The sequence below is a fragment of the Scyliorhinus canicula genome, chromosome 1 (assembly GCF_902713615.1).
Source record: "Scyliorhinus canicula chromosome 1, sScyCan1.1, whole genome shotgun sequence".
NCBI lineage: Eukaryota > Metazoa > Chordata > Chondrichthyes > Carcharhiniformes > Scyliorhinidae > Scyliorhinus > Scyliorhinus canicula.
Genome location: NC_052146.1, coordinates 64459349 through 64520296, shown reverse-complemented (window position 1 = coordinate 64520296; position 60948 = coordinate 64459349). Strand labels below are relative to the sequence as shown.

The 60948-nt window shown below is 45.6% G+C and overlaps 1 protein-coding gene across 2 annotated transcripts; it reads left to right on the top strand.

Moving 5' to 3' along the window:
* Positions 1 to 1770: 1770 nt before the first annotated feature.
* On the top strand, positions 1771 to 56997 carry rnf10 (ring finger protein 10). 2 transcript variants are annotated; one of them, XM_038791671.1, is made up of 17 exons: positions 1771 to 2229; positions 10624 to 10814; positions 14963 to 15171; positions 16143 to 16233; positions 17620 to 17804; positions 29998 to 30131; positions 34558 to 34718; positions 36987 to 37127; positions 38260 to 38494; positions 38967 to 39100; positions 41536 to 41653; positions 41740 to 41841; positions 41930 to 42100; positions 51919 to 52019; positions 55290 to 55347; positions 55455 to 55613; positions 56105 to 56997. In XM_038791671.1, the coding sequence occupies exons 1-17, from the start codon at positions 2136 to 2138 to the stop codon at positions 56176 to 56178; spliced, it is 2358 nt and encodes a 785-aa protein (XP_038647599.1). In that variant the 5' UTR covers positions 1771 to 2135; the 3' UTR covers positions 56179 to 56997. The 2 variants fall into 2 exon arrangements, with proteins under 2 accessions (XP_038647599.1, XP_038647609.1); XM_038791681.1 differs by having other exon boundaries at positions 55458 to 55613; positions 56105 to 56273.
* Positions 56998 to 60948: the final 3951 nt, after the last annotated feature.

Below are 60948 nucleotides of genomic sequence, written 5' to 3'. Positions count from 1 at the left end.
CAGGTTCAAATCCCTGCTGGGTCACTGTGCTGAGTCTGCATGTTCTCATGTGTCCGTGTGGGTTACCTCCAGGTGTTCTGGTTTCCTCCCACAGTCCAAAGACGTGCAGGTTCACTGGATTGGCCATGCTAAATTGCCCTCAGTGTCCAAAAAGGTAAGGAGGGGTTATTGGGTTCCGGGGATAGGGTGGAAGTGAGGGCTTAAGTGGGCCGGTGTGGACTCGATGGGCCAAATGGCCTCCTTCTGCGCTGTATGTTCTATGTAATACTAACTCTCTTCATTTTCTTTAAATTAATGCCATGGGTCTTTTACATCCACCAGAGAGGTCATTATGGGAGCTTGGTTTAATGTCCTGTCTGACTCAGAGGTAAAGTCATAGAGTAACTAAGGTAGAATGAAAAAAAAGTGAGCAAGACGATTGGATTACTAACTTTGACAATATACTATTTCTTAAAGGATTTGAAAATTAATGTTTTGTTTTTGGGAAACTCTTAAAACCTTGAAACCAATAGTTTTAGCACTCAATGGGAATTCAGAGAAGGAATTCTGAATTAATTCCTATAAATTATGCAGTCTTTTGGATAGGCGAGCTGAAAGAAATTTGCGGACTGCTTGGTTTAGCTCAGTGGGCTAGCCAGCTGGTTTGTGATGCAGAACGAGGCCAGCAGTGCGGGTTCAATTCCTGTACCAGCTTACCCGAACAGGCGCTAGATTGGATTGGATTGGATTTGTTTATTACCACGTGTACTGAGGTACAGTGAAAAGTATTTTTCTGCGAGCAGCTCAACAGATCATTAAGTACATGGGAAGAAAAGGGAATAAAAGAAAATACATAATAGGGCAACACAAGATATACAATGTAACTACATAAGCACTGGCATCGGATGAAGCATACAGGGTGTAGTGTTAATGGGGTCAGTCAATAAGAGGGTGGCGACTAGGGGCTTTTCACAGTAACTTCATATTTGTGACAATAAAAGATTATTATTAATTGTTACCTTGTTAACAATCCTTGAAGGATAACTACATATGGAGTTGTTGGTAGTACGTTACTGAGCTGAGACCGTATGTTTATACAGAGATAGTGTGTATCAACATACAAAAGATGTGGCGCAGCACAATGCACAGTGGTTATCACTGCTGCCTCAACGCTGAGGTCCCAGGTTCTGGGTCACGGTTCATACAAAAAAACCAAACAAAAGATGCAAAAAATATACACTAGGTCACTCAGCATATGCAAAGAGAAAACACAAGCGAACTTAAAGCTGAACTCCCCTACTTTTCACTTCAATTTGTGAGGTTCTTCATGAAGGCCCGCCTTCTGAACCTTGCTTCTTGCCTGAGGTGTGGTGATCCTCAGGTTAAACCAACACCAGGTCAGCTCTCCCCCTCAAAGGGGAAAGCAGCCTATAGTCATCTGGGACTATGGCGACTTTATTATGTAATTGACTTATTTGTAAGTGGGGGAAAAAACCCAACATAAATTATCTATAAAAGTCACTGCATACATGGAGGCAATCCTCTCTGATGTTTCTCTACTCCAGTCCTTGGTCACTCCCATAACTTGCAAACAACTACCCTGGTTCAGCAAGCAGCGTCAGAAGAGGAGCGGCTGTGACCCGGGATCACGTGAACAGCGAAACCGGCTTGCCATTGGCTGTCCAGAGGGAGCCTCGCTCTGGTCTCGGTGCAACAAAACTACATTTCCCGGCGTGCCTCGGCGCAGATGCGCACGCAACGCATTCCCAGCCTCTATAAAAGCGCCTCGATCCGGGTCCCCCGGTTACTTTCTGGCGACTCGTCGCCATTTCTGCGCGGAGTGGGAAAGTGGCTGGAAGAGGCAGGCTCGGCCTTACAGACCTTCGGGAGCGCGGGGTGGGGGCCAAACGAAAGAGCTGGACCCTCTCCAACTCGATCTGAAAGGGCTTGTTTGAAGCCGGCTTCGTCCCCCACCCCCACTCTCTCCGCTCCTCTCTCCTCGACTCCGCTCCCTCTTCGTTTTCGCCATCTTTAGATTGGTCACGATGCAGAGGTCGCCATGATGAAGATTAAAGTTAGGCCCACTTACGCGATGCCCTGTGGACAATCGGTTGGCACAACCAGCCACGTCGTTCCCACTGAGCTGCTGGAAGCTGATGCTGGAAGACCCAGACATGGAAAAGAAGTCTGCACGCTCCGCTTCGGCAGGACCCACCAAGGCGCCACCTTCCGACAGTAAAACCAAGCAAGGTAGGGCTCGGCCCCCACACACTGTTTACATTCATTTAGTGTTTACAAGGCGATTCCAAACTCTCCCCTTTCCACCCCCTCCCCCCGAGTGGGTCGAGCATCGGTTCTTTGTTGTACGTTGCCAGATGAATCACATGCTAATCTTGTTTTTGTTTTGTTTTAATTACCTCATTTGCTTTGTGAACTCCATTTGGTAACAGTTTGTCAGTGGCCCATCTTCCGCTGGTAAATTGTCGTAGGTTCATCATAATTGAGCCTCTGCTGTGTCCCTCCCTCTACTAGCCCATTTGACCAGATTTACTTCAGTGTTCCTCCCTGCCCTAGCCCTGAACTTGCATCTTTCTCTAGTTCTTTCCTACCTCTCGTGCCCTCATTTGAGCTCAATTTGTTCATGTTTAAAATTCACTGGTTAGGCCAACAATTATTGCCCACCCTTGTTGTCCTTCAGAAGATAGTGGTGGATAGCATTCTTGAACTGCTGCAGTACTTGAGGTGTGGGTGCACCCACTCACTGTACTATTAGGGAGGGAATTCTGCAGTGCACCTTGTAGATCAGGAGTTCTCAACCTTTTTTAACCCATGGACCCCTTTTCCTCTTAATTTTTTTTTGTGGACCCCCATAGCCATTCCACAGAAAAAATGCTTCTTATATGCGTGGTAAACTAATCCTAAAGTCCATCGACCTTACCGTGAGGGTTGGAAACAGATTAGCGGTATTTTCGTACGTTGCCAAACTTATTCTAATATGAAATGTAATGAAAAAAAACGGTCATCAACCGGTATGGATTATAATCTCTCTTTGACCTTTGTCAGTGCGAGAGAGAGAGAGAGAAAGGTGAATATTCATCATGAAAACAAACATTTTTTTCTTCTACTTGATTCTCAGTAGTAACAATTGTTCTGAAATAGAATTGCTCTATGGACCACTAAAATATCACCGTGGACCCCCAATTCGGTATTTTTTTTGTGTGGACCCCCAGTAATGTTACATGGACCCCCAGGGTCCATGTGGACCCCAGTTGAGAACCACTGTTGTAGATGGTACACATAGCTGCAACTGTTTGTCGGTGGTGGAGGGTTTGAATGTTTGTGGAAGGAGGAGCAATCCAGCAGGTGGTTTTGTCCGGGTGATGTTGAGCTTGAGTGTTGTTGGAGCTGCACTCATCCAGGCAATTGGAGAGTGTTTCATTACACTCCTGACTTATGCCTTGTAGATGGTGGATGGGCTTTTGGGGGGGGGGGGGGGGGGGCAGGAGGTGAGTTGCTTGCTGTAGGATTCCTAGCCTTTGACCTGCCCTGGCAGTCACCTGATTAATGATAACCACCAGGGTGTCGCTGGGGCAAAATCCTGGAACTCCCTCCGTAGTAGCACAGTGGGTGGGTGTACCTACACCTCAAGAACTGCAGCAGTTCAAGAATGCTATCCACCACTATCTTCTGAAAGACGACTAGGGATGGGCAATAAATGTTGGCCTAACCAGTGACACCAACATCCAGTAAGTGAATTTTTTAAATGAACACATTGAGCACAAGAGAGGGCATGAGAGATGAAAATCGCTTATTGTCACGAGGAGGCTTCAATGAAGTTACTGTGAAAAGCCCCTAGTCGCCACATTCCGGCACCTGTCCGGGGAGGCTGGTACGGGGATTGAACCGTGCTGCTGGCCTGCTTTAAAAGCCAGCGATTTAGCCCAGTGAGCTAAACCAGCCCCATGGAAAGAACTAGAGAAAGATGCAAGTTCAGGGCTATGGCCGGGTGGAATACTGAAGGAAATTTGGTCAAATGGACTAGTAGAGGGAGGGACACAGCAGAGGCTCAATTATGGTGAAGCTACAACAATTTATCAGCTTGAAAATGGGCCACTGACAAATTATTATATGAAGTTCACAAAGCAAATCAGGTGGATTAAAAAAAAATTACAAAAACAAGATTAGCATGTTGATTGTATGAATTAGTAAGAAGTCTTACAACACCAGGTTAAAGTCCAACATGCTTGTTCTGGTGTGTGTGCTTAACACTCAATTAGCTCTGTTTTATTCCTTAGCTCTAGAGTCACCAGGTATCCTTATGATACCGCCACGATGTTCAAGTTCAGATCAATGACTCAATACACCAGTTAGTAAGGTTCAATCAAACATGTTTATTATTTACACAGTAATTCGATACTCATGCAACTAATACTAGTGGGCTAAACTATTCCTACCACTATAAGCCAATACTTATCTTCGATAAGGGAACCCACTGGATCAGGGAACAACGGCCTCTTGTTCTGTCCTGAGACTGCAGACTTCCCAGTTGGTATGGGCTAAGGGGTCAGGAGTGTCTATTCTCGTAGCGAGCGTTGGTTGGACACTTACTTGTCGGTGTAGCTGTTGGCCAGGCCTCTCCTTCTCACGGTCAAGTTCTTAGAGAGCTGCTGCAAAGGTGTTCTGCTGGGAGGGCCGGCTAAGAGAGCGAACTAAACTTGGGACCTGACTTTTATAGGTCCCAGGGGCTTCGTGCCCTTTTGGGCGGACCCCGATCCTACTGTCAATCGATTGGGTCTCATCCCAATCGATTGGTACAAATCCCCCAATACTGAGGCTGTCCCTCGATCGCGGGGCGGTTCTTCCTAACTGGTTTGTTTCCTTTTGTTTCAGACCCCGTTGGTGCCGGGAAGTCTGACCTGCCATAGAATGTCTCAATTGTAGCTAATCGTTGTATCCATTGTTCCCGGGGATCGCTTCATTAATATGCAAACTGCTGGTTTCGGTGCTGTCTGCCGCCTTTGCAGCCAGAATACACATGAACTTCTGCAAACTGCTTGTCTCTTTATAATTGTCCAGTTTTCCCTGCAACCTTTGCGTTCTTCCATTTTGTGTGGGGAAGTGGCCAACCCTGGTGGCTACAGTTTGTTTCAAACACTAGCTTTCAGACCACTGCTCCTTCCTCAGCAGTGCTCCAAAAGCTAGTGTTTGAAACAAACATGTTGGACTTTAACCTGGTGTTGTAAGACTTCTTACTGTGCTCACCCCAGTCGCCGGCATCTCCACATCATGTATGAATTCAGTGATGGTAATGCCATGACTATCCAGGGGGTGCTGCTTAGATCCCCTCTTGTTGGAGATTCCTGGCACTTGTTTGCTGCAAATGTAACTTGTCAGCCCAAGCCTAGATATTGTCCAGGTGTTGTTGCATTTGGACATGGATTGTTTTGTTATCTGAGGAGTTGTGAATGATGCTGAATATTGTGCAAACATCCCTACCTTATGATTGAAGCGAGGTCACTAATGAAGCAGCTGAGGTTACTACCATGAGGGACTCTTGCAGTGATGTGCTGGAGCTGAGATGTTTGACCTCCAACCACCATAACCATCTGCCTTTGCCAGGTGACTCCAACCAGCAGAGTTTTCTTCCTGATTCCCATTGACTCGGGGCTCCTTGATGCCATACCTTGTCCAAAGCTGCCATGATGTCAAGGGCAGCCACTCTCGCCTCGCCTCTGGCATTCTTTTATAATCTTTATTGTCACAATAGGTAGGCTTACGTTAACACTGCAATAAAGTTACTGTAAAGAGTGCCTAGTTGCCACATTCCGGCACCTCTTTGGGTACACAGAAAATTCAGAATGTCCAAATTGCCTAACAGCACGTCTTTTGGGACTTGGGGGAGGAAACCCACGCAGACATGGGGAAAACAGGACGTGCAGACTCCACATGGTGACCCAAGCTGGGAATCAAACCTGGGACCCTAGAGCTGTGAAGCAACATTGCTACCCACTGTGCGACTGTGATGTCCTGGTCAGCTCTTTTGTCCATGTTTGAACCATGCAAGTCATGTCCTGTGCTCTGTCCTGTTCCCACTGAACTGTTGGATCACCCAGATTTCCTGGCTAAGTTTGTAAACTGTTCTCTCAAGTTGTCATCTTTAAACATACTGTTATCAATGCTCTTCCCTACCCCACAAAAAAAACAGGATCCATCCATCTTTACTCGCTAACGTCCCCTCACCAACTTCCCTTTTCTCTCCCAAGCCCTTGAGTGCGTTGTCGCCTGCTAAATCTGTTCCCATCTTTCTTGGAACTCATGTCTGAACCTTGCAATCAAGCTTCTGCCCCAGGTAAAGTCCAAAAGTGCTTTTATCAAACTTTCAAATGAAACTTGCTGGCAGACTTTGACGCTGTTGACCAGCATCCTCCTCCGACATGTCTTTACCATTACCTAGTTGGTTAGGCTGCTCTCATGTGGTTCCATTTGTCTTGTATTAATCCTAGCCAGAGAATAATTTGCAGTTGCTCCTCTTCCTGCTCCTGCACTGCTATCCCTGTCCCCAAGGATGTACCTTCGGCCCCCTTCTATTTCTCACCTACATACTTCCCCTTAGTGACATCTTCTGTAATCAGTATTGGTTTTCACATGTATGCAGATGACACCCAGCTCTCCTTCACCACCACTTCTCTCTACTTCATTCTTGCTAAATTATCAAGCTGCTCAGTTAAAACCAATACTGGGTGAGCAGGAATTTCCTCCAATTAAATATTGGGAAGACTGAAGCCATTGTTTGCAGACCCTGCTGTAAAGCCTGCTCCCAGCTACTGGCTGCATCCCTCTCCCTGGAGATGGTATGAGATTAAGCCAGTCTGTTCATAACCTTGTGTCACATTTGGATTTGCTTTACTGTCATGTACTGAGATAGTGAAAAGTATTGTTCTGTGTACAGTCCAGACAGATCATTCCATACATGAATAAAAAAAATAGGACATACACAAATACACAATGTAAATACATAGACACAGACATTGGATGAAGTATATGGAGTGCAGTACTAATCAGTGGAGAAGATATGTGAGGAGACTAGATCAGTCCATAATAGAATCATTCAGGAGTCTGGCAACAGTTAGTGCGTGTTCTCAGACTTTTGTACCTCCTGCCCAATGGGATAAGTTGGAAGAGTGAATAACCTGGGTGGGAGGGGGCATGCAGGCGGTGTAGACAGTCAATGGCTGGGAGGTGGGTTTACGTGATGGACTGGACTGGGTTCACGTTTGCGACTCTAGTTTCTTGCTATCTTGGGTAGAGCAGTTGCCATACCAGGCTTTGCTACAGCCAGATGAGATGTTTTCTGTGGTGCATCTGTAAAATTTGATGAGTCGATGTGGACATGCCAAATTCCCTTAGTTTCCTGAGGAAATGTAGGTGCTGTTGCACTTTCTTGGTCGTAGTGTCGGCGTGGGTGGACTAGGGTAGATTCTTGATGTGCACACCTAGGAATCTGAAGCGGTCAACTATCGTGACAATTAATCCTGTGGTGAACTTGCACCTCGTATTTGTGCCATCGCTACGATTGTCTATTTATACATCGGCAGCAATGTCTGACTTTATTTCTGTCTCCGTTTATATGCTGCGGAAGTCCTCATCCATGCCTCCCTTTCCATTAGACATATTCCAATGCTCCTGGCTGCTCTCCTGCATTCTACCCTCCATAGGCTTGTGGTCAGCAATCCTCTGCTAGTGTTTTGGCTTGCAGCAAGCTATTCCCCACTCGCCCCTGTGCTTGCTTAACCCACATTGTCCAGGGTGAAGCAATATTTTGCTTCAGCATGGTAGCATAGTGGTTAGCACAATTGCTTCACTGCTCCAGGGTCCAAGGTTCGAATCCTGGCTTGGGTCACTGTCCGTGTGGAGTATGCACATTCCAAAGATGTATGGGTTAGGTGGATTGGCCATGCTAAATTGCACTTAGTGTCTAAGAAGGTTAAGTGGGGGTTACTGTCGGCTTGAGTAGGGTGTTCTTTGTCAGGGCCGATGCAGGCTTGATGGGCCGAATGGCCTCCTTCTGCATTGTAGATTCTATGATTTTGATTTTCCATCTTATTTTTGAATCCCTCATTAACCCTGTCCTCTCAGTAATCCTTGTCAACCCCCACAACCCTCAGATATCTGCACTCTTCTAATTGTGGCCTTTTGTGCTTATGCAATTATAATTTCCCTACTATGTTGCCTTCAGTTGCCTTGGCTTCAAACTCTTGAAGTTCTCTGTCAACACACCTCTGCCTCTAATTACATTAATGGCACTCTGCAAAGAAAGCTGTTTTGTTTCAACTTGCTGTGTTCTGCAGATTGTCCTGTTTAATCCATATTTCGGCAGTGTTCCAACATGTTGACATGCTTTGAGACATGTTTTGGAGTGATAAGAATTTGTTACTTACATGAGCAGTTATGACAGATGAAGCAGGTGAATATTGATAATACATATCAGGTTGCTAAATGTGTAGGTAGTTAATGTTTTAAAAAAAATTTCCTTGAATGTTCTGCTCAATTGATTGAATTTCATGCTTATTTTGGATTTATTTGTCAATACAAGGCTGCTGTAATTTAGTTTCATGATAAGTGTGGTGAAAGCTGGTGGAAGTTTCTTTACTCAATCCTGAAAATTCAATACTATGTCAAGGTTTTGTATGGCCCTGTCTACCCTTTTCTTTTGGTGTTAAAATAAGCAACTTTTTGTTCAAACTAACACATTTAAATTACATGGTGCAAATTTCTTCTCTTTTTTTCCTTTCTCACCTGGTTACAATTCATTGACAATGCAGTACATTGAATAGAGGCATTCACTCTTGGGTTTGGGTGTGACCCACTTTGATGTCAATAAGTGCTGTTGACCTGATAGCTGGAGATGCTGGCGAATGGCTGTTTGATTAATCTGCTTGGTGTTTTCCAAACATTTAAATAGTCGACGTGAGCTCCATTGTGAAGTACGTTGTTTTCAATTTTGACCAGTTTTGCCTTGGTGAATGTTTTTAAAGTTTTAAGCTGTGCACTCAAAATACCAAGGAATTTTCAACCCTGAGTCGCTGTGAGATCTGTGTAATGCGGCTTCTCGATGCAGTACATTGAATAGAGGCATTGAGCTTGTGAATCTCTAATCTCAAGTCATTGACACACATGACCTATCAATATTAACTTTCAGAACAGTATTAATGAAGACAGTAAATGGAGTTTGAGAAGCTTATTTCTGTTGATCTAATCCTGGTTCACCTTGCATTATTAGTGAAAATTACATGTTCTGATAAACTGTTCTTTTACAACTTTTTAACCATTTAAATTTATTCTATATTGCAAATACAGGAGAGACAAGAGTAGGCCATTTAAGCCACTTTAACTTTTTCTGCTATTCAATGAGATGGCTGATTTGCAATCCAACTCTACATAACTGCATTTGCTCGATATCCCTTGATACTTTAGTCTACTGAAAAACTGTCTATCTCAGTGTTAAGATTAACAACTGATCTGGCATCATCTTCCACTTGCCAGAGTTCTGAAGGATTGTTACTCACTCTTTAAAAGTCTGTCTCTGAATCTTTGAATCTCCTCTAATCCTGCATTCTCTTACTAGCTGGAGTAGCGTGGTTTGGGAGAGAATATCTGTTCTGATAAATATCTTGCATTACAATAAAATCATTGTTTATGCATCTAGTTTCCAGCAAATACAACTCTTCCAATCGTTTGTACAATCATTCCTTGCAGCTTGAACACGGGTCCAGGTATAATCCTACTAAATCTATACTGCACCCCGTTCCAAAGCCCTTCCAAGTTCAATGCTTCTAAATGTAGCGTGCAACTACTTTCCTATCTAATAAAGAACCTAAATTCACCATTAAAACCATTGAATAGAATGATCCAATTCTCCACTGTCTTTCTGTAATTGTTATAATGGCTGCTTATTTCTAGTAGAGGAGAATAAAGAGAACAGTGGCCTTTATTTAGAATTTGCTAAAGTGATGCATTACTGCTTGTACTTTAATACACTGCCTGCAAGCTCTAATTAAAAAAAACAGTTGTCGGAGCAGCACGGTGGCGCAGTGGTTAGCATTGCTGCCTCATGGCGCCGAGGTCCCAGGATTGTTCCTAGCTCTGTCACTGTCTGTGTGGATTTGCACATTCTCCCTGGGTTTGCATGGGTTTCGCCCTCACACCCCAAAGATGTGCAGGGTAGGTAGATTGGCCATGCTAAATTGCCCCTTAATTGGAAAAAATGATTTGGGTACTTTAAATTTATTTTTAAGAGAAAAGCGTTTGACTACTAGGTCTGAAGGAATCCCTGCTTTACATTTTGATTTACACAATGACTGGATTTGTATTCTGGTCACATTTATTTTGATTACGAGAGGGAAAGTTTTTTGTATCTAAATTCGGGGCATGATTGAAAGGAAGGATTATTTACAGGTGTGAATTTGCCTACAAGAGTAACTACTTTAACATTCTCATATATGTATTTGAGATTCGAGCATCCAACATTGGGTTGTGCTAATTCCTTGGAGCAGTGCATGTAGTATTATCCTTGGATTTCCTATTCAAGTTGAAAGTTCTATTTGTGTGGACTAAAAATGAATGTTTTAAAAAATATTTCTGCAGATGGTAAAGGTGGAACTGGATCAAGACGTTACAACAGGAAACGAGACCCAGCTTTTCCCAAAAGTGAAAATATATCTAGCCAGACCCGCCGCACCAATCCACAGAAAAGCAAAGCTTTTGACAAGAGACCCCCTGCACGTGGTGGCAACAAATCCTTTAGCACTTTTGGTAATGGTGGTAGACGGGAAGAGGTGAGATTGAGCATTTTTACAGTGGTGATTTAATAGACGTATGGTGCAATTCGATGACCTTTTGATTTTTGGGGTCATTGGAATGGGGAAAAATTAAAGTTTGGAGCATGTTCAAAGCTGTAAGTCCTGTTCCTTCCCAACAGATGTCTGGCCATCAGCTGTTGTTCAGGCTGCAAGGTTCTAGGCTCAAACCCTGCATGCAGAGTTAGCCATTTTTAATCAAGGTGTACTTCTTAATGCTGGAACTTGGGGATCAGAAGAGTTTGTTGCATTGGTTTTCTAGGGCAGTGTTAATGTCAGTTGTGTGTGGAAGGATGAAATTGTTTAGGCTCTGCTGTAATAGCCCAGTGTCAAATATCCTGTTGTACTGTGTGCAAGTAGCTACTATGTATGCCACCTAGCCTACCCTAGAGTCTGTTCCAGCATTCAATAAGATCATGGCATATTTGAGGCTCAAACTCCATACATCCATATCCCTCTGGTTAACAAATCTATCAATCGAGTGGTGTATCTGTGGGAGGTGTTGGAAAGATTTGGGTTTGGGGAGGGATTTGTCCGTTGGGTGAAGCTGCTTTGAGGCCCCGATGGCGAGTGTAGCCACGAATAGGAGGAGGTCGGAGTACTTTCGGCTGCACCGGGGGACGAGACAGGCATGTCCCCTGTCCCCCTTGCTCTTTGTGTTGGCAATTGAGCCCTTGGCCATGGCGTTGAGGGAGTCGGGGAACTGGAGGGGCCAGGTGCGGGGTGGGGAGGAGCATAGTGTCGCTGTATGCGGACGACCTGTTGCTGCATGTGGCGGACCCGGTGGAGGGAATGCCGGAGGTGATGAGGATTCTCAGCGAATTTGGGGGCTTCTCTGGGTATAAGCTCAACCTGGGTAAGAGCGAGCTGTTCGTGGTGCACCCGGGGGATCAGGAGGAGGGGATTGGTAGGCTCCCACTGAAGCAGGCAGGGAGGAGCTTTAGGTACCTGGGAGTCCAGGTGGCTAGGAGCTGGGGGGCCCTGCATAAGCTTAACCTCACAAGGTTGGTGGAGCAAATGGAGGAGGAGTTTAAAAGGTGGGATATGTTACCGCTGGCGGGTAGGGTGCAGTCCGTCAAGATGACGGTGCTCCCGAGGTTTTTGTTCCTGTTCCAGTGCCTTCCCATCCTTATCCCGAAGGCCTTTTTTAGGAGAGTTAACAGGAGTATTACGGGATTTGTATGGGTGCATGGGACCCCGAGGGTGAGAAGGGTGTTTTGGGGCGGGGGGGGGGGGGGGGGGGGGGGGGTGGCACCCAACCTCTGTGGGTACTATTGGGCTGCCAATGCAGCAATGGTGCGTAAGTGGGTAATGGACGTGGAAGGGGCAGCATGGAAGAGGATGGAGATGGCGTCCTGTGTGGACACGAGCCTGGAGGCGCTGGTAACGGCGCTGTTGCCGCTCCCGCCAACGAGGTATACCACGAGCCCGGTGGTGGCGGCTACCATCAAAATTTGGGGGCAATGGAGACGGCATAGGGGAGAGGTGGGGGGCTCGATGGAGTCCCCGATACGGGGGAACCACCGGTTTGTTCCAGGGAGCATCGTTGGCGGATTTCTGGGTTGGCACAGGGTAGGTATTAGGAGGTTGAAGGACCTGTTTGTGGATGGGAGGTTTGCGAGCCTGGGTGTTTTGTTAATATTGTTTTGTTTATATTTTGTGAAAATCGTAATAAAAATTATTTAAAAAGAAATCTATCAATCTCCGTTTGAATATTTATAGTTGATTTAACATCAATTGCTGTTTATGTAAGTGTTCTGTACTTCTGTTATCTTGGTGTGTAGAAAGTATCTCCCAGTGCTTACCTCCCCAGCCAGTGGTAATAGTTTCTTTCTCTACCCTATCTGTTCCCGTTAAGTCTTGAAAATCACCTCATTAACCTTCAATTCCAGCAAATACAACTCTAGTTTGAATGATTCAAGGGTTAACTGTCCTTCTGGTAAGCCTTTGCTATGTCCCCCTCTAAGGTCAATTTATGCTTTAGCTATGGTCAGAACTGCTCATAGTACTCCTGGTGTTTCTAGCCCAAGACTTTTGCCCCTTGTATTCTGGTTGCCTAAAGACCAGCATTTCATTAGCCATTTTGATCATCTTCAGTTCCTGTATGTGACATTCATTTGCCACAGTTTTGTTCGTTCATTTAGTCTATCAATGTTTCTTTGATTCAATCTGCGTGCTTACAGTTCCATATATTGTCATTGGCAAATTTGAATATGCAGATTTCCATCACATCATCTAAGTTAATGAATACGGTGAATACTTAAGATCCTAACATCAAATCTTGTAGGATGCCACTAGTCTCGTCCTGCCAGTAGAGTACATGTTCATTATTCACCATCTCCTACTGCCCAACCAATTTTCTGACCAACCTGTTTTCAATCCATGACGTTCAATTTTAGCTCACTTATGAGATACTTTATCCACTGTCTGAAAGTGCATTTAAATCACAGAATTGTTATGGCGAAGAAGAAGCCATTTAGCCCATGTCTGCACTGGTTTCCAACTGAGCATTATGATTTCGTGACTGCGTTTTCCGCATACCCCTGAACTTTTGTTTCTATGAAAATAAATCTGATGTCCTCTTCAATGCCTCAATTGAACCTGCCTCCATTTCAAGGCCGCGCATTCCAGATCCAAACCACTTGTGTGAAAGTTTTCCTCATCACACTGCTTTCTTTGAAAATCAGTTTGAGTGGGAACAGTTTCTTTCTTTCTGCTCTTTTCAGCCCCCTCATGATTTTGAGCATCAAAATTTCTCTTGGCCTTCTCTCCAAGGAGAACAGTCCCAATCTCCAATCTATCCGTATAACTGAAATTCTCATCCTTGGTACATTTTCTTGTAAACCTCCTCTGCACCCCCTCAATGTATTCACATCCTTCCTACAGTGTGTTGTGCAGAACTGCACACTACTCCATCTGAGGCCCAACTAGTATCTTGTGCAAGTTCAGCATATCTTCCTTGCACGGTAGCATTGTGGATAGCACAATTGCTTCACAGCTCCAGGGTCCCAGGTTCGATTCCGGCTTGGGTCACTGTCTGTGCGGAGTCTGCACATCCTCCCCGTGTGTGCGTGGGTTTCCTCCGGGTGCTCCGGTTTCCTCCCACAGTCCAAAGACGTGTGGGTTAGGTGGATTGGCCAACATAAATTGCCCTTAGTGTTGGGTGGGGTTACTGGGTTATGGGGATAGGGTGCTCTTTCCAGGAGCCGGTGCAGACTCGATGGACCGAATGGCCTCCTTCTGCACTGTAAATTCTATGATACACTATGCCCCTACTAAAGCCCAGGATACTATATGCTATATTAATTGCGCTCTCCACCTCTCCTGACATCTATGCATAAATACATCTGGGTGCATTTATGTCCACACCATGGGCATTCCCCTTTCTGCTACTTTAGTCACCTCTCCAAAAAAAAATGGAACCAGGTTTGCCAAGCATAGCTTACCCTTTTACAACAGGATATTCTGGTCCATTGAACCATTTCTATCCTTAGACTCAACTGACAACAGGTGGCAGCTACAACATAACTGGTCTCTAATTCACTGATAACAATGACGTAGAATTTTCCAAATTGCGCTGGTAATAGAATTTAGAAAACCTTCACATAGTTTAGTTGAGATGTATGCAATGTTTATACCTACTGTCTTTGAAACCCTGAGATGAAAGTTATCTGAACCTGGAGTTTTGTTGCTCTTTGGTGTCATTATTTGTTTTTCTGTTACTTTACTTAGATTATTCTGAGCTTCCCTTGTTCAGTATTTGTTTTCTTGAGATTTCTGGCATGCTAAGCTCTTCCTCCACTGTAAATATTGATGCAAAGTAATGATTCAACATGTGTACCATTTCCCTAGTTGCACTGACGAGATTACTGTTATGTCACCATTTCTTCTCACCAATCTCTTTCCTCATATTTGTGGGCTTTTTGATATACTCTATAGATCGTTTCTTTTGCACTTTGTGGCATTTACTATGGTTTGTAACTTTGAGATTGAGATAGGAATTTAGCACGAGTCCTGACCTTGTGAGGTGGAGTATGGGGGGAAAAATATAGTGAGGACATCATAGTGGGACATGCTATTGAAATTTGAACTGCTACACAAAATAAGACCGTTTCCTCTATTTACAGGTAGCAGAGGTGCGGAGGGCAGAATTCAGTCCTGCCCAGTTTACTGGACCCAAGAAGATAAGCCTAAACCACTTGTTAAACTTTACATTTGAACCTCGTGGACAGTCAGGCTTTCATTATGATGGTAATTGCCATGGAGGCTGGGGAAGAAGAAACAAATGGGGACATAAACACAAGCCATTCAACAAGGAGCAGTTTTTGCAGGCCAAGTAAGTGAAAGACACAACATGAATCCAGTGATCTGGACTTGTTTGTTATCTTATTTGGCAAGGAAGAATTGTGGTTATGCACAGACACCAACTCAGCTACTTTCCAGCATATTTGGCATGTGATGTGAGCATTGTTCCTCCTATATAGTTCAGAAGTTTAAATGCTGCTTTGGTGCTTGGGCCAGCAATTGAAAACTTCTCTTACTTGATGCTAAAGTGTCTGAATCATTCTTGGTCAAATTTAGCATGACATGATCTACAGTAAAACTACATTACTCTGCCAAAGGTCAATGACACCAATGATTTAATTGCTGCACCAAATGCTTTTTGTTGAAATGCTGTTGAAAGGGTGGTACAACGGTGCAGTGGTTTGCACTGCTGCCTCACAGCGCTGAGGACCTGGGTTCGAGCCTGGCCCTGGGTCACTGTTTGTGACCGAGTTTGTACATTCTCCCAGTGTCTGCGAGTCTCACCCCCCACAACCCCAAAAATGTGTAGGGTAGGTGGTTTGGCCATGCTAAATTGCCCCTTAACTGGGGGGAAAAATGAACTGGGTACCCTAAATTTGCATTTTTTTTAAAAAAGTGCTGTTGAGTATTGTTCATCAGAAAGGTGTGGGGGAAGGAAGAGGGTACAGTTCATATTTTCTGGATATGGTTTTTGCTAGAATGCCACTTCGAGGGAGAATTTGAAATTTATTATTTTTCCCTTTTTGTGAAATTTGTTCCCAAAGGTCCAGCTGTTGGTTGCTTTCGAGAGATAGCTGCTGTAAAATGCACATGATCATTTCACTGTCTTCTCAAGACGGTACTGCTGAAATTCTGGTCACTGTTCATGCACCGAATTGTTTTGTAGCCCATAAGAGATGGGACCAAAGGAAAAATAGTAGCATCACAAACTGTAAATAGCTGCCTGCGAAGGCTAATTTAAGCATCTGTTTTAAATGACTAATTTTCCATTTTATTTTCAAGCTGTCAGTTTGTGGTCTCAGAGGAACAGGACTACACTGTTCACTTTGTTGACCCCGATATGTTGGTGAACTGGAACTTTGTCCAGCAGGTGGTGAGTATCATACATGTGTAGTTGGGATGTAGTTTGATTTCACCAGCAATGTTAGTGAATTGGAGAGCAGAAAACACAACAGGTGTTTAAAATGGAGTTTGTTGTTGAACCCTTTATAACCATTTAAGAATATACTTTGAGGAAGCTATTCTCCGTTTCAGTAAACCTGCTTTCTGCATTGCCCATGATCCATAAAGATCTTCATTGCCCATGATTGAGAAATTTCTGTGTCCAGAAAGAACTGTAAACCTGAGTAGTTAAATCATATTTGCCTGGATTTGGATGTTAATTAGAGGTTCTAAATTACTACTGTTAGTGATTTAATCCTAAACCATCTGATACTTCACTTGCATATCTGTTGCTCTCCCCCTTTACATTTTCTTGTACTCCCACCATGTGTGTCAGTTGCTTGAAAGTGCAAGGGGCTGGTTTAGCCCCAGTGTGCTAAACAGTTAGCTTGTAATGTAGCAGCGTGTTCAATTCCTGTACCGGCCTCCCCAAACAGGTGCTGGAATGTGGCGACTAGGGGCTTTTCACAGTAACTTCATTGAAGTCGTCTTGTGACAATAAGTGATTATTATTCTTAGTTCTAGCTCAAAGCTAGGCAATTGATTGAATTTAATTGAAGAGGGCAGATTAGGTTTATCAAACTCTCTCTTTGGAGACAGTCTTGAATTAGCTGGATCTAGAACCTCATGTACAAAGCAGAATTTGAGCAGCTTTGTGATAGGAAAATAGCAGCATCATTGGCACCTCAAAACAAACTAAATGGAGTAAATGAGCAAAGGGATTCTAGGGATACAGGTGAGCAAATAATTAAAAGCAGCAAAAGTGAAATAATTAAACATGATAACCTTACTGATTATTTCTATGGTTTCAAAGTAGTGAAATTATGTTAAACGCTTTATAGGAACCTGCTCAGACCACACTTGGAGTATCGTGCATAGTTCTAAACTTCATACTACAAAAAGACCATAGCACAGGAGAGTGTAAACAGGATTTAAAACAACTGAGCAAGTACAGCTATTGGCAAGCTTAAACAAATTGGGGCTTCTCAGTTTATAAACTGAATGGGTTGGATAGGAGTGAATGCAAAGAGAATGTTTCCACTTGTAGTTAACAAATAGGGGAGTGAAACATTTCTTCATAGTGGTTTGAATTTGGAACTTGCTACAACAGGAAGTGATTGGATGCTTTGAAAAGTGAAATGAACTAGTACACGGGAGAAAAGAGAATACAAGATATATGGAAGAATTAAGATATCCATTCCCCTTTGTTGAAGTGTTGTCTGACATTACCAAGCTTTGTTTCTTTGGAGGGTCAAAATTGATCTGTTCTTGATCTGATCTCTGATTAAGATTACTAAAGTGTGTTTTTATTTTCTAGCGCATTTGTAGTCATGAAGTTCCTTCGTGTCCAATCTGCTTGTATCCTCCCTCTGCTGCAAAGATAACTCGCTGTGGGCACATCTACTGTTGGGCTTGTATTCTCCACTATCTCTCCCTCCGTGAGAAAACGTGGGGGAAATGCCCCATCTGTTATGAGGCTGTACATAAAGTAGACCTCAAGAGGTGAGAATTAGAATTACTTTCCAGCAATATAGTTTTGGTTCCTTTCTATTTGCAAACAAATCTTGCATTAGGAAAATATGCCTTGTCAAAATATTTGTTAGAATTGCTTGTGTGATATGGCAGCACGGTGGCAGTGGGTAGCACTGTTGCCTCACGGCGCCAAGAAACTGGTTCGATCCCGACCCCGGTCACTGTCCGTGTGGATTGGCCATGCTAAAGTGCCCCTTAACTGGAAAAAATTAATTGGGTACTCTAAATTAAAAAAAAAAGAATTGTTCGTGTAACGTTTGCAAAGTAGTTTTGCCTTTTCAGAATAACCAGTAGTTCAATATAATGCTAAATGAACTGTTAAAACCTACTTTGATGTGATGATTTTCTTCCCTCCAGCATTATGAAAAAAGATAACATGCTGAGATGCTAATTGAAAATTATTCTAATGATTAAATAGGAATTTACTTGGTTAGAGCTGCATAAATCTGAAATTCTAACTTTTTGGCCAGTAAAATTGGTAGATAGGTTTTAATATGATGCAGTTTAAAAATACTCGCTAATTGCTTGCTTAGTTCACAAGTCACAGATCATTATAGTGTGATTTGAGTAAACATCTTAATGCAAGAGAGGGTTTATTCACCTTGGAAATTAATATTGTTGCGTGAGGAAGAGTGAATGGGGACCATGCATGAAGCAATTTGTGTAGCAGACTGCATTGAAATAGCGGTTGTAATCTCTGTTCATCTTGTGCCATTATGAATAACAATAGTGACCTAATGAAATATGCTGTTAGTAAGCACTCTTTGCTAATCTGTGACCCATTTATAATGTCAGAGCCATAGCATTGGATTGTATGCAGCAGATCATTTAGTCATGAAAAGAAGATACGTAATGGGGTAACACCAGGTTCACGATGTAAATACATAGACACAGGAATCGGGTGAAGCATACAGGAGTGTAGTATTAATCAAATCAGTCCATAAGAGAGTTTAGGAGTCTGGTAACAGCAGGGAAGGAGCTGTTTTTGAACCTGCTCGAGCATGTTCTCAGAATCTTGTATCTCTTGCCCAATGGAAGAAGTTAGAAGAGTGAGTAAGCTGGGTGGGAGGGGTCTTTGATGCTTTCCCAAGGCAGCTGGAGGTGCAGATGGAGTCAATGGATGGGCTGTGGGTTTGTGTGATGGACTGGGTGGTGTTTGTGACTCTGAGGCTCCTTACGGTCTTGGGCCGAGCAGTTGCCGTACCAGGCTGAGATGCAGCCAGATGGGTGCTTTCTATGGTTCACCTGTAATAAGAGTCAATGTGGAAATGCTGAATTTCCTTAGTTTCCAAGGAAGTATGGGCACTGTTGTGCTTTCTTGGTAGTAGCTATTGATGCAGACGGGCGTGCACAATACTTTGCTTCTGACCAGCTCTTTAGTTTTGAAATGAAATGAATGAAAATCGTTTATTGTCAGGCTTCAAATGAAGTTACTGTGAAAAACCCCTACTCGCCACATTCCGGCGCCTGTTCGGGAGTCTGGTACGGGATTGCTGGCATTAAGGGAGAGATTGTTGTTACACCATTCCACAAGGTTGTCTATCTTCCTCTTGTATTCTGACTCTACGTTCTTTGCGATCCAACCCACTACGGACGTCAGCAAACCTGTAAATGGAGATGGAGCCACATTTTGCCACGTAGTCGTGTTTGTATAGGGAATATAGTAGGGGGCTAAGTACGCAGCCTTGTGTTGAGAACTATCGTGGAGGAGGTGTTTATTCTTATTGATTGTGGTTTATGGGTCAGAAAGTTGAGGATCCAGTTGCAGTGAGGATCCAGTTGCACAGTGAGGAGCCAAGTCCTAGGTTTTAGAGCTTTGATGTGAATTTGATTTGAAATGTTTCTGCATTTTCCACAACTGCATTTTTCAAGTTGTGATATTTGAGTTATATTTTTATTATTGTCATATCTGTCCCAAGGACTCTGTAGGTACAGCATTAACTGTTGAGCGTTCACAAGAAATTTCTGAATGTAGTCTCAGTTTTGTGTGGCTATACTGCAAAATTAGTATAGACACCATTTCAGTAAGTAGAATTTTACCAGATGTATTGCTGCCCTTTAATTCGGTGCCCTGGTGGAGTTTTTTCTGCTTGTGATGGAAGGTGTATTCAGATCGTGTGGGACTGAAGGATTATCTGCATTGGCAGCTTTGAAAGCATTGTTTTGTGCCAAAGAAGGAGCCAGTTTTCTGTGGGCAGCATGGTACCACAGTGGTTAGCACTATTGCTTCACAGCTCCAGGGTCCTAGCTTCAATTCCTGGAGTCTCCCACCATCGGGAACATCCTTGCATCTCCCCTGTTAACTCCTATTAGAAGTTTCTGAGCGGGACAAAGCATCCTAAAATGAGGGAGAGGGAAATCAGACAGGTTATTGTGCACATTGGCACAAATGATATAGGTAGAAAAAGTAGCAAGGTCTTGCGACGGCAATTTAGGGAGTTGGTAGAAGAACAAAAAGCAGGATCTCCAGGGTGGTAATTTCAGGATTACTCTCCTTGCCACATGCTAGTGAGGCGAGGAACTTGGGATAGTATAGCTGAACATGTAGCTAAAGAACTGGTGCAGGAGGGAGGGCTTCAGTTTTTTGGATCGTTGGGGTGTCTTCCAGGGAAGACAGATTCTGGATAGATGGGAGACTTTAAATTTCCTCAATGACTGGAAATCCTTTAGGGCTAGGTGTCTAGATGGTGAGGAATTTAAGTGCGTCTAGGAAGGTTTTTTGGAACAACATATGGATAGACTGACTAGAGGGGGTTATACTGGACCTACTACTAGGGAATTGACCTGGCCAGGTCATCAAAGTTGCAGTGGGAGAAACATGTGGTGGACAGTAAACACAATTCATAGAATTTACAGTGCAGAAGGAGGCCATTCGGCCCATCGAGTCTGCACCGGCTCTTGGAAAGAGCCCCCCCCCCCCCCCCAAAACCTCAGTTCCTTCCCGCCAACTATCCACCCCGGCTACACTCCTCGGACCCTGTTCTGCCAGGCTCCAATGGCTGCAGCCCCTCCCCCCACCTCACTCCTGTTCACTGGCCGGTTTAAACCGGCCAGCGCGGAGCCCCCCACCCGGGTCCCTTTCCCCTTTGCCTGGCCCTCGGAAAGCCCAGAAATACCCTTTTAGCGCACACACCCTGCATATCCACCTACACCCAAAAGAGTCCTCATTTCGAGTGGAAGTCCCATCACTTTCCTTGTCCAAATATATACACCATTGGCTCCTTTAGCCCATACACCCGCACGCAGTGAAACAAAAAAGAAGAAAATAGTCATGAGGTTACATCGGCACATGGCCATTTCTCAATTTCTCAGTTCTGCCACAGCCCTTCTGCCTTGGCAAACACTTCCGCTGTTCCAAAATAAAAGTCCTTGAGCTTGTAAGTCACCCTCAGCTTTGCTGGATATACAATGTCGCACTGCACCGTGCAAATGTACAGTGCCCTCTTCACCTGGTTGAAGGCACCTCGCCAGCTCCACTGTAAAGTCCTGGTATACACGTACACCAGCTCCAGCCCACTGCACCACCCGCTTCTGCTTGTCCCAGCACAGGACCTTCTCCTTCACACTGTACCTATGGGAGCACGGAGTCACTACCCTTGGCAGCTCACTTGCGTTTGGTACAGGCCACCATGACCGATGAGCCCGATCGAGTTCATTTCGGGAAGGATCCTCCCCCTACCCCAATGCTTTCGCCAGCATAGTGGCAAAATACTCAGTCGGCCTTGGCCCTTCAATTCCTTTGGGCAACCCCACAATCCTCAAATTCTGTCACCTGGATCTGTTTTCCAGGTCTTCCATTTTTCCTCGCAGATCCTTGTTATTCTCTGTCACCTTCCGCATCTCCTTCCCCGTCGAGGTAAGTTGATCACCATGCTGCAATAATGTCTCCTCCACTTCGTTCAGCGCTTCCCCTTGCTCCCGCACCTCTGCCACTGCGCTCGTCGCCGCCGTCGTCACTGGGGAAATCGCCTCCCCTACCAGCACACTCGCAACCTCCTTCATCTCCTTTCTCATTGTCTCCATGTATTTTGTAAATGGCCTTTCGAATTCCGCAGCCATCACCTTAGTTATTTCTTCAGCCGTAAGCAATGCAGCCTCCCCTGGGGCTCCAGCCTCCATTTTCCTTGGTGACCCCGCGGTGACCTTTCCACCCCCCGACGGACCTTCAGCTGTTTTTTTTACTGCTGTTTTTTTTACTGCTGTTTTTTTGCTCACCCTCTACATTTTCCTTTACTGTGCCTCCTCTGTGCCTTCTCCCTGCTTTTGCAGCCTCTGTGGACCCTGGGACCGGTCTTAAATCCCCAAAAATACCGTTCCTGAACGGGGGCCCTCCCGTTCCCCTCCCAGGGGCTGGTTTAGCTCACTCAGCTAAATCGCTGGCTTTTAAAGCAGACCAAGCAGGCCAGCAGCACGGTTCGATTCCCGTACCAGCCTCCCCGGACAGGCGCCGGAATGTGGCGACTAGGGGATTTTCACAGTAACTTCATTGAAGCCAACTCGTGACAATAAGCAATTTTCATTTCACTCATTTCATTTCCATTGTGCCTCCCGCCTGCCGTCACCGGAAGACTCCGGGAGTCTCGAGTAGTTGATGGGAGTGCAGGACAGGCATGTGCTGATGAAAAGGAAAGGCAGGATTCCGGAACCGTGGATGTCCAGGGAAATTGACAGTCTAGTCAAATAGAAAAAGAATGCATACATGAGGTCTAGACAATTTAAAAAAAGTAGAAAAGAGCTCACTCAAGCAGGGAGTTAGGATGGCAAAAAGGGGTCATGAAATGTTCTTGGCAGACAGGATTAAGGAGAATCCCAAGGCATTTTATATGTATATTAGCAACAAGAGGCTAGCTGGAGAGAGAGTTGGTCCACTTAAGGAAGTAGGTGAGATCCTTGATGAGTACTTTGCATTGGTATTCAAAAAGGGGTACACAGGCAGTGGTCTAGATAGGACATGTGATCGGCATAGGCCTGGAGGGCCGAGGGGCCTGTTCCTGTGCTGTGCTGTTCTTTTCTTTCTGTGATCTCTCTTAATTCTTCTGAATGCCAGCAAATATAATCCTAACTGACTCTATTCTCTCCTTGTATGCCAGTCCCACCACCCCAGGAATCAGTCTGGTAAACCTTTGGGCTCCCTCTATAGCAAGGACATCCAAATAAACCACATTCGCTGGCTCCCTCTCCAACTCTACTAGTTACATCCTCTAAGAATTCCAGTCGATTTGTCAAGCATGATTTCCCTTTGCAATTCCATGCTGACACTGTCCGATTGAGCCACTGTTTTCCAAGTGCTCTGCCATTAAATCTTTCATAATGGGCTGTAGCATTTTCCCCATCACTGATGTCAGGCTGACTGGCCTATAGTTCCCTGTTTTTCTCTCTCTGCCTCCTTACATAGTGTGTTATATTAGCTACCCTCCAATCTGTAGGAACTGTTCGAGTTTCTCTGGAAGGTGACCACCAATGCATCCACTATTTCTAGGGCCACTTCCTGTAAGTACTCTGGGATGGACATTATCAGTCCCTTGAGATTTATTGGCTTTCAATCCCACCAATTTCCCCAATACAATTTCCCAACTAATACATTTGTTGCAGTTCACCTTTTGAATGTTTGCCATTGCCTATCCACTGTCATCCCTTTAACATTTCCCAATTCAGCATAGCCAACTTGTGCCTCATACCATTGTAGTTTCCTTTATTAAGATTCAGGATCCTGGTTTCCATCAACTACATCACTCTCCATCTTCACACCCATCCCCAAGGGGCTTTGCGCAGCTAGATCCCCAATTATTCTTTTCTCATTTTTCTCATTACACAGTACCCAGTCTAGGATGGCTTGTTCTCTGATTGGTTCCTCAATGTATTAGCCCAGAAAACCATGTGTACACTCCAGAAATTCCTCCTCTGGCATTGTAGCTAATTTGATTCCCAATCTATATGCAGATTAATGTCACCCATAATTACAAATGTACCTTTATTGTATGCATTTCTTGTTTCATGCCAATTTCAACATCGCTAGGTTTGGGAGTAAATATAGCCCCCACTCATGTGTTTTGCCCCTTGGGGTTCCTCAGCTCTACCCATACAGATTTCCCATCGTCTAAACTAATATCTTTGCTCACTATTGTGTTAATTTCCTCTTTAACCAACAATGCAACCCCACCGCCTGTTCCTTTTTGCCTGTCCTTCCTAAATACTGAATACCCCATGATGTACAGTTCCCATCCCTGGTAACCCTGCAGCATATCATAGTTGTTTCCATCTATTTGCATGATTAATTAATGCACTTCATTTGCACATAGGGACAAAGCTGTACGGCTTGTCTGTTTAACATGACTTTTCACTTTCCCACTATTTTTCACTTGAGGCCCTGTTTGATTCTGGCCCTTCTCTGCCTATCACTTTTATTCCCCTTCTGTCTTTTGTTGTAATCAGTTTCCCCCCCTATGACTCCTTGCATAGGTTCCCATTCCCCTGTCATTTTTGTTTGCCCACCCACTCTGGCAAATACTTCACCCGAGGACATCAGTGCTGGTTCCGCCCAGATATAAACTGTCCAATCTGTTGTAGTGCCACCTCCCCCAGAACCAGTCCCCATGTCCCAGGAATCTGAAACCCACCCCGTCACACACTCTATAGCCATGTATTCATCTGATATATCCTGCTCTTTCTGCCCTGACTAGCACATGGCACTGGTAGTAATACAGAGATCACAACCTTGAGGTCCTACTTTTCAACTTCCTACGTAGGTCCTTACCTTTTTTACTTATGTCGTTTGTACCAATGTGTACCATAACCACTGGCTGTTCACCTGGCCCCTTCAGAATGTCCTACAGCCACTCCTGAGATATCATTGGCCCTAGCATCATGGTGGCAACATACTATTGTTTGTTGCTGCAGAAGCTCCTATCCCATCCCCTGTAACTATTGCATGCCCACTTTTACTCCTCCCCTGTGCAGGAGAGCCAACTATGGTGCAGTGAATTTGGTTGTTGCTGCTTTCACCAAAACATTGGTGTCTTATAAAAGGAAGTGTGTTCTATTTATTTATAAGTTGTTGTCCAGTACTGGGATAATCAACTTTTTGTAAAGTATCTTTTCCTTTTCAGTATTTCTTTTTTTTTTCAACAAACAATTTTATTGAGGTAGTTTTTCGGCATTGTAAACAATTACAGACATCAACAAAAAGAAAGCAAAAAAGGCAAAAATGTGCAAACATCCACATACATTCAATATTTCAATCGTAACATACTGCGCAAGTATGTTATGCGTGGGAAGGATGGGACCTGTCTACGGACAAAGTCCCGCAACTGTAGGTACCTGAAATTGTTTCCCCTTACCAGACGAAATTTCTCCTCCAAGCTCCTCAAACTCGCAAAGCTCCCTTCCAGGAACATATCGCTCCCCACCCCCGCCCGCCGCCATGCTTGAAACCCCCCATCCATACTCCCGGGGGCAAACCGATGGTTGTCGCAGATTGGCGCCCAGACTGACGCCCCCACCTCCCCTACATGCCCCCTCCACTGGCCCCAAATCCGCAGGGTCGCCACCACTACCGGGCTGGTGGGGTACCTGGCCGGCAGCAGCGGTAGAGGAGCCGTGGCCAGGGCTGCCAAGCTGGAGCCCTTGCAGAAAGCCGCCTCCACCCGCTCCCAGATAGACCCCGTACCCACCATCCACTTCCTTATCATAGTGATATTAGCTGCCCAGTAATAGTCAATTAGACTCTGCAATGCCAGCCCTCCCTCGCTGCTGCTCCTCTCAAGCATCGCCTTTACCCGCAGGGATTTTCCCGCCCAGACGAAGCTCATGATCATCTTGTTAACACTTTTTTGAAGAAGGACTGTGGGATAAAGATTGGGAGGCACTGAAAAATGAACAGGAATCCAGGGAGGATCGTCATCTTTGCAGTCTGCACCCTCCCTGCCTGCGACAGTGGGAGTGCGTCCCATTTCCGAAACACTCCCTTCATTTGTTCCACCACCCTGGCCAAATTTAACTTGTGCAGCCTGCCCCAGTCTTGCACCACCTGGATCCCCAAGTTCCGAAGATTTTCCTCAACCAGCCTAAATGGTAGCCCTCTCAATCTGTTCTCCTGGCCCCTTGCCTGCACCACAAACATTTCACTCTTGGCCATATTTAATTTGTACCCTGAGAACTGGCCGAACTTCCTCAATGTTCCCATCCTGGCCAATGGGTCCCACACGTACAGGAGCAGGTCGTCTGCATAGAGAGAGACCCTGTGTTCCACCTTGCCCCTAAACATCCCCTTCCATCCCTTTGTGGTTCTCAGCGCAATCGCCAGCGGCTCTATGGCTAGCGCAAACAGCAGAGGGGAGAGCAGACAGCCCTGTCTGGTTCTGTGGTATAGTCTAAAATACTCTGACACTTCTCTGTTTGTCCTGACGCTGGCCTTTGGGGCATGATATAATAGCTTGATCCAATTCACCAGTCCCTCCCCGAACCCAAACCGTCCGCGCACCTCCCATAGATAGCCCCACTCCACCCGGTCGAAGGCCTTCTCGGCATCCATCGCCACCACTACCTCCACCTCCTTGCCTGTCGGGGGCATAATTATCACATTGAGTCATTTTCTCAAGTTGGCTGACAGCTGCCTGCCTTTCACAAACCCAGTTTGGTCATCCCCAATCACCTCTATTCTATTTGCCAGGAGCTTGGCATCTACATTGATCAGGGAGATTGGCCTGTAGGACCCGCACGCTTCCGGGTCCTTACCCAGCTTCAATATCAGTGATATGGCGCTTGTGACGTTGTCGGTGGCAGGATCCTCTGTCCCTTGCCTCATTAAAAACCCTCACCAAGACCGGACCCACTAACTCAGAGCTTCTTATAAAACTCTACTGGGTATCCATCCGGCCTGGGGCTTTCCCCGACTGCATGGCCTTTAGGCCCCCCAATACCTCCTCCACTCTAATCGGGGCCCCCAGCCCATCCACTGCCCCCCCCCCCCCCCCCCTTCCGGGGGCTCCGAAGTGTACAGCTTGCTATAGAAGTCCCGGAATACCTTATTCAATCCTGCCGGGTCCTCCATTCAGCACCTCTCCCCATCCATCACTCTACTTATTTCCCTGGCCGCCTCCCTCTTCCTGAGTTGCTGCGCTAACAATCTCCTAGCCTTTTCCCCATGCTCGTACACCACCCCCCCTTGCCTTCCTAAGCTGTTCTATGGCCCTACACGTGGATAGCGCCCCCAGTTCCGCCTGTAGTCTCTGCCTCTCACTGGTAAATCCTCCCCCCGGGGACTCCGCGTGTTCCTCGTCTATCCGACCCATTTCCCTAACCAATCTGTCCATCTCTGCCCTGTGTGCCCCAATTGAGATCAACACTCCCTGCGCTATTGCCTTTAGCGCCTCCCACAGGGTCGCCGCTGAGACCTCCCCCGTATCATTCACCTGCAAGTAGCTTTGGATACACCTCCGAAGCCTCTCACAGATCCCCTCCTCCGACAGCAGTCCCACGTCTAGCCTCCATTGTGGGCGTTGGTGATTCGCCCCTCCGACCTGCAGGTCTACCCAGTGTGGGGCATGGTCCGAGATAGTGATTGCCGAATATTCCGTGTTCTTTACGTCCCCTATACAGTCCCTGCTTAGGACAAAAGTCTATCGTAGAATATACTTTATGGACGTGCGAGTAAAACGAGTAGCCCCTTCCCGTTGGCTGTCTGGCTCTCCAGGGGTCCACTGCCCCCATTTGCTCCATAAACCCTTTCAGCTCCCTTGCTATTGCTGGGAGTCTACCCGTTCTGGGACCGTGTTAAAGTCTTCCCTCTTCCTGAGTTTTACTGATGTTCATGCATTCTCTCTCTTTCCCCCCCCCAAAAAATTATTAGCCTACGAGAGTCCAGGTCCGGGATCTTCCCCAGCACTCTTAATAAAGTCCACGTCGTCACAGTTCGGGGCATATAGCCCGCCCTTAGCAGTCTGGTCAGATATGTTCAGATGTGTCTCCTGCAACATAATTACGTCCGCCCTTGAGCCTGCAAATGCGCGAACACCTGTGCCCTCTTAACCGGCCCATTCAGTCCCCTGACATTCCAGGTGATCAGACTGGTTGGGGGGCACAACCCCGCCCCCCCCAAAAAAAACGGCAGTCAGCCATAGCCTTTCTCCGGCCGGCCTGTGCGTCGTGCCATTCTTGGTCCGCCTCTAGGCTGCCTCCACCCTCTACCTCCTTCCCACTGCCCACTTCAAATCCCTCCCATGTCAGCAGAACAACCCCTGGTAACCCCACCCCCGCCACCCATTGGTTGTATTCTCTCTCTTCTCTCTCTCTCTCTCTCTCTCCCCCCCCCCCCCCCCCCCCCCCCAAAGACTCGCTTGAATAGCCAATGTGCTAGCCCGGTGACTCCTCACTCCGGTACCCCCCGTCTCATTCCCAGTGTTTCCCCGTCCTCATCCCCACTCCCCGGCGCCCCATCCCCCTCCAACCCGCTGGAGCAAACTCACTGGCACAGGAATGCATGAACATCAGTAAAACAAAAAACCCCCAACCCACATCCTTAACCCCCCCCCCTCGCTGACCGGCCACCCTTAGTTACAATACCGGCTCCAGTGCACTCAGCGAGCCCCGCAAATAGTAAAAATCCATACAAAAAGGAAAAAACAGAAAAAAGAGGAAGGAGAACAACAAAAAAAAACCCAAAGGAAAAACCAGTAACCAAAAACAAAGGGAAGAGTCCCAAATATCCCGCTTGGCACCTTTAACTCAGCAAACCGTTGAACAGCGGTCCAGGCACATTCGGCGTCCCTTCATACGATAGTTCTCGTGTCCTATTTCGCGCCCGTGGGACCTCTTTTCGGGACCAGCCCCTGATCCCTCGCAAAGTTCATCGCTTCTTCAGGCTCTGGGAAGTAGTGGTGTTGACCCTGATGTGTGACCCAAAGACGGGCCGGGATCAGCAGACCAAATTTTGCGTGCTTCTTGAACAGCACCTCCTTGACTTGTTTAAAGGCTGCTTGCCGCCAAGCCATCTCCTGGCTTAGGTCCTGGTATATACGGAGAACACTGTTGTTCAACGTGCTGCTCCTGGGGCTCTTCGCCCACCGCAGCACCCGCTCGTTGTCCACGAACCTGTGGAACCTGATCACCATCGGACAGGGGGGGGGGGGGGTCCTCCCGGCCGCCCCCGCCTCGCCTGCACTCTATGCCCCCTCCAGCTCCAGCGGTCGCGGAAAGGCTTCAGCCCCCATCAGCTGCATCAACAGGTCAGCTACAAACGCTGCGGCATCAGCTCCTTCATCCCCCTCCGGGATTCCGATGATCCTCAGATTATTCCTGCGGGCTCTATTCTCCAACTCCTCTACTCTGTCCAGCAGTCGTCTTTGCCGCTCCTTCAGTCTGTCGATTTCTAACGCCGCAATCGTCTGCGCATCCGCCTGTTCCTCCACCGACTCTCCCAGCTTCTTAACTTTTATATCTTGAGGATCCAGCCTCTGATTCAGCTGATCCACTGCCTTCTGAAGTGGGTCCAAGTTGTCCCGCTTCAGCGCCTCAAAACTGCTCTTCATCACCTGGAGCATGTTATCCAGCGCCTGCTGGATTGCTGAATCCAAGGTCCGTGTGTCCGCCATCTTAGGTTCCAGGTCAGCTTCCTCTGCTCCTTGACTCTGTCCCTTTCTCTCTCTTCCTCTGCTTCCTGGACTCCCGCAGTTCCATGTACCGCAGCCTGCTCTCTTGCACTTCTGCGGCCACCTTTTTGCCGCTCCTCAGTCCCGCTATCGTGGGGAATCAGCCCCTAAAGCCCCGCCGGAGTGAGAGCCCGCCGAATGTGCGGCTCACTCTATCATCGCCGCCACCGGAAGTCCCTCCGTTTCAGTATTTCTGTTGTGGGTGATTATTCCCCTTTGTTTTTCAGTTCTTGGTATCATCATCAGTTGATTTAAGGCAATGCTTGCAGATGTTTGGCTACCCAGTCAACCATGAGGTGTATGCATGGCCTGGTCAGTTGTATTATTGAGGCTCTCCAAGAGCTGACTTTGTTTTGTTATAATGCTAAAATTGTGGATGTGAGCCTCGTCTCCTGCCACGCATCTTAAATCCTTGCAGTTCGAAATTAGTTCAATTTTACACCACAGTAAGATCCCTGTAAATGTGATGTTTGGAACCCTTCATTGATCATGGAGAATTTAATCAGTGTTTTTTTCAGCGTTGTTGCCATGGAGACTCATCAGTACAGTGTGGAGGATACTATCACCATGCAGCTGATGCGCAGGGAGAAGGGTGCCCTGATGGCTTTACCCAAATCCATGTGGACGAAAGTTGAACCAATTTACTTGGGAGGTGAGTGGAAATAATGATTCTCTTCGCTCATTGTTTGTTAAATCAGCACCCTCTTTGTAAAAGTGTTGCACAGTAGGGCAGGTAGTCCAGATTGTTTGCAGAATTGATTGTTGGGAAGAAGCAGAAAGGCCTAACTACCACTTGACTAAATGTTGAAATAACCTTCATTCTAAAGTATTGCGGTGCCTACATAAAGATTACTGCATTTCATAGTAATTCATATGAAGTGTTTGAATGGTGATGAGGCAGAAATAAATGTAAGTTTTAATCACTATTGCCAGAACTATTCTGCAGTTCAAAAGTGGAATTCAAAGCAAAAGGTTCTGACAAACTTTGAGTTTGCCTATGTTTGGACTAGAAAATTATCTTTTAATCAACATTTTACCATGGGTTTGTTACTGTGCTGAAAGTTCTGCAACTTTAGATGTGCTTGTGACCTATGGCGGAACCTCATTTGTCGAACATTTGGTGATGTGGGAGACAAATGAGTTGTGCCTGCTTTTGCATGTTATTTCTATTCGTGTGATTTGAGCTGGTTGCTGCACTGTCTGCATTGATGTTGTGCAACATTCCTGTAGAATTGCAAAATGATCTTCTATTCTTATACTTAATAGAATTATTTTACAACACAGCATGAGGCCCACAGTGTCTGTGCCGGCCATTAAGCACCCATGTATACAGATCCCATTTTCCAGTACTTGGTCCATAGTCTTGAAGGTCCATAGCCTTGAATGTTATGGCATTTCAAGTGCTCATCTAAATGTAGGAGATTCTTGCTGCAACCTTTCAGGCAGTTGTTCCAGATCCCTACCACTGGCAGCTACAACATAGAAGGACAAGGGAAGCAGATGCATGGCACCACCAACTAGGTTTCCCTCTAAGCCACTCACTATCCTGACTTGGAAATGTATTGCTATTCCTTCACTGTCACTCCTAGAATTCTCTCCCCCAACAGCTCTGGGTGTATCTATACCATGTGGGCTGTTGCGATTCAAGAAGGCAGCTCACTATCACCTTGGGGCAATTCGGAATGGGCAATAAATTTTGGTCTCGGCAGCGATGTCCACATCCCATGAATGAATTTTTGTTAGCTATTTAGGGGCTGGTTTAGCACAGTGGGCTAAGGCAGCTGGCTTGTAATGCAGAACAAGACCAGCAGCACAGGTTCAATTCCCGTTCCAGCCTCCCCGAACAGGCGCTGGAACGTGGTGACAATGGGCTTTTCACAGTAACTTCATTTGAAGCCTACTTGTGACAATAAGTGATTTTCATTTCATTTTCAAGCTAGCTTATGGGGCACAATTCTACTCGCAACATTATTGTAAGGGTGTGATTGCACAGGAGGGAATACAAAGCAGTTTTAGGAGAATGTTTCCAGGAATGCGTTTTGAGGGACCCCGGGGAGCGTGTCAGTATTTACAGAGGGTCTCATGGGAGTGTCAGTATTTACAAGGGGGCCCCTGGGTAATGTCTCAGTATTTACAGAGGGGTCCCCAGGGAATGTCTCAGTATTTACAGAGGGGTCCCCGGGGTGTATGTAAAAAGAAAAAAGAGGGTGGTAGAAGGTCTTCCGGTGGCGACCATGCTATGAACGGTCGCACATTTAGCAGCTCCTGCTCTTGGTGGTTTTTTTAACAGCTTTTAAACTGGATTTTCGTGGAAATTTTTGCTAACAAGTGGATAAAAGTGAGAGGAGGAGAAGGTGACCTCTAAACTACGCTCATAAACTGCACATAAAAGTAACTGCAAAAGAAGGAATCAAAAGCTGGTTGGATGTGAGGATCTGAGCTTGGTGACTGCAATGGTAGAGAAGCTAGGTCCGGCCTCGCTGGCTCAAATGGTCGATGGATCGGTTGGTTATGTACCTGGATGCGAAGTTTGCCTGGCACCGTTAGGCGTGTGCGGTGGATCTGACCAAGGTGGTAGCCTCGATTTTAAGGAGGCTGTCGACTGGATGGAGGTGACCGTGATGGCCCAGGGACAGCCAGTCCAAAAGCTACAGGAGCAGGTGACTAAATGAGGAGCAGTCCATTGGGATGGCTCTGCAAATTGGCATTTTACAGGGTCGGCAGAAGCAGCTGCTGGAAAAGGTGTAAGACCTGGAGAATCGTTCCCATAGGCAGAACGTTCGGATCGTCGGTCTGCCAGAGGGAAAGGAAGGATTGGATGCCAGTGTGTTGTGAAGATGTTTGAGAAAATGATGGGGGCAGAGGCATTCGACAGGCTGTTGGAGGTGCACCGGGCTCACAGGGCACTAATGTGCCCAGGATCGTGAGCCCCTGAGGGGTGCGACCTGCTAGGCTAGCTGGTTCACGGGAGCGAAGTGGGGGATTGAGCTGACAAATGACGACGAGGGGGGGGGGGGGGGGGGGGGGGGGGGGGTGGACTGCTGACAATTAGGGACTTTCAGGAGGCTGGAGATGGAGACTAGATGGCGGTTGCTGCCGAGGGGCGGATCTGGAGACGTATGGGCTAAGGACTGGCCGAGGAAAGGTCATGGTTGATCGACAGACTGGTTAAGTGGAATGTTCATGGCCTGAATGGGCTGTTCAAGAGGGCCTGCACACATGAGACAGTTAAAGGCGTTCGTGGCCATGTTACAGGAGACACACTTGAAGCTGGGGATCAATTTATACTGAAAAAGGGATGGGTCGGACAGGTGTTCTATTCAGGATTGGATTTAGAACAAGGGCGATGGCAATCCTGATTTCACAAATGGTGGCGTTTGAGGTGCGGAAAATGGAGACCGACCCAGGAGGCAGATTTATTATGGTTAGCGGGGAAACTGGAGGGAATGGCAGTGGTGTTGGTAAATATATATGCCCCAAACTGGGATGAAGTTGCATTTGTAAGAAGATGCTGGGAAAATTCCCAGACCTCTACTCGCACCAGTTGGTTATGTTTGTGAGGGGGAGGGATTTTAACACTGTCTTGGATCCTAGGTTGAACCGGTCGAGTTCTAGGCCGGGGAAAGTATCAGCAATGGCAAAAGAGTTGCGGGGGTTCGTGGAGCACGTGGGGGGTGTTGATCTTTGGGGATTTGAGGCCATGGAGCTAATTTGTAACAATCTGGGTAGTCCTGGGGAGGCTGGATGGGGGCTTCAGGAGGTGGCAGCAGGCAGGGATCGAGAGATTTGGGGATTTATTTATCCAGGAGGGCTTTCTGACCTTGAAGGCACTAGAGGAAGAGTTTGAGCTACCGGGCGGAAATGGGTTTGATACCTTCAGGTCCGGGACTTCGTACGAAGGCAGGTTTCTAGCTTTCCTCGCCTCCCCAAGAGGGGACGACAGGATAAGGTGATGTCAAAAACTGGGGTTGGAGAGGGGAGGGTTTCTGAGATATACAAGGAGTTGATGGAGTGGGAGGAGGCCCTGATCAGGGAGGTGAAGGAGAAGCTGAAAATGGAAAAGTGGGAAAAAGCCTTGAGTATCAATTCATCCTCGTCCTGTGCCAGACTTCACCTGATCCAGTTCAAAGTGGTCCACGGGGCCCACATGACTGTAGCCCAGGTGAGCAGGTTCTTTGACTGTGTGGGGGTAGCCCAGCTAATCATGGGCATATGTTCTGGGCATGTCGAAGTTGTGGGGATTTTGGCAGAGATTTGCAGATGTTATATCAAGTCCTGGAAGGGAGGGTAACTCCGAGTCCAGAACTGGCAATATTTGGGGTATCGGAAGATCCGGGAGCCGGGGGGGCCCCGATGAGCTTGCCTTCTCCCTGGTGGCCTGGAGACTGATATCGCTGGGATGGAGGGACTCTGATCCCTCAAGTCAGGTGTGTGGGTCAGCGATATGGCAGGATGGGGGAGGGGTAAGAAAATAGGAGGCATGGCAGTGTTAGACAAGGACAGGTAATTAGGGAATAGGGCGTGGGCAGTAGGGGACATTGTTTTTTTTTAGGTTTTCTGCATGGGATGGCCCACACAGTTGTGTTAATGTGTTAAACTGTGAAAATTACAAATGCTTCAATGAAATATTTTCTACAAAAAAAAAAGGGTGATAGAAGCAGAAACTCTGTTTTTAAAAATTATGCACTTTTGTTGTAACCTGCAAATCTATGGATCAAGAGCTGAAAGTTGGGATTAGACTGCAAGGATCTTTTGCCTGGTGCACACAATGTGTGCGGCTGCCTCCTGTGCTGCAAATCTTTTTCTATGCTTGAAATCAAGGGGGGTGATGCCCATAAATCTGTATCCAATAACCTGATCATTTGGTGCGTGCAGGGACTTGTATTTTGCCTGTCCAAATGATCAAACTGGGAACTGTAATTTTAAGTGAACTAATTGAAGTTTACTTGGGTTAATTTATTTTTCATTGAACTGTATTGCTGTAAATAGAATGATATTTTATTTTTAATTGAATTGACATTTTTTTCATGACTTCTCCCTACACGAGCCTTGATATTTAATTTGAATCCTTCCATTAGATGAAGAATACAGCAGATATTCAAAGCTGCTTCTGGCGACAACAGAACAGGTTTTGCAACATGTAATAGACAAAGAGCGAGCAGCTTTGTTGCGACAGTATGAAGAGGAAAAAAGTACACCTGAATCCTGCTTCATTGAAGCTGCAATGCAGGAGCTCAAGGTACCAAAAACTAGTCTTAATAGACTGTACCATTGGGTGTGTTTGCATGCATTTGTAGAATGTCCCAGAAGGTTATCTTTATGCAACAGGACTATTTATTTTTAAATCGATTTTTATTGTTTTTTCAGTTTTTACAGTCAATACAACTGGTACAGTAGTGTGATCAATGTCAGGAGGAACCCAACACAGTTGGTTCAGTAAACCCTACAAAAAGTAAAGAGGACAAGTAACATGGCGGGGCAGAAGAGAAAGGATAAAGCAATGAAAACATGGTATACTAGCGCACACCCTTGCATCTGGTATATGTGGGTGGGATTACATAACCTATAGAAAATCTTGTAGGAGTAAGGCAGATGGTAGGGAGTCAGATATTTGAGATAAGGGCCCCTTACTTTTTGGAATGCATCAGATTTGAATCAGTATATAGATTAGAAATTCTGTTGGGATACAATCTGTATTAATTTTATGCCAGTGCTGAACAGAAGGAGGCATTTTGCTAATCTAGGAACAAAGTATATTCTTCTGTACTGCAAATGTTAAGGTATTGTAGAGCAACTTCTCATTGGTGTCAATTACCTTTTTGTCTGGAAGCCCACAGCAAAGTACAAAGAATTTTTCCAAGGATTGTAAACAGGCCCCGACTGAGGAAATTGCATTTTCGATAGATCTAATCCTCTCCTGCGTTTTATTACGCCGTTTACCTGTATTCTGCAGCTCTGTAGTATGAACATTGATATTTTGTGCTAACCATTTCTTATTGATGATCTTGACAGTCAGCAGTTGTAATGCCTTTGAGAGTGCCGGATCGAGAGCCTGTTTGCTCACTAAGTCACCATATTGAGGAGTCCGCTCCACCCCAGTGACTTCTGGCCGCTCTTTTTTTTTTTGTCGACTATTTAAAAAATATCTTGCTGTATTTTGTCACCAATGTTTAGCCGGAGCTCTTCCAGGGATATAATATGTAATTCTCACTCTGAGATAGTTATAAATGAAAATATTTTGGGTTGAGTAGTGCCAGAGCTCATGGAAGCACAGCTATTAATGTGTTCTCTTTCCCACCACCCATCAATTTAAATGGTTGTGAGATTATAAACTAGTGTTGGTAAATGTATGGTTTTAAAATATTTTACATTCTCAGAACAGTAGCTTTATCAATGTTCTGGATTTTTTTACACTTTAATAATCTTTTTCTGAAGGCAGGAATCATACTTGGGTCTTTAGCAACACAAGTAATTCTCTGATACTTTGTATTTGGCCATTAATTTGCTCTATACTGGGCTGTTTATGGTCAAAACAACCGGTAACCTAGGTACTATCAATGTTAAACTCCCTGCTGTTTCTGATTTTTGCAACAGGGTCACTGGAATTAATCACCAATCTTTATTTGCTTCAGCATCTTTAAGTTAGGAGTGAGGGAAGTTAATTGTACCCCTCAGCTAGAGCTTTAATTACTAACAGTGCAAGGATTACATTTTTGGATGTACCGGCATGATGGTTATTTACATTGAATGATGGGGTAGAATATTGCCTGTGCAGTTTCTGAACACCAAAGTAAAGGTAATTGGCAAACCAAAATTGATAGAGAGAAGCTTGTCTTTGTGCTAGATTTCTGAAGGCAGTAGATGCGAGTGATGCTACAGTTGTATAGAATCTTGGTATGGCTGCACTTGGAATATTGAGCACAATTCTGGTCGCCACACTACCAGAATAATGTAGAGGCTTTGGAGAGGGTGCAGAGGAGGTTTACCAGGCTATTGCCTGGTCTGAAGGGTGTTAGCTATGCAGAGAGGCTGAATAGACTTGGACTGTTTTTATTAAAATGACTGAGGTTGAGGGCCGACCCGATAGGGGTCTACAAGATTGAATGGTGTGGATAGTGGATGAGCAGGCACTCTTTCCCAGGGTGGAGTGGTCAGTCACTAGGGCGTATAGGTTGAAGGTCCATGGGACTCACTAGGGAGCATAGGCTGAAGGTCCGTGGGGAAAAGTTTAGAGAAGATGTGCGAGGCAGGTTTTTTTAAAATAGCGGATGGAGTGCCTGAAACGTGTTGCCAGGGGAGGTTGTGAAAGGTGATACATTAGTGGCATTCAAAAGGCATCGTGACAAATGCATTGATCAGATGGGTATAAGAGGGATGCAGCACTAGGATGTGCTGAGGGTTTTGTCCAAGGGTGGTATCATGACTGGTACAGGCTTGGAGGGCCGAAGGGCTTGTTCCTGTGCTTTATTGTTCTTTGTTCTATATTTATTTATTTTTTAAATTGCAGGATCGGGAGCAAGAGTTGTTGGGCTGTCCTCCAGACAAGGAAGTTCTTGGTGCAGTGTTTAAACTTGAGGAACTGACCATTGCTGATTCAACCATGGTTGCAGAGAATGAAAAAAATACCACCATATGCTGCAAAAACCAAGTTTGTACCAATATTGTCGGCTAAATGCCCTTTTTCTCATTTTCCCAAATGGGTGGTTCCTGTGTCTGAGGAAGGGGGAAGGCCATGGAAGAATTTGAAATAAAGATAATTGAAATCTTGCTTTATAGAGTCGCTGAGTAGAGGGATTATGAGCATGATTTTATGTAAGTTAGGGTAAAAGTCTGGGTGACAAGTTTGCGAAGGATGAAAGAAGAGTTTCTTTGCAGATGAACTAAGGCTGGGTCTGAGAATAGACTCCCTACAGAGCAGAAGGAGGCCACTTGGCCTATCAAGTCTGCACCAACCCTCTGAAAGAGCACCCTACCTAGGTCCATTCCTCCACCATGTCCCTGTAACCCCACTTAACCTTTTGGACACTAAGGAGCAATTTAGCATGGCCTATCCACCCAACCTGCACATCTTTGGACTGTGGGAGGAAACTTGGAGCACCTGGAGGAAACCTATCCAGAGACGGGGTGTACACTCCACAGTCACTGAAGGTCAGAATTGAACCCAGGTCCCTGGTGCTGAGGCAGCAGTGCTAACCACTGCTGCCCCAAACATTACAATTACTCCCTGCCTTCAGAGATGGCAGAGTAGGCTGGTGTTGGATAAACTTCAGACTTTTGACGTTCATTAAATCAACCTCCTTGCTTTTACATTTAAATAAGACTGTGGTACGAACTGCAGCATGCAGAGATCAATTCCCTGTCTATTTTCTTACTGAAGTACTGTTAACAACTTGATTAGATCACACCCTAATCTCCTGTATTGAAGGAGTGTTTGGCATATCTTCATACTGTCTTCCATTGGAGATTAGTTGGAAGGACTTTGCAAGCTGATGAGCAGCCTGCTTTTGAGGCATTATTTTCTGTGACTAGTAAGTCCTGGAGTGTACCTGGGACTTTCCAGCTTACAAGCAGGCATGCTAACAATTGTGGTCAGTCCTACATTTGTGACAGAGACTAATGGTGATGGTATGTATTTTCCAATTAGAGGACACTTGTTCACTCAGCACTGGGTATTGGGCAAGCAGTAACTCGTGTTTTTGTGATTTTAAACTGTAGTGCTAAAAAAGGTTGGAAGGATGTTTCAATCTCTAATCTGACATTATCTGAATATTTCTGGATAGCATGTATTGGCCTATTCATCTGCATTTGATGAAATTATCGATGAATCTCAAGAGGAGGCCATTGCTGCACAGTGCACTGATTTGGATGAGTCTGTCATTGCTCCTGAATCTGTCAGCACTTGCACAATAGTGGAAGGAGCTTGTGGTGGAACGGCTTGCGGAGAAGTTGTAAGTGGACCTTCAACTGAGGCTACTAGACCAATCTCAGAAACAAATTATTACTACTACTACCAAGGTGAGTCTTCCTTATGGACAGTATCAAATGTATCTTTTTTAAAAGATAAATTAAAGTACCTAATTATTTTTTCCAATTAATTGGCAATTTAGCGTGGCCAATTCACCTATTATACACCTTTTTGGGTTGTGGAGGGAGAATGCATCAAATTAATCTTGATGTTTAATCATTAACTAGTTTGAGATCTAACTGTTTCGATAATATCTGTCAAATGATGAGGGGCGAAACTGGTACTGAAATATAGCACAAGTTTCTGTAAAACCTGTCATGGAAAGGTTGCTATCTGCTAATTATTGGAAAGGGTTTGATATCAGTGAAGGATCCTTTCACTTAAATTTGTGCCATTTATAAATGGTGAAAGTTTTGTCAATGATGCTTGCCACGTGATGAATAAACAAAATAGATATTCAGATGTAGATAAAATATTATGGCTTTGTTATTGTTTCTTCAAGACTTAATTTCTGTTTTTCAGCGGAGGATGGACAATATATGTTTCTGAGCCCAATTAATGTGCGATGTTTGGTGAGGGAGTATGGCAGCCTGGAGAACTGTCCTGAGAAGATCACAGCGGCAGTGGTAGAGATTGTTGGGCATTCAATGACTGAGGTAGAGTAACTTAAATTTGAACACTCTATATAACCATGGTGAACTTCACTGAAGTATTGTCACTTTTGGAATCCAGTGTTGGTTTTTGGGTAAGTTGAATATGGGCAGTCAGATGACCGTCTCAGTCCCACTGCATTGCTTAATTCCAAGCTTTGATCATGAGTGCGCAACTAAACATTTCAGCACTGCACACACCCAACGGTCCCATAATTCCTCAATTTGGCAAGTCTTGTTGAAATTGTAGCTTTTTTGGCGTGTGAAAAGTTGCTGGAGACTACTAGAACTCAATGTGGACACTGGTTTAAGACTATAAGTCAAGCAACTAAAACCAAAGATACCTGCTTCAGTGCTGAAAACTGAATGTAAGGGTTGAAGTGAAAGTTGGCTTCCCTTGACGTCAAGGTAGCATATGACACAGCCATGGTAACATTGGTTGGTAGGAATTGGGGAGGGGAAGGGTAGGTGGGGAAGCTGACATTTTTCTGGTGCAATATATGATTGACCATCTCAATCCCCAGTGCATTACTGCAGTTCCTCAGGGTAGTGTCAAAAGTTCATCTGAAAGGCAGAAGTCTGTGTGATAGAATACTTTCGATTATTAAAAAATGCATTTCATTAATGTGGCCATTGTTGGCTGGGCCAGCATTTATTGCCTATCCCGAATTGTCCTTGAACTGGTTTGGTAGGTCAATTCAGAGGGCATTTAAGAGTCAACCACATTGCTGTGGGTTTGGTGTCACATATCGACCCGACCAGGTAAGGATGGCAGATTTCCTTCCCTAAAGGATCCATGCTCCAGATGGGTTTTTGCAACAATTATCAATGGTTTCATGGTCATCATTAGACTTTAAATTCTAGATATTTATTGAATTTAAATTTCAATATCTGCCATGGTGGAATTTAAACTTGGGTCCCCCGAGCATTACCCTGTGTCTCAGTACCACTACACTACCACTTAAATGCAGCTCCAAGAACACCAACCTAGGATAAGTAAGCTCCTTGATTGACATCCTATCCCAACACCCTTAATATTAAGGCTCTGAACAGTCTGGCCAAGCATTCAACAGTGCCTTCAAACATGTGACTCCATCACCCTGAAGTACAAGAGCAACAGGCATTTGAGAATACCATCACCTGCAAGTTCTATTCCCAAGCCTGTACACTGACCTGATTTGAAAATATATTACCTTTCTTTGTCACTGGGTCCAATCCTGAAATTCTTCCCTAACAGCACTGCATGAGTACCTTCACCACATGGACTGCAGCAGTTCAAGAAGGTGGCTTATCATCTTGAAGTCATATAGGGATGGGCAATACATTTTTACCATACCAGTGACACCCAACTTCCTGTGAGTGAAGTTTTGAAAACATCTTCGAGATTTGCGCTACTTGGTAGATGATGAAACATTAACTGAACTACAGAAATTGGTTTTAAAATGCCTGTTGAGAAACTGTGTAGATCATATGTATTCACATTAAAGTTTACTTTCTGTTCCTTTGGATTACTTTGCTATTTAGCAGTATGATCCAAGTATGTTATAAAATTCCAGCCTTTCACCACAATTAATTTTAGATTTATTTCCCTTTTGGATATTGGATAATGTTGAACATCGTTGTAATTAAAGTTCTGGTTGAAATGCACTTCATGAACTCACAGTTGTACTTCCATTCTGGATAAATGCATGATGTGGCATTGAACCATTCAGATATGATAACTGACTGGAAGCACAGTGGGTTAGCCCTGTTGCTTCATGCCACCGAGGTTTCTGGGTCACAGTCCGGGTGGAGTTTGAACATTCTCCGTGTTTGCGTGGGTTTCGCCCCCACAACCCAAAAGATATGCAGGATAGGTGGATTGGCCACACTAAATTGCCCCTTAATTGGAAAAATGAATTGGGTATTCATTTTTTAATATAAATTTAGATTTGATAACTGACATCCAGGCCGAAGTAGAAAGGGTAGTTGTTGTTGCCTTTAGTGGAGCAGTAATGATGAGGTGACTGTTTTCTCTCCTTCATCCGTCAGAAGTTAATGTATAACAATTGGGAGTTGGAGCCCTCTCTACAGCCAATAAATATTGAAGTGATTTGTGGCACCCCTACTGGCTGAGTAGTTAAACTTGTAACACAATGGCATTGCCTAGTATTTTCCACCACACCCCATTGAGTTAGAAACAAAATTTCTTGCTCTAACATGTACCTGTTGCAACCCTAGTCTCTTACTTCAAAAAGTCCAGGAATATCTTGCTGCAGTAGGAATTGACTGATTTAGTTCAAATCGGGGATTGAGCTTGTTTGTGGTGTATTTGCTGGTCAGATCAGTATAAGGGGGCATTGTATTGGTTTGTTTGCTGTATATCAATATTTAGGTCTTTATTTTGTGGAAGACTGCTCTATTTAAGTTCATTTTAGTGATGTTTAAATCTTCTCCCATAGGATGTACGACGCAGGCACCGCTATGTGTGTCATCTACCTCTTACCTGTGAGTTTGGTATTTGTGAGCTGGCTCTGAAGCCACCTTTGATATCAAAGGAAACTTTGGATGCATTTTCAGGTTTGTTCCTGCTACTTGAATCATATTGTATTGAGTGACCTGTGATTGGTGCTTGGAAATTTTGAGATCGTATGTTTTCCCTCCAGATGATCTGGATAGAAGGCGATGTCTTCGCTTAAAAAAGGCTCGGGATGAACGTCGAAGAGAGCGTCGGATTGAAATGGAAGAAAATAAAAAGCAAGGCAAATGTGAGGCTTTGATTTACACTCCAGTTAAAAATGCCAATTTACCTTGTGTGGAGTTGCTCTTTAACATAGTTTCATTACTCTAATTTAGATCCAGAAGTTCACATTGCCCTGGAAAACTTCCAACAGTTCCCAGCATGTGGCTCTTCTCCAGAACCTGCACCATTTATTGTTTCCCTGAACAGTTTAGATGCTGACCCTCTTCCTTCAAGTTGTCTTGCAGTCAACACTACCCTTAGCAGCAGCCCCAATTCTTTGGCAGGTAGAAAACTTGTACTTTCTTATTCCGGAGAAAATATTTGTTTTTTAAAGCTTGCATTTGTATAGTGCCTCATTGCATTCCTTAAACAGTTTTACATTATATCCAGTGCCATGCAGGGAAACATGATACCATTTTGTTTGCAACAAGGTTTCTCAGCAAGTAGAAGAATGAACAGTGTTTTTGGTAATGGAGTGTGCAATGTTGGCCAATGCACACAATCTAAACCCTTCCACAACCCTATTGTGTTATGAGACTCATCTGAATAAACAGACATGGTGATTGCTATTCTATTTCTTGTGCTTCACATGCCCCATACTGCAGTAGTGTCAGCTTAGGTTGTGCTTTAATTCTCCTCCTGTGTAAACTTTTCTCGGGCAACATTTTAAAAAACCGATTGCAATTGACTTTTCAAGGTTCATACTGTCTATGTGAGTGACTTTAACTGTGATTATTTGGGTGAGCTGGAAATACTTGGGTCCGATAGCTTTTTGAAAAATTTAATAAACATTTAATTGAGGTATTTTTTGGTATTATAACAATAAACAATGTACATGAAACTATAAACATAGTGCAAAAGCCATCCCCCTTCCCTCCCTTACAGGTCCCACCTTTATTAACCCCCTACTCTAAGCTAAACTAAACCCCCCCCCTTTCTGCTTACTATTAATTTTCCACGAAGAAGTCGATGAACGGTTGCCACGTCCAGGCGAACCCTAACAGCATGGTAGCACAAGTGGATAGCACTGTGGCTTCACAACGCATGGGTCCCAGGTTCGATTCACCGCTGGATCACTGTGTGCGGAGTCTGCACATTCTCCCCATGTCTGCTTGGGTTTCCTCCGGGTGCTCTGGTTTCCTCCCACAGTCCAAAGACATGCAGGTTAGGTGGATTGGTCACGATAAATTGTCCTTAGTGTGCAAAAAGGTTGGGAGGGTTATTGGGTAATAGGGATAGGGTGGAAGTGAGGCCTTAAGTGGGTTGATGCAGACTTGATGGGCTGAATGGCCTCCTTCTGCACTGTATGTTCTAAGTGACCCTCAAGGCGAGCTTGATTTTCTCCAAACAGAGAAAGCTAGCCATGTTAGTTTGCCAGCTCTCCAACTTCGGGGGCTTTGAGTCCTCCAAGCTAATAGTACCTGTCTCCGGGCTACCAGGGAGGCAAAACCCAGAACGTCTGCGTCTTTCTTCTCCTGGATTCCCGGCTCTTCCGACCCCTGAAAATCTCCACCTCTAACCTCAGCGGTACACTTGTTTTTAACACTGTGGACATGACATCTGCAAACCCCTGCCAAAATCCCTTAAGCTTCGGACATGCCCAGAACATGTGGACATGGTTCGCTGGTCCTCCTGCACATTTTGCACACCTGTCTTCCACCCCAAAGAATCTGCTCATCCGGGCGACTGTCATGTGAGCCCGGTGAACGACCTTATCAGGCTGAACCTGGCACATATTGCAGATGCGTTGACTCTACTCAATGCATCCGCCCATAGACCATTCTCTATCTCTCCTCCCAGCTGCTCCTCCCACTTGCGCTTCAGCTCCTCTGTCTGTGTCTCCTCTGACCCCATAAGTTCCTTGTAAATGTCAGAGACGCTCCCTTCTCCTACCCACCCTCTGGAAACTACCCTGCCCTGAATCCCCCTTGGCGGTAGAAGCGGGAAGGTTGACACCTGTTTACGTAGGAAGACCCGTACCTGCAGATACCTGAATTTGTTTCCCTCGCCAACCCAAACTTCTCCTCCAGCGCCCACATACTCTGAAAGCCCCCCTCTATAAACATATCCCCCATCCCCTCAATCCCTGCTCTCTGCCATATCTGAAACTTCATACTTCCCTATACTTACTTCCCATCCATACTTCCCGGGGCAAACTGGTGATCATTACAGATTGGGGACCAGACTGATGCTCCCACATGTCTCCTCCATTGCCCCCAGACGCTCGGCCGCCACCACCTGGTGGAGTACTGACCGGCGGGAACGACAAGATGTGCAGTTACCAACGCCCCAAACTGGTGCCCTTGCATGAAGCTGCCTCCATATACTCCCACACCGACCACTCCCCCACCACCCACTTCCTGATCATGGCTATATTTGCTGCCCAGTAACAGTTAGCAAAATTTGGCAGCGCCAGCCCGCCCTCTCCCCGAATCCGCTCCAGCATTACCGTCCTTACCCGCGGGGTCTTGCCCACCCATACAAAGCCAGTGATCACTTTGTTGACCCGTTTTATAAAAGGACCGTGGAATAAAGATGGGGAGACATTGAAACATGAACAGGAATCTCAGGAGGACCGTCATCTTCACCGTCTGCACCCTCTCAGCTAATGACAACGGGAGCGCGGCCCACCTCTGAAAATCGTCCTTCATTTGGTCTACTAGTCAGGCCAGATTTAATTTATGCAGCCGGTCCCATTCCCGCGCTACTTGAATGCCTAGGTACTTAATGCTCTCTCTTCCCCCCCCCCCCCCCAATCTAAACGGCAGCTCCCCCCAATCGCCTGAAAACTGACCAAACTCCCCTAGAATCCTCACTATTTCTTCCATCCCCTCGAATGGGTCCGATACATACAGAAGCAGGTCTTCTGCATAGAGCGAGACTCTGCTCCAACCGCCCCCACCACTGACCAGCCCCTTGAGGCTCTCAAGGCAATTACCAACGGCTCTAAAGCTAGCGTGAACAACAGTGGGGAGAGGGGGCATCCCTGTCTCGTCAGGTACGATAGCTTTTGTGAGGAGCGATGCTTCAGGTAAAAATTTTATAATGTTTTAAGCAAGCAGAGGCATGAAAAGGGGAGTACGGTTTGTAAAAGACAAATAAAATACTGTACATGCTGGAAGTCTGAAATAAAAACAATGCTGCAAATCGTCAGCCAATTGGGCAACATCTATGGGGGGAGAAACCATATATATTTTTTATCAAAACTAGGAAAAGATAGCGAATGAAAGGGGGAAGGATGGAAGAAGGGAGGGTGTGTGATGGGATAGAATGAAGGAGAGATGAAATGACAAAATTGAGATGATGCAAAAGCGGATGGTAATGCAACAAGTGAAGAAACAAAAGATAGGCCTGGAGGAAGTGTAAAAATGAGTAACAGAATCAAATACCAACAGCTGGTGTCCAGAAAAATGGGGAAGTGGTTCTGATCTGAATTGTTAATCTCCATTTAGTGACATGGAAGCCTTCAAAGTATCCAATCAAAAGATGAGTTGCTGTTCATTCAGCTTATGTTAGGCTCCATTGGGACAGTCAGTTTTTCACGGGACAGAAGCTGGCTCTGTAGCCCAAACCAGTCAGTCCCATTCCCCCAGGTTAGAAGTTTAGGATTGAGGTGTGAGTTGGGAATGGCAGGGAAAATTAAAATGACATTTGACCAGTTCAGGATCACTTGTGGATTGAAGGGAGACATTCAGCAAAGTGATCACCCAGTCTGCATTTAGTTTCCCCATTATAGAGGAAACTGCATTGTGAGCAGTGAATATACAGTGAACAGCAGTCCCTCCCACCATCTAGGATGCCCAAGATGTGGAGATGCTGGCGTTGGACTGAGGTGAGCACAGTAAGAAGTCTTACAACACCAGGTTAAGGTGTTTGAAACAAACCTGTTGGACTTTAATCTGGTGTTGTAAGACTTCTTACTAGGATGCCCAAAACTCCTTCGTTGATCCTCTCGGGGCGAACTTGATCGTAAGCCTGAGAAACCAGGCTACGTCACCAACCCATACCCCTGATTTCGGGGGCTCTGAGTCCCTCCACACCAATAAGATGAGTCTCCAGGCTACCAAAGAGGCAAAGGCCAAAATGTCAGCCTCTCTCTCCTCCTGGACTCCCGGGTCTTCAGAGGGGCTGGGGGCCCCGATTAGAGCTGAAGAAGTAATGGGGGGCCTGAAGGCCATGCAGTCAGGTAAAGCCCTGGGGCCGGATGGGTATCCAGTGGAGTTCTACAAAAAGTTTGCAGGTATTCTGGGACTGGTGCTGGTTAGGGTGTTTAATGAGGCGAGGGACAATGGGGTGTTACCCCCGATAATGTCGCAAGCCACCATCTTGCTGATATTAAAACGGGATAAGGATCCGGAGGTCTGTGGGTCCTATAGGCCAATCTCCCTGATTAATGTAGACGCTAAACTGCTGGCCAAGATCCTGGCGTCCAGAATCGAAGACTGCGTACCGGACGTGATTGTTAAGCGGGGTTTGTTAAGGGCAGGCAGTTGGTAGCCAATCTAAGAAGGCTATTCAATGTGATTATGATGCCCCCGGAGAGCAGAGAGGTGGAGGTAATGGTGGCAATGGATGCCGAAAAGGCTTTTGACCGGGTGGAGTGGGACTATTTATAGGAGGTGTTGGGACGGTTTGGGTTTGGAGAAGGCTTTGTGGACTGGATTAAACTGCTATATCAGGCCCCGGAGGCTAGTGTAAGGACGAACAGGACGACATCGGAGTATTTTGGACTACACTGCGGGACAAGATAGGGATGCCCCCTCTCTCCACTGCTGTTTGCGTTGGCCATAGAACCGCAGGCAATTGCTCTGAGAGCGGCAAGGGATGGAAGAGAATGGTCCGCCGGGGGGGGGGGGGGGGGGGGGGGGGGGGGGGGGTTGCCTGTATGCACCACAACAACTGGCTGTTCATTTCCCTTCAGAATGTTCTGCAGCCAATCTGAGACATCCCTGACCATACACCTGGGAGGCAACATACCATTCGGGAGTCTCGTTTTTTTTACCACAGAACCGCCTATCTACTCCCCTATGACTATAGCCCTTCCACTCTTTTTCTCGCCCTTCTGTACAGCAGAGCCAGCCACGGTGCCATGAATCTGGCTACTGCTGCCTTCCCCTGGTGAGCCATATCTCTCAACCAAATCCAAAACGGTATTCCTGTTTTGGAGGAATATGACCGCAGGGGACCCCTGCACTGCCTTCCTGCTTTTTCTCTGCCTTTTGGTCACCCATTCCATTTCTCCCTCAGCAATCCTAATCTGCGGTGTGACCAATTCGCTAAATGTGCTATCCACGACCACCTCAGCATCGTGGATGCTCCAAAGTGAGTCCATCCGCAGCTCCAGAGCCATCATGCGGTCTAACAAGAGCTGCAGCTGGACACACTTCCCACAGGTGAAGGAGCCAGGGACATCAGCTACGTCCTTAAGCCCCCACATTGTGCAAGAGGAACATAACACGGGTCTGAGATCTCCTGCCATTTTTAATCTTAAGATTAACTTAGTCCAAGTATAATATCAAATAATAGATAAATGAAAAAGGAAAAAAAAGAAAAATTGTTACCAATCTCACGATAAAAAGAATTAGCAATAGAAAAACCTTACCCTATCAACACACCAGTCTTTTTTTTCCGGTTAGAGGAGGAGGGTGGGTGGGAGACACTACATGTGTAGTGTCTCTGGTTCAGCAGCTGCCCAAATATATCAGTTCACTCCTTCCCAGAGTGCAATTCGACCGCTCCCACTCAGCTCCTCCCTCTCACTACTCCTGTAAGCTAAGTTTTTAAAACTGGAAACTTACCTTCCCGACAGCCCCCCTGGTTACTGCTCTCTCTGCTACTGCTGAACAACTGAGTTGGGTACTCTGGGGGGGGGGGAAGTTGTGCTACAGTTACCACCACACTGGTGGTAAAAAGAACATTTAGATGTGGCAACTCCAACATCTCAGTGGTGTCATCCCACTGCACTCATTTTCCCAGTAGGCAAGGCTTATCTGGCCTCTATTTTTATATAATAAAAAATATTTAAAAAAAATAAATGTAGAGTACCCAATTCATTTATTCCAATTAAGGGGCAATTTAGCTTGGCCGATCCACCTAGCCTGCACATCTTTTGGGTTGTGGAGGCGAAACCCACGCAAAATGCATCCCAGAGTGCTAAAAGAAATGGCTAGGGAAATTGCAGATGCACTAATGATGATTTACCAAAATTCATTAGACTCTGGGGTGGTCCCGGTGGATTGGAAATTAGCAAACGTGACACCACTGTTTAAAAAAAGGAGGTAGGCAGAGAGCAGGAAATTATAGGCTAGTGAGCTTAACTTCGATAGTAGGCAAGTCAAGGAAGAAATAGCGAAGCATCTGGATAGAAATTGTCCCATTGGGCAGACGCAGCAGGGGTTCATAAAGGGCAGGTCATGCCTAACTAATTTAGTGGAATTTTTTGAGGACATTACCAGTGCAGTAGATAACGGGGAGCCAATGGATGTGATATATCTGGATTTCCAGAAAGCCTTTGACAAGGTGCCACACAAAAGGTTGCTGCATAAGATAAAGATGCATGGCATTAAGGGTAAAGTAGTAGCATGGATAGAGGATTGGTTAATTAATAGAAAGCAAAGAGTGGGGATTAATGGGTGTTTCTCTGGTTGGCAATCAGTAGCTAGTGGTGTCCCTCAGGGATCCGTGTTGGGCCCACAATTGTTCACAATTTACATAGATGATTTGGAGTTGGGGGACCAAGGGCAATGTGTCCAAGTTTGCAGATGACACTAAGATGAGTGGTAAAGCGAAAAGTGCAGAGGATACTGGAAGTCTGCAGAGGGATTTGGATAGGTTAAGTGAATGGGCTAGGTCTGTCAGATGGAATACAATGTTGACACATGTGAGGTTATTCATTTTGGTAGGAATAACAGCAAACGGGATTATTATTTAAACGATAAAATATTAAAGCATGCCACTGTACAGAGACCTGGGTGTGCTAGTGCATGAGTCACAAAGTTGGTTTACAGGTGCAACAGGTGATTAAGAAGGCAAATGGAATTTTGTCCTTCATTGCTAGAGGGATGGAGTTTAAGACGAGGGAGGTTATGTTGCAATTGTATAAGGTGTTAGTGAGGCCACACCTGGAGTATTGTGTTCAGTTTTGGTCTCCTTACTTGAGAAAGGACGTACTGGCGCTGGCGGGTATGCAGAGGAGATTCACTAGGTTAATCCCAGAGCTGAAGGGGTTGGATTATGAGGAGAGGTTGAGTAGACTGGGACTGTACTCGTTGGAATTTAGAAGGATGAGGGAGGATCTTATAGAAACATTTAAAATTATGAAGGGAATAGATAGGATAGATGCAGGCAGGTTGTTTCCACTGGCGGGTGAAAGCAGAACTAGGGGACATAGCCTCAAAATAAGGGGAAGTAGATTTAGGACTGAGTTTAGGAGGAACTTCTTCACCCAAAGGGTTGTGAATCGATGGAATTCCTTGCCCAGTGAAGCAGTTGAGGCTCCTTCATTACATGTTTTTAAGATAAAGATAGATAGTTTTTTGAAGAATAAAGGGATTAAGGGTTATGGTGTTCGGGCCGGAAAGTGGAGCTGAGTCAACAAAAGATCAGCCATGATCTCATTGAATGGCGGAGCAGGCTCGAATGGCCAGATGGCCTACTCCTGCTCCTAGTTCTTATGTTCTTTATAAAAGCAGGGGGAATGTGCAAACTCAACAAGGACAATGACCCAGAGCTGGGATCGAACCTGGGACCTTGGCGGTGTGAGGCCGCAGTGCTAACCTGCTGTGCCACTGTGCTGCCCATAAAAAACTTTTGACTGAGTTATGCAAATCTTTCTCTGGTCACTAGCCAACAAGAACTGTAATTGGCTGTTTTCCCAACATTGAAATGAATATGAAGATTTGTCTTGAGTTTGGTGAGGCAGCTGATCAAAAGTTGGAATTTTAAACCTTCAGCCTCAAACTAGTTTTCTCAGCATTTTGTTGAGAATCCAAAACACTAATCTCCTTTAATTAGAGGTACATGTGGGGACTTAAAAATCAGTGTCATGAGGTGCTGCTTGAACAGTCTTCATAATTGAATTGCAAATTCTCAGCTGAATTGCATAGTTTAATTTGTGTAGTGTTTTCCTCACAGTAGGAGTTTGAATTTCCATGTCTTCAGTTAGGGGCTGGGTTAGCACAATGGGCTAAATAGCTGGCTTGCATTGCAGAACAAGGCCAGCAGCGCAGGTTCAAATCCCGTACTGGCCTCCCCGAGCAGGTGCCAAAATGTGGCTTTTCACAGGAACTTCATTGAAGCCTACTTGTGACAATAAGCTTTTATGATTATTATCATGATGATTATTATTATTATTAGGGAACAGAATGGACATTGTTTTCCATTCCTAGGTTCGGTTAGTGTTGGAACTGATAGCAGTTGTAAATCTTTTTTTAAAAAACTTTTATTCTCTTTTTCACATTTTCTCCCAAATTTACACCCAACAATAATCAGTAATGATTGTAATGTCAATCCCCATATCAATAACAACGATCCCATCCTCCCTCCAAACATTAGCCTGCATGTTAACATAAACAAATGACAACAAGGAATCACGAAGCACCCATAATCACCATTAACACACACATGCCCCCTCCCCCAACCCTCCCAGACCCAACCCTCCTAATGTTCGATGTGATCCAATTCTTGAAAGTACATAATGAATAATGCCCATCCTTCCCCTCAGTTCAAATTTGATCTTTTAAGCACCAAGAATTCCAGCAGGTCCCCCTGCCACGCCAGGGCACAGGGTGGAGAGGTTGATCTGCACCCTAACAGGATCTGCCTTTGGGCGATCAACAAGGCGAAGGCGACAACGTCTGCCTCCGCGCCTGTTTCCAACCACGGCTGGTCCGGCACCCCGAATATGGCCCCCCCAGGGCCCGGGTCCAGTTTCACGTGCATCACTTTAGAGATTACCCTAAAGACTCCTTCCAGTAATCCTCCAGCTTTGGACAGGACCAAAACATATGTACCGTATATATTCGCGTATCATGCGACCCCTAAATTTTTAACCCCAAAACATGATTTTATGCTATACCTCATGTATCATGCGAGTCACTTTTTTGGAAATTTAATTTGGAAACTAAAACTTGCTGTGGTCACAATCAGTAGTATTCTGATGAGAAGATGGGAAGAGTGGATTCTGTTGTGAAAGCTGTTCGCGATTCGAACAGCTTTCCATCTGGCTTTACTAGCGTCGTTCTGCCACTTGACGTTTCCATTCATAAAAACATGAATGGAAACGTCAAGTGACTGAAAATGTTCCCATCAGAATGCTGTGGTCAAAATCTGAAGAGTAGTATTTGATGGGGAGATGTTCAGCCACTTGACGTTTCCATTCATGTTTTTATGAATGAAAACGTCAAGTGGCAGAACGACGCTAGTAAAGCCAGTTGGAAAGCTGTTCGAATCGCGAACAGCTTTCACAACAGAATCCACTCTTCCCATCAGGATACTACTGGTTGTGACCACAGCATTCTGATGGGAAGATGTTCAGCCACTTGACGTTTCCATTCATGTTTTTATGAATGGAAACGTCAAGTGGCTGAACATCTTCCCATCAGAAAAAACAGCAAGTAAAACACCCGCGAATTTTGTATCTCGCGTATCATGCGACCCCCCAAATTTAGGCTACAATTTAGGTCTTCAAAAGTCGCATGTTATGCGAGTACATACGGTATGTTGTTTGTGGGTCTGCCCCCCCACAACATTCACATACATCTTCTACCCCCTCAAAGAGCAGGTTCATCCTTGCCCTTGTAAGGTGTGCTCTATACCACCTTCAGCTGTATCAGCCCCAACCTCACACATGAGGTGGAGGCGTTCACCCTCTGGAGCACCTCACACCAGAACCCCTCCTCCGTACCCTCTCCCAACTCTTGAGCCAAGAACTGAAATATGGTGTCTCAACCCTTTTTAATCTATCTTCGTATGTATCATGTAGGCATTGGGAAGAGGTATCTGTGATGTGTCCTGCAGTCATTTATTTATTTTTTTGGCATTGTTTGACCTAACTGGAATAGTTGGAACTGCACAAAGTGAATACTTAATTTTTTTTCTGTAGAATCAACATTGAATCAATCCACCCTTGCTTTTAGTCCAGCGAGTCCATCCCAGTGTGTTGGCAGCTTGGAGGATGATGCACACTTTCCTTCATTTGCTCAGGTAATTTCAATTCTGAAGTATAAATATATTACACTCCACCGCATAACTATGCACTACTTCTAATGCGCAGAGGTCATGTGTGTGCACAAGTTTATTTTCTGCAGTGAGGAGATGAATAGAATTTGGTATGTTGTTTGGTGTACCTTTCTGGCTGTTCTGGAAACAGCCATGTGATGCAAGCTCAAGGATTGTAAACCCCATCTAACTACCTGAGGATTTGAGCAGCTTGTTTACTTCAAGAGAAATAGTTAGTATATTACCAGGATCAGTTTAGCTCAGTTGACTGGACATTCTAGTTTGTGATGCAGAGCAAAGCCAGCAACGTGGGTTCAATTCCAGTCATAGTTGAGATTATTCATGAAGGCCCCTGCCTCCTCTACCTGGTCCCTTGTGAAGGGTGAGGACCTTCAGGTTAATTCACAACCAGTCAATCCAGGGGCTGGTTTAGCACACTAGGTTAAATAGCTGGCTTTTAAAGCAGACCAAGGCAGGCCAGCAGCATGGTTCAATTCCTGTACCAGCCTCTCTGATCAGGTGCCGACTAGGGGCTTTTCACAGTAACTTCATTGAAGCCTACTCATGATGATGAGCGATTTTCATTTGATTTCAAACACCCATTTTGACCCCCCCCCCTTGCAAATGCCGCTCACTCTCCAATCTCCTTTTCCTCAAATGTTTGGGATGTCCTCCCTCCTTGATTTGTGCCTCTCTTTAACTCTCTCCTTTTCCCACCTCCACACATTTGATCTCATCTTGGATTTATAGCAAATGCTCATCTACATGCTGTCCCTTGGAGATGTCACCTACACACATAGTGCCAGCTTCACTATACTGATGGCATTTACACTGTCTCCTTTTCTACATCTCTTTTCACACTTATGCCCGTTGTCAGACTACTTGTCCAGCCTTCTGCCTTGGGTGAGTTTTCATTTCCTCCACGTAAACACTGATTCTATTCTACATTCTGCCTACTTTCTTTGGCTGACCCAGCCTGTTTGTAATTTTTCCTTATTAAATTTGAGTTTCTGTTCCCCATATGTTAGTATGTCCACCAGCTCCTACAACTTTCTGTTGTTGAGGTCCTTTTCCATGCCATTGTCACTGCCAGACCCAGCTGCCCTGGGTGGTCATCCCTACCCCAATCCCTACAGCTCGCCTATATTTATCACCTGATGCCAGACCACCTCCTATTGAGATGCTTTTGTATTTTTTAAATAAATATTTTTATTCTCCATTTTTACATTTTCCTTAAATTTACATCCCGCCCACGAACAGTAAACGGTAACAAGTACAAAATCAATCCCCTGAACAATAACAATTATCCCATCCTCCCACCACTCCAAACAACAGCCCACCTGTCAATACATGCATCCAGTAAAACAAATCCTCCCATGGTGGAAACAAAAAACAAAGACGAAAAAGAAAAATGGAGTCTGTGACTGCCCATGGCCACCATAGTCAACTCCATCCCCCCCACCCCCACACACACTCAACGCCGTCTAACCTCTGAAAGAGTGCTGTACATGATACCCAAGAGTTGTAAACCCTCCTCCCCCCCGAAACTCCTCCCCCCCCCCGAAACTCCTCCCACCCACTGCCTCTTGTAAAACCCCTTCCCCCAACCTCTGTTCCTTCCCCCCAACTTTCCACCCTGGCTAGACCACTCGGACCCTGTTCTGCCAGGCTCCAATGGCCGCAGCCCCTCCACCAACCTCACTCCCATTCACTGGCTGGCTTAAACCGGGCAGCGTGGAGGCCCCTGCCCAGGTCCCTTTCCCCCTTGCCCGACCTTAGGAAAGCCCAGAAATCCCCTTTTAGCACACAAACCCCGCATATCCACCTACACCCAAAAGAGCCCTCATTTCGAGTGATTCACTTCCCTTGTCCAAATATATACAACATTGGCTCCTTTAGCCCATACACCTGCACGCAGTGAAACAAAAAAGAAGAAAATACAGTCATGAGGTTACATCGGCACATGGCCATTTCTCGGTTCTGCTACAGTCCTTCTGCCTTCGTAAACTCCTCTGCTTCTGCCGTTTCAAAATAAATGTCCTTGAGCTTGTAAGTCACCCTCAGCTTCGCTGGATATACAATGCCGCACTGCACCTTGCTAATGTACAGTGCCCTCTTCACCCGGTTGAAAGAAGCCCGCCTCCTCGCCAGCTCCACTGTAAAGTCCTGGTATACACGTACACCAGCTCCAGCCCACTGCACCACCCGCTTCTGCTTGGCCCAGCACAGGACCTTCTCCTTCACACTGTACCTACTTAAGCACAGAGTCACTGCTCTTGGCAGCTCACTCGCCTTTGGTACAGGCCTCCACGACCGATGAGACCGATCCAGTTCATATCGGGAGAAATCCTCCCCCCAATAGTTTCGCCCGCAATCGCAGCAAAATACTCAGTCGGCCTCGGCCCTTCAACTCCTTCGGGCAGCCCCCCAATCCTCAAATTCTGTCGCCTGGATCTGTTTTCCAGGTCTTCCATTTTTCCTCGCAGATTCTTGTTAATCTCCATCACCGTCCACATCTCCTTCCCCATCGAGGTAAGTTGATCACCATGCTGCAATAGTCTCTTCCACTTCCTTCAGTTCCTCCCCTTGCTTCCGCACCTCAGCCACTGTGCTCGCCGCCGCTGTTGTCACCGGGGAAATTGCCTCCTCCACCAGCACACTCAAACCTCCCTCATCTCCTTCCTCATTGTCTCCATGTATTTTGTAAACTGCCTTTTGAGTTCCGCAGCCATCACCGTAGTTATTTCTTCAGCCGTAAGCAATGCGGCCTCCCCTGGTGCTCCAGCCTCCATTTTCCTTGGTGACCCCACGGTGACCCTTCTACTCACTGATGGATTTTCAGCTGTTTTCGCAGCCATTTTTTTACTGGTCCTCGACATATCCCTTCCCTGTGCTCTCTCCTGACCTTCACCGCCTTCGCTGCCCCTAGGACTGGGCATCAATCCCTGACAATGCCGTTCCCGAACGGGAGCCCTCCCAATGCGCGGCTGCCTCCTGCCCGCCATCACTGGAAGTCAGTTTCTTTTGTATTTAAGTATCTCTTGGCCTGATCCTTTCCTCCAGCCCTACAACTGCCCCCAATATCAATGTTCCTCCTGAATCTGTCTCCATCTTTCGTTGAGAACCTCTTTAAAACTGTCGAATCACGCTTTTTTTGTTTAATCTCTCCTTTGGCTTGGGTGGTGTATTTTTACGTAGTCCTCTAACACCATATTTATTTTTCTACATCAAGGTTTTAAACATCTTTCTTTACAGATGCTGAAGGATGGAAAGGCTAAAGCAGAAGTATGGCCCAAAGTAACTCCAAGAAAAGGTGACTTGTTTTAAACCCAGAAACATACCAGACCATCCAGTAATCGTGATAATGTGCTTCATTAGTGCAGTGGTTGGAATACTGACTGGAAAAAATTGTTTTGTTAGCAGAAACCGGTTTGATGCCCCCACCTGCAGCAGACAGTGATGGAGAGAGTGATATCTCGGACCGTGTCCCTGTACCCAGCTTTCAAAATTCCTTCAGTCAGGCTATGGAGGCAGCATTTCTCAAGCTTGATAAAGCTTCAGTCCCAGAGTTCTGTGCAGGTAATAGTAGAGTGCATTGCTGCCCTTTAAGGGGGGGGGGGGGAGGAGGAGGGGGAGGAGGGGGGAGGAGGAGGAGGAGAACAGGAAGGTGGTGGTTGATTTAAAAAAACAAAAATAAAAAACTATTGATATAGTAAACTGTTGTTACACTCTACCAACCAGAATTTCTGATGTGTGGCAAATATAAATTGTCACTTTACCAACTGGAAGCAATTATTTAGTTATCTGGAACCCGAACCAGTATACTGTATTTTATACTTGTGTTTTAGTGTACTGTTGAAGATTTAGAAGTAAAAACATTTCTTTGCTTCCTGATTACTTGCATTTATTAGTTCATGTTTGCAAATATTATGCGGTGTTCTGATGGAAATGGAACTCTCCATTAATTGGCAGTTTTGAATTTCCCATGCTGTTAAATGAGTGGACTGGACATTTGTTTAAAAGTAGGAATGTGTGTATAATTTCTAATTTTTGGTCCTTTATTCTTGCAGAAGAGAAGAATGGGAAAAAGAAGAAGAAAAAGCAGAAGCTTCTCTTCAGTACTTCAGTAGTTCACACAAAGTAACACAGGCAGTCCCTGCCTGTCTTATCCATTTCAGCACCATGGGCAGCCACTGCCTATATTTGCATTCACTGCTGTCTGTGCAAAAAAAAAAAAGATTTTTTTTTTTTTTTTTTTTTGCTGCTATAGTTTGGAGAATTTTTGGTTGCATTTCAAATCCGTAACATTACAGCGAAGGCAATTGTTGAGTGGTTTGTAAATGAAAGTTGGCCTCCTGTTTATGATGTATACAAATTTATTGCAGCTTTGTGGTTGAACACCATAACCAATTGATACAGCTTGTGACTTAGGAATTTTTTTTAAATGAGGGAAATTCCAGTAAAAACCTACGCTTAACTCCTGTCATTGTATGTAGAAGTTCACTGGGGAATTTTTTTGTACCGTACTGTGGAAGCAGCTATTTTGTAAATAATTGGCACATAATTTTCTTTTAGCTAAGTCACTAAGTTAGTGAAATGGTGTTTAGTCCTTTTCTGCCTTTGCCCAACATGACTGAAGTTTTGCAAAATATTCTTCCCCACGGCACAGAAAAGCACACGGGCTCATTAGTGTGGAACATATTGAATTGGCCTGTAATCATCTCACATCTTTCTCTGCACCCCAACCATGTTGTCAGATGTTATTGCAGTTAGTGGCAAAATATAAATTTAACAGTGGCTGGAGTTTCCCTTTTTTGAAGAATATAATTTTAAACTTATCTTTTTAAGAAAGTGAATGTAAAGAATCTAATGAAGTGTTGAGTTCAGCCGTGTTACTTCTACCCTTCACTTTTCTTTAATGCAACAGCAGAGAAATAGATGCAATAAAAAAATATTGTGCGGAGTGTTGTTTTTTTTCTTCCTCCTGTAAACCATTCAGGGAAGGTATTGTCAACGATTACGTTATTCTGCTGCTCTGGAAAACCACAATCCTCAAAGAAACCATTTGGAATGACTAGGTTTCTGTCCAGTGCTGAGTGCTTTAGATCTCATTTTGAGGGAAAATATTAATAATTTTAAAATCTTGACCTGACCCATCTGGCCAGGAAAACCACTATTCTGCCTGATGAAATTTTAATTTGCACAATGGGAAACACGTTTTTCCTGGGCCCAACACTCTCAATATCCTGAAATTAATAAATATTATTGAAAGATATGTTTGCTTAAGCACAAATATTTCTCTGACCCATAACCAACAACATGCATCAGTTTTAATTCTCTTTATGCTGCAAATCAAATAGTGGTGAGAGCTGGCTTTGTTTATATGTTGACATCTAGCATATTCTCAACTGGAAGTTCTTAAAACAAGAAGCAGAGCTATGTTTATGTGCATATTATTTCATGTTCCCATCTCCTGCAGCCTGTAGAAACAGCAGGAGGCCATTAGGCCCTTAGTGCCTGCACATCCATTCATTATGATCGTGGCTGATCATCAAGTTCTCTTTCCTACCTCTTCCTCTCTTTTCCCCAAATATTCCTTGATCCCTTTTGCTCCAAGAGCTCTATCTAATTCCTTCTTGAAAATTCACTGTTTTGGCTGAAGCTTTCTGTGGTAGCGAATTCCAGATTTGCCACAATTTCTCCTTACCCCAGTCCTAAAAGGTTTATCTGTTATCTTCAAACTATGACTCCTAGTTCTGGACTGCCCCACCATTGGGAACATTCTTTCTGAATCAACCCTGTCTGATCCTGTTAGAATTTTGTACGTCTGAGATCTTCTCTCTTCTAAACATTAATGAACATAATCCTAAACATTAATGAACATAATCCTAACTGACTTGCACACACGTACGACAGTCCTGCCACCTCAGGAATCAGCCTGGTCAACCTTTGCTGCACTCCCTCCACAGCAAGAACAACCTTCCTCACTAAGGACACCAAAACTGCACACCATACTCCAGGTGTGCCTTACCAATGACCTATGCAATTGCAGTAAAACATCTCTATTCCTATACTCATCCTCTTGCTATGAAGGCCAACATACCATTTGTCGTCTTTACTGTCTGCTGTACCTGCATGCTTACTTTCAGTGACTGATGCATAAGGACAACCAAGGTCTTGCCCATTCAAATAAATTGCCTTCCTATGTTTGCTAGCAAGTGGATGACCTCACTCAGCCTTTGGAAATCCTATTGACACATTTCTACATCCTTGGTTTTGGACTCCAGCAATTTCCTACAGCTGACATTAGGCTCACTGGTCTATAGTTTCCTGTTTTCTCTCTACCTTTTTTAAATGGGGGGGGGGGGGGGTTATATTAGCCACTCATCTGTAGGAACCACTAGATGACCACCAATGGATCTATAATTGCGTGGGCCGCAAGTACTCTTGATGAAGGTCTTTTTGTAACCGACAATTTTATTGAGGTATTTTTTGGCATTGTACACAGTAACAATTACAAAAAACATAGTGCAAATATCAGTACCTCTCTCGCAAATAGACCCACCTATTCTTCCCGTGAAGAAGTCGATGAATGGTTGCCACCTGCCGGCCTATCGGGGAAGCAAAGGCCACAACGTCTGCTTCTATCCCCTCCTGTTCGCCTGGGTCTTCGACACCCCAAAAATCGCCACCTCTGGACTCATCGCCACCCTTGTTTTCAGTACCCGGGATATGACATCCACAAATCCCTGCCAGTATCCCCTGAGTTTTGGACATGCCCAGAACATGTGGACATGGTTCACTGGTCTTCCCCCTCATCTAGCACACTTGTCCTCCAGCTCAAAGAATTTGCTCATCCGGGCCACCGTCATGTGGGCCTGGTGAACTACCTTGAACTGAATCAGGCCGAGCCTGGCACATGTTGCGGTTGCATTTACTCTGAGTGTCTGCCCGTACGCCTCCCTCCAACTCCCCACCAAGCTTCCTCCCACTTGAGTTTCAATTCCTCGGTCCCTGTGCCTCCGCTCCCATAAGCTCCTTATAAATATCCGACACTCTCCCCATCTACCTCACCCTGGAAACTACCCTGTCGTGGGTCCCCCTTAGTGGAAGGCGTGGAAAGGACGGGACCTGTCTACGTACGAAATACCGCACCTGCAAGTACCGAAAGTCACTCCCCCTCGCCAGTCCGAACTTCTCCAGTGACCTCGTGTTCGCGAAGCTCCCTTCCAGGAACAAGTCGCCCATTCTTCCTACCCCTGCCACGCTCGAAACCCGCCATCCATCTTCCCTGGGACAAATTGGTGGTTGTCACATATTGGGGACCAGACCAATGCTCCCACTTCCCCAGCATGCTTCCCCCATTGGCCCCAAATCCGCAGAGCTGCCACCACTATAGGGCTGGTGGAGTAACCTGGCCGGCAGGAGCAGCAGGGCAGCTGTGACCAGGGCAGCCAAGCTGGTGCCCCTGCACGAAGCAGCCTCCACCTGCTCCCAAACTGACCCTGTACCCACCATCCATTTCCTTATCATGGCTATGTTAGCCACCCAGTAGTAGTTGCTGAGGTTTGGCAACACCAGTCCCCCCTCGCTACGGTTCCGTTCCAGCATCCTCTTTAGCGGGGACTTCCCCGCCCAAACAAATCCCAGGATGATTTTATTGATTCTTTTAAAGGACTGGAATGAAAATAGGGAGACACTGAAAAATAAACAGGAATATCGGGAGGATGGTCATCTTCACCGTCTGTACTCTCCCCGCTAGTGACAGCGGGAGCGCATCCCACCTCTGAAACTCGCTCATTTGCTCCACCAGCCTAGACAAGTTCAACTTATGCATCTTGCCCCAGTCACATGCCGCTTGTATCCCTAAATACCAAAAACTTTCCCCAACCAGCCTAAATAGTAGCTCCCTCAGCCTATTCACCTGACCCCTCGCCTGCACCACAAATATTTTGCTTTTTGCCATGTTCAACTTGTAGCCCGAAAACCAGCCAAATTCCCCAAGGATTTCCATAATCCCGTTCATCCCTGCCGCTGGATCTGACACATACAAAAGCAGGTCATCCGCGTAGAGCGAGACCTTGTGTTCTATCCCCCTCCTGACCATTCCCTTCCATCCCCTTGCTGCTCTCAGAGCAATTGCCAGCGGTTCTATGGCCAACGCAAACAGCAGTGGAGAGAGGGGACATCCCTGTCTTGTCCCACGGTGCAGCCTAAAATACTCAGATGTCGTCCTTACACTAGCCTATCTAAGAAGCGCCTTATCCCCTCCGGCCCCGTGGGGGGTTCCGAGGTATACAGCTTGCTGTAAAAGTCACTTAGCGTCAAGCCCCGAGTGGAAGACCCGGCTAACCCAGCCCTTCCGTAATCTAATCTGGTCCGCCACTTTCAAATGTGTATCCTGCAGCAACATTACATCCACCTTCAGAGCCCGTAAGTGGGCGAACACACGTGCCCTCTTGAGCAGGCCGTTTAATCCTCTAACATTCCAGGTGATCAGCCTGGTTGGAGGGCACCCTGCCCCCACCATGCCGATCAGCCATCCCCCTTCTTGGGCCCACCCCCTGCCCATGTGCCGCACCTCCCTTTGTCCGCCTCTTGGCAGCACCCACCCCCGACCTCTTCCGTTACCTGGTTCAGTTCCCTCCCTCATCAGCAGATCATCTCGCCCGCACCCCCCACCCAGCAACAACCTCTTGTAACCTAACCCCTGCCGCATGCAGGCTGTATACACACACCCCACCTCGCTCCCGTTGACTAGCCTGGTGGCTCTCAACTCCGGCGCCACCACGTCTCCCACCTATGGTCCCCCACTCCCCCCCACTCTCCTACTCCCACCCCCACTCCTCCCCCCTCCACTCCTCCTCCCCCCCACTCCTCCTCCCCCCCACTCCTCCTCCCCCCACCTCCTCCC

Coding starts and splice junctions, on each gene's coding strand:
- rnf10 (XM_038791671.1), top strand. CDS start 2,136: ATGCTGGAAGACCCAGACATGGAAAAGAAGTCTGCACGCTCCGCTTCG. Junction 17,805..29,997: donor CATAAAGTAGACCTCAAGAG/GTGAGAATTAGA, acceptor TGTTTTTTTCAG/CGTTGTTGCCATGGAGACTC. Junction 39,101..41,535: donor TTGGGCATTCAATGACTGAG/GTAGAGTAACTT, acceptor CTTCTCCCATAG/GATGTACGACGCAGGCACCG.